Source organism: Medicago sativa, chromosome 3 (genome assembly GCF_051527215.1).
Source record: "Medicago sativa cultivar Bolivia chromosome 3, Bolivia_mono, whole genome shotgun sequence".
Taxonomy (NCBI): domain Eukaryota; kingdom Viridiplantae; phylum Streptophyta; class Magnoliopsida; order Fabales; family Fabaceae; genus Medicago; species Medicago sativa.
This window is the reverse complement of record NC_140751.1, coordinates 100,038,106-100,109,435: the sequence shown is the minus strand read 5'-3', so window position 1 is coordinate 100,109,435 and position 71,330 is coordinate 100,038,106. Positions and strand designations below refer to the sequence as shown.

Sequence of the window (71,330 nt, the reverse complement as noted above, 5' to 3'; positions counted from 1 at the left end):
AAAAACACTCTTGTAAGGTGAGAACTGCCCAAACGATATAACCAATACTTAGGCCATATCTCTAGTTGATGTGAGATTCTCCTCAACAATCCCCTGCCTAAACCTTTAACCTTTGCCACTTCAATGGTTCAACCATTAAAGCTGTTGTGGTAACAACACTATGATCGGCAAAATGCTACTTCATTTTATTAATCCCCATGCTTCTCATAGTTGGTTGTTTAAATTTGCATTCACACGTTTTTATGAAGTGACTCATACTGATTTGTGTCTTGAAGGTTTTGCAAGGACTTGAAGCTGCTTCAAATTGTGTCGAAGACATGGGTGAATGGTTAGGCATGTTCAATGTGAAACTCCGACACATGAGGGAGGATATTGAATCAGTAAGGGCTTGTAAACTTCAAGTTGGAGCACATTGTGCCTATTCACGTCACGATTTTCTTTGTGGTTTTATAGCAGTGTTAATGGAAATCCCTGTTCATTCATTTAATTGATTTCTTAGTTTCTTGGCTAAAGCATCGCATGTCACATTCACAAGTCTAGTAGATTTTCTTTTTGTGGTTTGATCTCTGTTCTTCTTTTTCTTTATGCTGTTGTAACCACAATAGGAAGATACTTATGATTTTTTTTTCTTCCTTTTTTACTCTGTTGTCTACGTATATTAATATCTTACATTTATTTTATTTTAAAAGTTTTCTTTTCTAAAACCAATACCAAGAACAATGTGAAAAGGAAAAAAGGTAAGCAGGAGGAGAAACAAACCATGAAAACAGACCCTTTATCTCCCAATCTAACTTCGAAACAGTTACCAAGTTAATTTTGTAGCATCCAAGTTTCACTTTAGTCTGGAGTGGAATACCTGGTTTGATGGCACATGTGGTGAATCTTGATTCTTAGATTTGTCCTTTTTCATTTGAACCAGTTTATGTTGCTTAGCGTCAAAGAATTTGACTGGTGTAAAGAGTGATAAACTTAATGGCTCTTTGCTATTCAGCCCTGTGGAGAGGGACGGGATAGCTTTATTGTCTTGAGCATTTTTTTCCTTTTTTTTTTTTGTGTCTGTCAAAGACGATATTGTTGGGAACCAGTTGTTAGGAACCATTTTGCTAACCTTCTCACTAAGCCACTCCTCTAAGATTTCTCACTCAGACACAAACCTAAGTTGGAAGACAAGATGACTCTCGTTCAACTACCTTGACTTTGAGGCAGAAATAATAGTGTACATTATAGGTTTCCAAATAACAGACTCACATTCTGTTATAGCTATCACTTAAAATCACAGTCAACTACTTTAACTTTAGTATTAATAGTTTATGCTCTCTTTAGACTAAAAGAAGATTAATATTTGTGTCAATATTCAATCTGTGTCACTCTTTGGTGCACATGGTTGGAAAGTAAGTTGCATCTTCAAGGAGATTTCATTTGATGAAAATCTTCTTTTGGCTAAGTTTACGCATCCGGGCTATACTTTATGTAAAACTTATGGTACTTTTTCCAGGGTTTCTTTTATAGATTGTTGAGAGATTGGGTAGCTTTGCTGGATTGTAGTGTTATTTAATCTCTTGTTTGTTTTCTTATCCTCCTAATCCTTTATAACGATCTTCTCTTTGTCTTAATGAACTTCATTAATTAAAAAAAATGTCATCTTCATCTTTGTTCACTTTACTTTTCTTATTTCTAGATTGAAATCCGCAATAACAAGTTGGAAATGCAATCAGTAAATAACAAATCTCTCATTGAAGAGCTTGATAAACTTATTGAGCAATTGAATATCCCTTCTGAGGTATGTCTTTACGTGGTGAATTTTCATAGTATGAGTTTAATATATTTAATATTTATTTTAATGAATTTTCATTTGCTGTAGTATTCAGCATTTTTGACAGGAGATTCGTTTGATGAAGCACAAATGCTTCAAAATATAGAAGCATGTGAATGGTTGACCGGTGCCTTGCGTAATTTTGAAGTGTCTAACATAGATCCTACTTATGCAAAGATGAGAGCTGTATGTTCTCTGCCTTACTTGTAAATATGGGAAAGTTGCTGATAATATGGTAACAAAACAGTTCATGGTGATACAAACTTGATTTCATTTGTTAAAAAAAATGAAAGAAATAAAAAAAAATTGAGGAGGAAATTGTGATTTTTATTCATTAGTTGCTAACATTTTGATTAGTTTGATAAGTTTTTTATGTCCCTATTTTGATTTTGGAGTCTCCCTAAGCAAATAAGTTATTCTTGGCTGTATAAAATTAGGAAAGTGTTAAAAGAGGGAGGAGAGAGAGAGAGAGAGAGAGAGAGAGAGAGAGAGAGAGAAAGAGAATGTCACACATAATTTCCATTTTCTGTTTTCACTAATAAATCACAATAACGTCACACACTGTCATAGTTGTTTTTCTGCTTTCAATTATTTCCTTGGTTGATGTATAAATCTTTGAAAAGAAAAATAAAATAAAGGGGACATTTTGTAATTATTAAGGGAAACAGAAAACAATACAACAACAAGAACCAGAAAACAATATCAGAAAATATTTTCTGAAATCAAATAAATCTTAAGAAAATATGAAAACCTATTAAGAGTGTACTTGCAAAAGTACGGTAATAGAATCTAGGGTTAGACTGTTTTTGTGCTGCCTTGAGAGTGATCCCAAGGGTGGTATTTATAGCCCCTTGTGGGTTTGTTTTAGCGTGACTTAAGCCCCAAGTTAGCTGGGATTTTGGTCTTTTAAGTGGTTTCTAGAGGTTTCTAGAAGCTATGGAAGGCGGCGCCCTGGGAAGGGCGCGCCTGGGCTTCAGGAGCCCTTCTAGAGGGCGTCTGAGCCTTTCTAGAGGGCTTTCAAACCTCTAGGAATATTATGACGGTCCAAAGAGATAATCTAAATTACTCTACATGATACCATGAAGATACTATGAGATATTTTTCCCATGTTTTAACTAAAACATTTTTAGGACCTAAAAAGTCATTGGTTTTAATGGTGGTTTTTCTACTTCTGCAGTTCAAAGAGAAGCGAGGAGAACTTCAAATAATAAAATCTACTTTCGTCAGGAGAGTTTCTGAATTTTTGAGGAATTACTTTGCTACTTTTGTTGATTTCATGATGAATGATAAAAATTACTTTTCTCAGGTATTTTCTGCATAAATTATTTATGGAACTATAAACTTAAAATCTTTAATTTTCACTTTGTCTGCTTTCTTTAAACAGCGAGGACAGTTGAAAAGGCCAGATCATGCCGACCTTCGATACAAGTGCAGGACATATGCACGCCTTTTGCAACAGTTAAAGGTTTGATTATGAATGAAATACAACATCTTCTCAAAGTTTAGTTTTGCAAATCTATATTTGATGAGTTTGCTTCTTTTTATTCTCCTCAACATGCAGATTCTCGATAAGAATTGCTTGGGCCCATTGAAAAAAGCTTATTGTTGTTCTCTAAACTTGCTTCTTCGCAGGGAGGTCTGAGATTACAAATACTTACTGTTATTATTGTTATTTTTATTTATTTATCATTTGGTGGTAAAATCATGCTATGACTTGAACTTGAGCATTTTATGAACTGCAAAGTGACCACTATACATGTGGAAATATTCACTGTTGTAATTACCTGTAAAAAATCATGGTTTTGAAACAAAAATTGCAAAACATTACTAGCATGAAGTTTTATGAAATGTCTTGGACACGGTAAAAAAATCCAATGTAATCTCTCTTTCCTGGATATCTTGAGTGATACAGAACAGGTGGAAGAATTTTTTTTCTGAATCATTGTACAAGGAATTTTCGTTATGTATATACCATTCCTTACCACTGTTTTCCAATATTAGTGTTAAGTTACAGGATATAAAGGACCTAGAAAAACTATGCGTCTATGCGCGAAATAATTATAAAGGATTATTTAAATGATTTTTCAATTTTCACTACATGACGCTATTTGATCCAAGTAACCAAATCTTCTAATGGAAAAAGTCTTTGGTTCTTTTTGTTGATATTAATTTGGGTTCTAGGTCATATTTACTAGTTTGTTATGTTTTGGTAGAATAGTGTGTATGCAGAATCTAAAGTTTCACACATCCCTTCGCAGGCCCGTGAATTTGCTAATGAACTTCGTGCTAGTACTAAAATTTCTAAAAATCCAAATGTTTCGCCTGAAGGTTCCGTGGGCTCTAGTCAGAATGTAAATTCTGCCGACTCTTCTGCAATTTCTGATGCATATGCAAAGATGCTCACTGTTTTTATCCCACTAATGGTGGATGAGGTGAAACTTATTAATATTCACTCCTTATTGAAACTAGTTTATCTTCAATGAACTTAAAAGTGTAACTATTCGTGATTATGTTTCAGAGTTCTTTTTTTGCACACTTCATGTGCTTCGAAGTTCCTACGCTTGATGTTAATAAATCTGGACACAACGATGATGATGATTTGGGAATTGCAGACATCGATGAGAATGATAGTAAATCCGGTACATTTACCTCACTCTCAACAAATATCCTTTTCGAATGTTTTATATTTTATAATTAAACATTGTGGTTTGATTTTCCTCTGTTGTGATAAGTTGTTTCATAATTTGGCCATTTATTTATTCAATGTTCCAGGTATAAGTTCTGCGGAGCTTGCAGCTTTAAATGAATCACTTCAGGATTTGCTAGATGGAATTCAAGTATGCATAGAATGAAATCTTTCTCTCTTTTACAGTTTGAATTTATGATATGAGAGGAACGGATCTGGATCTTCTCTTGTTACATAGGATACGGATCTGATGAAAATTTTATTGACTTGTTCCATATCTTTTTCTTATCGCACTCATCACTGTTATGATTCGCAAGAGGACCCAAATCCCAGATAATGTGGTAAAAACCTTGCCAATTATCCATAGCAACTCTGTGCATTTATCTTACATACGCTGAAATTGGATGTTATGGAGTGATGATCAAGTTGTTCCTTATAACTTATAAGTGGACACTTTGCGATAAGTTTATGGATCTTATTAAAACCTTGTTTGAACTAGCTTCTAGCTTACGTAGGAGCTTCTCAACTGAACTAAATGCTTAGCACTTAACTTACAAAAATGCCCTTATGCAGGCATGCCATATAAATGGCAATCACTTTTTAGATTAGGGATCTTGGAAAATGTTGAGGTACAAAAGTTGATTCAAACTTAGAAGTGAAGCTATTAGTTAGCATACTTGTAGCACTGCAAGATCATTTCAACTTATTGTTTCTTATAAGTTAAAAGATTGTGCTGCTATAAATCTGCTCTGTAATTTATATAATTTCAGGAAGACTTCTATGCTGTTGTAGATTGGGCATGTAAGATTGATCCTTTATGCTGCATATCAATGCATGGAATAACAGAACGCTATCTTTCTGGTCAAAAAGCTGATGCAGCAAGATTTGTCCGCCTTTTGCTTGGTGAACTCGAGTCTCGGATATCTATGCTATTCATCCGTGTATGTGACTAGCTTTATAAAGAATTTCCAATTACATTTAGAATATTAAAATGCTAACACAATTCATCTAATTGGAAATCTTTTAGTTTGTTGATGAGGCTTGCCATAATATTGAAAGAAGTGAGCGTAATGTTCGCCAAAGTGTCTTACCCTACATTCCCAGGTAAAATAGATCTTTGGAATCTACATTCCCCCTCTTTCTCCAATGAAATTGATATGTTTTAGAATGATAGCTTAGTTGTACAAAATTTAGTTTTTAGCCTGTTATACAGAATTTAGAATGTAAAAAAACCTAAAATATTCTATCTACTACATGTAGTGAAAACTCTGTAACTATTCAAGATTGTTAAACAGGGAATCATTATCTTCTATTGTAAACCTCATTAAGGTCAGATTAGGTTATTCTGGGTTAGTCTGATTTACATGACATTCTTACATCATTTTGAGTTTTAAAGAAAATTGTTTTTTTTTCGTCTAGTTCATTTTTAGATGAAACTATAAATATTGCATCTAAAGTTGCTTATCTGTCTAGAAATATACCGACATGGCATGCAAATGGACGACAGAGAAAAATTGCTGATGATGTGTCAAATTATCATGTTTGCTATGCATGCCAGGAATATGTTTAACTGTTTAAATTATCAACCTTACATTCATGTGAGCTCCCAGTAATGTATGTGCTTAATGCTAAAGAGATGGAAATTGATAGCAGCTAAGATATGGGTGGAGAATGTGAATAATAATGCTAATATTTCTCTGATATTATTATCAATTCAAGAACGCCCATTTATGCATCTACATTTATTAGCCAGTATATTATTTTGGTTTACTTGGAAAATCTGGGAATAAAGGCGTTATTTGAACTTTGAGGGAAGATGTTGATGTGTAAGAAGCATGACCATAGACACAAACATCAGAGACAATATCAAGATGCACAGGCTAACACAATAAAATATCTATAATATAGGGACACTAGAGAGCATATTAGCTGAAAACATAAAAGATGTTAATTTTAACAATATATGGTGCTGGTCAATATTTGCTCCTCTCGATTATCAGGTTCTCACTTGATACACCCCCTATATATATGTAGTCATTTACATTTTTTTTTAATTCAAAAAAATTGGGGAAGAGAGAAATTTTTATTAGTGTCCCCGAGCGGATTTGAACTTTGTACTTGAGGTTACAAGGCTATAAGCTCTTACCACTGAGCTAGCTCCTCAAGTGTATATGTAGATATGTACATGTGTAGGTTGTATGGATGAAAAGTGGAAGAGAAACACTTCCAAATTATAGATATTTTTTAATTGAAAAATTGAGATTATTTTCTTTTAAGAGTCGCATCTTTTAAGTGTTGAGCCCTATTTGAATGTTGGTCAACTAACTAAGTGGCTATGAAGTGTCTGTCGCATATCCAAACCATTAAATATTTAGTAAGACATTGGACAAGGAGTGTTCAATGCGTGTCATATGGGTGTCTGTGTAGGAAACTTCCCAGGCACTGTGATGTCTCAAGAAGTGTACATGTTTCATCATAGGTTGAAGTGTATGTAGCATTGACACTTTAGCTTGAAGGCACGTCCGGTGTCACCGACACATGTGATTGCGTTAAATTACTTCTATTTTTCTAATTATTTCCGGTGTTTATGTGTCAGTGTCGTGTTTGTGTTTGTGTCGGTGCTTCACAGCTTGAAGTTGATAAACTGCCTTCATTATCATACCAGCTGCACTTTTTAATTCCAATTTAATGTCTCAAGTCTCTTGCGTTAAGTGATGTTTTAATTTTTCTCTTATAGATTTGCAACCCTTGCAACAAAGATGGAGCAGTACGTTGCTGGACAGTCCAGGGATTTGGTTGACCAAGCATACATGAAATTTGTAAGTGATTCCTTTTAAGCACTGTTTTATTTTGATTCCTTTTAAGCTGTGTATTGTTTTGTGCTATCTCATATTGAACTTACATGAGAAACTTGGTTAATTTAAGGTACTTGCTTTCCTAAATGATGAAACTTTAATAAACCTAGTTAATCACCCTACCACTCTTGAATATGTTTTTTCTACCTGCTTTCTTTCTTCATAATAGAGGTTGTGGGAGAAGAAATATAGTTAAGGTGTTTCTCTTTTCTCATGCTTGTGGTGCATTTATTTGGAATATATGGCAAGAATTACCACCCTATGGTTTCTGTAGTGTACTTGCATCGGTTTAGATTTATGTTTTTTATTTTTGAGAGGGTTCATTTTTTCATGATAGTCTCCTTGTCCTACGTGGATTATGCCTCTGACTTTTGAGAGGCTTCCTTGTTTCTTTTGATGTTAGGTGGTTTCCCAATTGTTTTATTCTGCATTCTCCTTGTCTCTTATGCTGCATTTGGTGTAAAGAATGCAACGTTATTCAATAAGTGGGCAAAAAATACCTACGGTACCATAGGTGCTATTGTCCACTAAAAATCACTTTCTGCATATAGTTGTGGACTTTGAAGGCGATTATGGGCTATTATGAGCATTTTTAGCGAAGAACAACACCCATAGTACTGTAGGTAAACTTTGTCCTAAATAAATAATAATAAATTTAATTACAAAAATACCATATTGTTTTCAAAGATTTAAATTGGAAACAAAAAATAATAATATTGTTTTCATTCTTATACCCTTGTGGACCATAATCAAGAGTTGATAGTCTTAAATCATCTGTATTGTGTTGATAAATACAAAGGATGATTTCAATTGTGTACTGCTTACCCTCTCTAGTCTGCAGTCCAAGTATTCAAAATTTCTTCTTCTTTTTTGTTCATCAATTTATTTTCAATATGTAACTAATATCGGCATATTGTTTTCTGATGGGCTTGTTGCTTGACAGGTAAGCATAATGTTTGTAACTTTGGAAAAACTTGCACAAGTAGAGCCAAAGTACGCAGATATTTTCCTTATAGAGAACTATGCTGCTTTTCAGAATAGGTTTGTTTTCATTTCCCAGGAAATGAGGAAGCTCAAGGCTGCTTCAGTTTTCCTGTATGTTAAGTAGATTCTGTATAAGAAGGCAGAAGATTTTCACTTGTTATTTTGTTTGTTTTGCCCAGTTTATATGACCTAGCCAACGTGGTGCCTACTTTAGCCAAGTTTTATCATCAAGCTAGTGAAGCATATGAGCAATCGTGCTCACGCCATATTAGCATGATTATCTATTATGTAAGTATTTATTCTCTATTTTGTTCTGGTTGTTTACCATAGTCCATACTTGAATCTGTACCCTGTTGGAAATATCTCATTATCCATTTTCTGCCTCGTAAAGCAATTTGAACGCCTTTTCCAGTATGCTCGGAGGATTGAGGACTTGATTTTAAATAATGTTTCACCCGAAGAGGTTTGTTTCTTTCAATAATCTTTCATAAATCCTGCTCTACAACATTTCAATGTATCAGAATTCATTTATTAAATAAACAAGTTTGCAATGTTTTTCCTACATTATAGAACTAATCGTTGTTAATCGATTCCAAAAATCCTTTCTGGGCATCAAGTATAGAGTATGGAAATGAAAGGTTTAGTATTATTATTACATCTTCATTGTGTTGGGTGTGAAGGTGTGGGTTTAGTCCCTTATTTTCTAGAGATATGACCTCATTAGTGCTTCTAAAGTTCCGGTAGTGCTCATCTTATAAGCCAGTTTTGTAGGGTTTGTCTGGTAAAATGGCATGTCAGGTCAAATGGCTTGCTTCCTGTTGCTTTTTTATTCCTTGTATATATAGGGATTACAACATTTACAGGTATTTTGAGCTAAACGTTGCAATTAATGAGCATAGATCGATTCCTGATTTTACTAGCCTGTTCTAGCCAAGCTAATAAATATAATTAAGAAGGCAGATTAATTCCTGATTCACGTGATTGAGTTAAGTCCCACCCAAATTCTAACCCACTTCTAATGCTCGGACCTTACTTTTGAGCTATCTTTTCATTCTATTATTACTTTTTCCACTTTAGTGCAGTCCTTTTTCCAATAATTTACATGTGTTATTCAGTTGTGTCGGAATTAATGTTAGTAATTGGATTTGTAGCAAGACATTCATGTATTTAGCCATGTACCTAGGTAATATCTTCATGTACTTAGGTAGTAGCAATATCATTAATTTGCTTGTAAATTTAAAAATTATATTTTCATTGTTAATAGTGTAGAAATAGAGGATCAGCAGAGTGCAAATCACTCAAACATTTCTCATTTTCCTTAATCTAAATCTCCAAAATTTCTCTTCTCAACTTTGCTATGATCTTCATCTTCAAATTGACCTGACATTTATAACGTCTTTTATTTTCTTTCCATTTCTTTTTCAAAAATTACCGTCAGAGTTAGTACTCGCCATTTTTGTTTGCACCTCATAGTTGTCATTTTTGTTTATTTTCATGTGTACTGAATAGCCAAACTTGACATCTACATCCAGATATTTCACTTTCTACCTTAACAATTTATTGTGTTATACATCAATTTCAGATTCCTTTCCAGCTTGGGCTGTCAAAAGTGGATTTTCGGAAAATGCTAAAAGCCAGTTTGTGTGGGGTAAGTCTATCTTTTTCTACTACCCTTTTGCAAGTGGCATAATTTGTGACTTGTCTTTGTTTTTGTATAAATAGATGGACAAGTCCATAAATGCAATGTATAAGAAATTGCAGAAGAATTTGACTTCAGAAGAACTGTTACCTTCCTTGTGGGATAAATGCAAGGTATGTTGAGTTTTAAGAAAATATGATATGCAGAGAATGGTTTTTTTATTCCCTGAAAAAAATTAATGATGCTCAGACTTGGATGGCTTTATCTAAATCTAATTTAATAGTCAAGGATAAGTTCTAAGTATTCCTAAAGTTGTAGTTGAGGTAGGAAACAGTAATAGCTCACATAGCTTGATTGTTACATATTCAAGTTCTGATTTTCGTTTCCCCAAACTATGGCAGAAGGATTTTGTTGATAAATATGACAGTTTTGTCCAACTCGTCGCCAAGATTTACCCTGCTGAGTCAGTCCCTTCTACAGCAGAATTGAGAGAGCTTTTAGCTAAAATGTAAAGGTTTATGTGTGTTTACATTTAGTCATTCTTTTTTACTAAGATGAAATGTAATTTACATAATTGAAGTGCATTTCTATGGTTATAATTACTTGAAACAAGCATTTCATGTTTTGATATTAATTATTTCATTTTTTTTTAATTATTGTGGCGAGGGACATTGAAAATGGAAAATAACATATTTTGTACTAAAATAACATAATTTAAAGCTTTATGTCATATCATAGTTACCACAAAAATCTCTTCAAATTCATACTATGCAATCAAACTTAAGGCATTTCATTAATAAGATTAGTAGCAATACAATTCGGAATTTCATAAAAAATATTGAGAAGTGTAAGATAGTTATCTGTGCAAGAACATAAGCTCTACCGTTTGCTTGACGCCTAATGAACAACTTTTTAATTGTTGTGATTTGTGAAGACAGTTTTACCATCTTGCAATATCAGATTTGTACTGAGTGATTTAATTTGTCTTTGTTGACATCATCAACAATTTACAATCCATTTCCAATATCACATCGTTGCTCTAATGAGGCCAGCCATTCAAGTGCACGCCAGTCTCCAATTTTCAACTTCTGCTGTTGTCATAACAAAACTGCAAAGATCAGTTAATGCTCCTCTCAATAAACTACCCTATTGCACTCAGCAAGCACGCCCCATTCCAACTTTTCGACGATGCATCTACAGCATATTGCATTTGACATATCCTACAGAGGTAGTTGCCATCTTATGTTGTTCGTCTGCTGCCTAATCACGCTTGCACCAGCACCCGTTCAAATTCATACTATTGAAAAATAACCTAACGAATTTTCTACTTTTATTATATGTTCAACTTAAATATATTTTGATAGTTAAGTATAAGCTCTACTAATGGTTTAGAAATGGATTTCACCCAGTAAGAGAGTGTTAAAGTGAGTGTTAAAAAAGAGTGTCTATAACACTCATCATATACGTGAGATTATACTATTCACTTTTCATTACAAAAGGTATAATTGGTTGAAGAGGTATATGGATTTGGATCACCTCCTATATTCTTCTCTCATGCTATCTTTGTTGCGCTATTCTGAATCATCTGATCAATCTGGTAGATGAGCACAAAATCGAAGAGTGAGTGAAGGATTTGGCTCCTCTAACTTAGTTCAGGGCCGGCCCATAGCCCGTCGAGGCTGGGCTATGACACCGGGCCTCAATTTTTTTGGGGCCCAAAATATTATTTTTTTGTTTCCAAGGCACGAAAATATTGGTTATATACTAATTAATGTGTGATATTATCAAATGGATTGCAGTGCATTAGTGGCATGGCCGCTTTTTGATTCTTGATTCAGTGGGGGTGGTCATGTGTTCAAGTCTTGCTTGAGTATTTTTTGTAATAATTTTCTATAATGTTTTTTTTTTGGGCCTAAAATTTAATTTTTTTTACATCCTTTAAAAACTAAAACCGGGCCTACGGATTTGTTAAGACGGCCCTGACTTAGTTTTCTTTAATTCTTTGCAAGCTCTCTTAACCATCCATGGAAAGAAAATGAAGGAATGCATTCACGCAATTTGGATGACATGCATTTGAAAGCAATGTAACTCTCTAGTGTTTGGTAATTAGGATTGCTTAACTCGTACATCTTTGAATACTGTAAACTTTTGGTTTGATCATGGATCAAGTAGAAAGCTAAAGATTACTCATACGATTTCTACCAATAGAGTATTCAACCACTCAGATGCATAAGAATTTAATCTGTGATTTGATTTTTAATTATTTTTTTCTTGAATTTGGAGACATCATTGTTTATGATGTTGTGTTTGTATTTGAGAACTTTGTAATTTTTTCAATTTTAGCACTCCTTGCCTGTGATTGTTTGCTTTTAATATATCATGTTTTTAGTCTTTTCAAAACAAAACAAAAAGATCAATGCATATTTCTTTGAAGTATTTTAAATGTATATACATTTTAATTTTTATTATAAAATATTTGTTAATGTGTCTTAACCGTATCATAAATTTAAAAAAAAAAAATTGTGTATCATTGTATCTGTATCGTACTTGCACTTGTATTATGCATTGCGAAACAATTTTTAGAAGTATTTTAAAATCCGGACCAGCTGATGAGACCGTGAATCGGAGGGTGATCAGTTTGAGTCACCTATTAGACCGTCCAATAATAGAACCGGCGCAAACCGATGTGACTAGGATAAGTCCAGTAAACCAATGAGAGTAGAACTTGCAACCTACGTCTACATGTAAAAGAGAAGCTGGCTATACTACTACACTGTTTGTTCATTTTGTAAACACGATGCTTTATTAAAAGCTATGAAGCCCCGATACTTCAAAATGGATGACATACTGTATCCCCTGCGTATCCTGCACCGATACCTGCCTGATACTTTCCGATACGTATCAGGAGAGTATCCGAAGATTAAATTTTATTTTTTTAAAAAATAATTATCCGATACTTCCCGATACGTATCAAGAGAGTATCCAATAATTATCATGCACCGATACCTGCCCCGATATCTCCACCGCATAAACAAAAACGCGTAAAACAAAAAACAATCTCTCTCTACATATAATTATAAACTCTAATATTTTATAATGTACAGAAATTCTTAAATAAATCCCTCAAAGGAATTTTTTTAAATAAATGCAAAGTATTTTTATAAATACTTTACTTGGTTACAACTAAATATTTGTATCCCTAAAAAAAACTACATATTTTAGAATATTTATTTAAATATGCATGATTTTTGTAGACACAAAATATAGTTATAACTACCCGAATTGTGAAAAAAGGTATTTTGTGAGGAATGATATTTGTACAACTAATATTAGACAACTTTGGTGACAGCCACTTTTCTCCTCTTGTGATTGGACAAAAACAATGGAGATAGAAAGAAGAAGAGAGAGAATAAAAGCACTTGTGACCATGAGAGAGAGATTTGTTTCGAAATATGAACTTGTGAAAATAAGTTAATTTTTCCAATGATTTTTATAATATTATAGTAATTGTTAATTATTTTAGGGTAAATTATACTAACCTCCCTTGAGGTTTCTCTAAATAACACAAACACCCCCTCTAGTTTTATAATAGATATTAACCTCCCCTAAATTCTTTTAAAATAGTTAAATACATCCCTTTAAAGATTAACACTGTTTGCTAGCTGTTAAAATAATATCTTCGTTTCCATGGAGGAAGACGATTTCATTTGTTGATGGAATCTAGCTCCAGAGCAGATTAAAATATAGTAACATAAAAAGAAATTATTATTGAACCGTGTTGTAACAGTAAGGAGCCAATTTGGAAGAATAGAGTCTTTATCCTTTGTAACGATTCTACATCTTGTTTCTTCTCCACCCATTTGAGCACGTGATTACATGATTACAGAGTCACATATTTCTTATTTTGCTTTTTTATTTCAATTGTTTCATGATTCTAGTTCCACATCTTGATTTCAAGTTAATTTGATTTTTCCTTATTTTCTTTTTGATTTTTATTGCCACCGTTACATGGTTTCATCCTGGAAAAAAATGGGCATTTATATTGATTTCTCTGTTTTATTATCGTTAAAAATGGATGGTGAGAACTTTGCCAATTGCAACAATGGATCAATTTTAGCAAAAGATAACATGTAAATCTTAAAAGTGAAAGAAGTGTTTTCATTGTCTTTAATTGATTGAAAATTGTTTTAACGGAGGATGGATGGAGATAACACCCGGGGGGGTCTTATTGTTGAGTGAAAAAATAGAGGGGAGGTGGGATGTAATTAAATAAGGGGTTTGCTAGAACACACCCACTAGTTTTTATGTGAGTGTTTTAGCAAGTAAATAACTAAAAAGTGGTTAAATACACCCTAAGGTGTATGTTGCTATAACACACCTTCTAACAATAACAAGTGAGTGTGTTCTAGCAAATCCTATAGGCATTTGCTAGAACACACCCATTAGTTTTTATGTGGGAGTGTTTTAGCAAGTAAATAACTAAAAAGTGGTTAATTACACCCTAAGGTGTAGTTTTGCTAAAACACTCCTACATAAAAATTAGTGGGTGTGTTCTAACAAACCCCATAAAATAAACCTCAAGGGAGGTTAGTGTAATTTACCCATTATTTTATAGAGATCAAGTTATACAACCAAATCATTGGATTTAATCCAATTATTTCATGCCATTATTAAATCAGTGACTAATTACCGGTTCAATTTTGAAATCATTATGAGAGAATGAATCTTCGGTTCACTTATTAATCTATTGTTTTCATCTCCAATAATTCTTTCTCAGCCAAAGTTTATGGCAAATACAGTTTTATTGAAGGAGAAAACAAAAAGAAAAGCACAGTTGAAACACAAGCCAACATAAGCATGATTTTACTGGGAGAGTGTTGTTTCATTTTCACCCAACCTCGACATCGATCACTCCGCCACCACTCCAATTCACATTCAAAATCATCCTCTCTCATAATCAATATCCATAGAAGAAGAAGAAGAAGAATCAAAACGGTGCAATGTTTACGAAGCTGTGAGCTCATAGATTTCCATCAACAATTGATCCCTTACGAATTGGCATGGTCTTTGCAAAAAGACATTGTCAAACAAAAGAAATCACAGATTCAAAATGAAGGAAATTGCAACGACACTCTTATTGTTTTGCAACACCCTTCTGTTTTTACATTGGGTACTGCTAGTTCCAACGACAACCTCAATTTCGACATTCAAAATCCTCCATTTGATATTCATCGTACTGAACGTGGCGGAGAAGTTACATATCATGGTCCTGGCCAGGTTAATTTCTTGTTATCTTTGTTTCTTCACTCTGTTGTTTTTTTTTTTTTTGTTGGAATTTTGTATTAAATTGTAAATGTGTTTTGTTTATTGTAGTTAGTGATGTATCCAATCATCAATCTCCGAAAACATAAGATGGATCTTCATTGGTATATGAGGAAACTTGAGGAAGTTGTTATTCGTGTTCTGTCTTCAACATTTTCAATTCAGGCTTCTAGGATGGAAGGTTTAACTGGTGTTTGGGTTGGTAAGTAACTCTACAATCTGAATTACAGAATTATAAGTTCCACACTATTTAATTGAGTGTTCGTCTTTAGTCATATTTTATGAATTTAGTATCATAATTTTAAAGATTTTGTATTTGTCTTGATGCAACAAGAGAGTTTTCAACGTAAATTTGATTCATATACATGTCTTTCATTGATTTTAATTCATGTTTTCTGAAGATATGTTTTAGTGGAGATACTAAATTGACTTGCCTTCTTCAATTTAAAAACTAAATTTTCCATCAGTATTTCTGGTTGGATGGGAAAGGCACGATTGGAAGATTGAGTGAATGATATTCCTAGTCATATGAGAGATTTGTGTGTTCATGAGTTAGTGGATGATAATGGAGAGTGGAAGTTGAGTGAGCTCCAAGGTTTAATGCCTGCAGCAATTCTCCAAAAATTTAATGTTATTTTCCCATTTGAGATATTGGTCTGGTGAGAGTAGATGAAATTTCACTATTTCAAGCGCCTATAAGTTGCTATGTGGATTTTCCTCTACAAGCAACTGATTCGGTTTGGTCTATGGTTTGGAAATCGGATGTACCGGAGCGGGTGTGTTGCTTGGCAAATTGTTCATGGGAGGCTCCCCGCTAATAAGATGACAAGTAGATGGGGGAGTGCTGATCCATATTATTATCAATGTGCAGGAAGGAAGGAATCAATTATACAGGTTCTTTGTAACTGCCCTCTAGCATCTTTTGTTTGGATCTATTTGCTTCCTCTTGGTCAGAGATGCCTTTTCTTTGTAGGTGACATTAAAGATTGTGTTAATTTCAATATGTCCAATAAGCTTAAAATTTCTGATGTTGTGTCCTGGCCTTCTGTTTGGGCAACAGCTTGTTACTCCTAGTGGATTTGGAGGAACAGGAACATTCGTGACTCGTCTTTAATTCGACCCTACCATCCCTCCAATGTAACTATGCAGCAAGTGATTTACTACGAGACTGGAACCAATTCAGATGTATACGGGTCTGGTCTTGGAAAGTCTAAAGTGTTAAGCAGATGGTCTCCTCCAGACCATGTTTTGACGTGTCTCAATTCTGATGGTGCAGCTAAGTGTGGTGACACGTTTGCTGGCTGCGGTGGAGTTATCAGAGACAATAGTGGAAAGTGGATCGGTGGCTTTTCTAAAGCTTTGGGATCTTCCAATGCATTCATAGTGGAATTATGGGGAGTTTAAGAAGGTTTGACCATGTCTAAAGCACATAATCTTTCCAATTTAGAGCTGCAAGTGGATTCGGATGCCGTTATGAAGAGTGCCAAGAACACTCATGGGAAGTCTCTACTCCAGCTGAAATTAGTTTTTGGTAAATGCTGATTGTATGAGAGTCTCTACCCCTCGTCTGATTTTTGTGTAATCTCGCTTTTCTGGGCATTTAGACCCCTTTAAATCCCCCTCCAAAAAAAAACACCAGTTACAATTTTAAGGATCAATTTGACGTTTCATTCGCTCAAAGTCTGCATTATCTCTGTTACTGACCACGTCAATAATTTGTATTTGCACGGCCTCGTTTTTGTCTTGTTTTGATCAAAGAAATCATCTTATGTTATTGCTTGTAACATTTGTGCCCATATCATGCATCACGGCAAATTAGATCAGGATTACTAGTATTACTTATCTGCAGCAAAATGGGTTAGATGAGATTTTATTTATAATTTGGAAATCAATGTCAGAATTAATATTTTGGTATGCTGCAACCTATGAAGGTTGTCAGAGCTTATTCTATTTGTGCATTAGTTTGTTATGTTTAAAAAAAAAAAAATGCTGAAATTTTAGCTGTCCATAATCTTTTTATTTTTCCTTATTCTTCATTACATTTCATTTCAGGAAATGAGAAAGTGGCAGCTATAGGTATAAGAGTGGCTCAATGGATAACCTATCATGGCTTAGCACTCAATGTCACAACGGATTTGAATCCCTTTAAATGGATCGTCCCATGTGGAATACACGGCCGTCAAGTAGGGAGTATCAAAGGGTTGCTGAGAGAAGCTCGGTCATCATGTAATGATCATGGAACAGCTGACTTTCATCATTTGGATGATGACAGTCTTATTCATATTGCTCATAAGTCCTTAATTGAAGAGTTCTCAAAGGTGTTTCAGCTTGAGTTACATCATAAAACTATTTCTTTACCCATGTTGTGTGAAAGTAAAGGAAAGGAAGTTATCATACCAGAGAAACAACAAACCTTAAATTTTTGTGATGCACACAGCAGTCCCTTTATTTAGTTTTGTTTTGTTTTGTTTTTTTGTAAGTATAGTAGATATGGACAGATTAAAGCATCTTCAATCTAGCAGTCAAACACACTTGTTACTCTATCTTGTGTTCTAGGATACCAATTTGTTGTGAATAATAGGCTATCTGATAACGTTATAAACAAATTTTCCTCCCTAATCTTAACAAAAGGAAGAGGAAAAAAAACAATAGAGCAACATTTTATAGATTGAAGGAATGAAATCACATGTTTCATTGACATGAATAGTGTAAGCGGACCCTTTTCTATTAAATTTTAATAGAATTGATTACGACAAAACTAACATTGAAAAACTTAAAAAATTCATCTTAAATTTAATTTATGTCGGCTTCTTCAAAAAAAAAAAAAATTATGTCCAAAGGTAATAAGCAATTGACGAAAACATTCTCGAAATTTGTAAACTATAAACCACCAAAATTGAAGTTCCTGGGTTTGGAAATGAATTATGAATTAGGGTGGATTTTCGAAGGCTTAATTGAAGCATGAAATAAATCAGTGCAGGTTTCATCCCAATGAACTCACTCATTTGAGGTTGATGAACTGGGTGAGATTCTTTATATACAGTCCGATGAATTTGAGGTACCGAAAGGGAAAATTCTGATTTGGGTGAATTCTCAGTGAAAAAACTAAAATTAGGTTTTGGTTATTTGGGAGTTCAATCAGGGAAAGTTGAAGAGGGAGTGGGATATTCTGACTAGGTGAAGCTAGAAAAATTGTCTACAGTTTTGGAGAAGATCCTCTATCTCAAGAAAATGTTGTGAATGACGATGATATATGCAAAGAATATTCAATAGACAGAAATTGACTCCAAGCAAACTTTTGAAACCCAAGTTATTCAAAGTTTTGGGGGTGTTAACTTGGTAGAGGAATAAGTCAAGTAACGAGGTCATAGAAGATTCTGGAATCCACCGTCTTTTGGATAAAGCAACTGAATTGAAATCTGGGTAGGATAAGGGAAAAACACAAAGCTTACCGATATTACTTTTCAATGTCCAAGGTGGTGGTCGGAACATATGAAACCCAAGAGTAGATGAAATGAAGCTCTTTCCCGAGTGAATTTTTATTTGTTTAAGGATATTGATGGTTCCTTGATGAAGGATTCTCAAACGTACCTATGGCACTTGATGCTTGCAGTTCAAAGTGTATTTTGATGTTAACGGATGATGATATTTTATGGTAGGATTCTAATTCTATCATGTTTTGAATGTTGTCTATCACTAGTAGAATGTGGTTTAGAACTTGAGTTAATACCAACCACCTTGTGAATTATGATCTAAACTTACATGTGCTTATGTAGCTGGTAATATTTTTCAAAATTTTCTGATGGGGAAAACTATATTGTTCATGTGCTATTATGTACTTCATTTAAATGATACATAGAACAGATAATGCTGACTTTGTTGTAAGAAAAATAAAATAAATGAACCCTAACAACTTACCACGGTGTGCGAATCAATTATTTTGGCTGTAAACAAACAGGACATTTGAAAGACATTGTTTATTTTCTCGGCAATTGATGACACACTGAAATTGAAGCATAAATGAATAACACTGACACAGCTTCTTTAATGAAAAGCCTACATTGAAGTTAATCGCCTTATAAATGTTATCCGCTCCGACTATGTACAACACTCTTCCCAATTCCATACAAAACTCAGTAATTTTCTGCTACTGGCCTAGAAGGGAATAGCCTCAAGAGAAACGTCATCAATGACCAAATGCATACAATACCCAGTAACTGGAAAATCACCATCATTCCAAACAAAGCTCCACTTCGTTCTAGTACTTCAGGTGACGCAGGTAGCCCCTTCATAGAGTACATCAACTTCTCGGCAAAATTGGCTGCTTTTGTTAGCTGATACAATCTGTATACCTGGCAAGTCAATTCAATTTCAAAATGTCACAGAACTACTAATTACTATTAAAATCCAAGTTGTTGTTATTCCTCTCAGACCAGTAGACTCGTCAAGCTGCATTAAGATCTTAAATTGATTTAAAAATGAATAGATAGACAAACCTCAAATATAATAGGGACTAGAGGCCAGCACGATGACCCACGTCTGTCCAAATGTCTCTCAAATGCAAATTGAGCAGCACAGCCAACTAAAAAGGGAGCTATAGCAACAACCGCTGCCATGCGAACCACCGACCAGGTCACATACAAAAGAAGAAGAGGAACGGCAATTTTCAAACCCGTTGTGAGGAAAGCAGAGGTTATATATCCTTTGAGGCCAGTGATGAGACCCCATCTTTTAGAGCTGTACTGTAAATATGGCCTCTGGACACGATCAGCCACCTGCAAAAATGTTGCAAGTCCGACATAGAACAGTGCCTCGGAAGAGAATGAAGTCACAATATCTGCATTTTATTGGTAACAGAAATGTGTACAAGAGTCAAGAGATACTTCATTGTCCACATTTAACAGCACAAACAAAACCATGACCTTTATGTAACTCCATTCTTTTGGAACAGAATTTCATTTGATTTGTCAAAGTTCAGAATACATCAAACAAATCCGATAGAATAACGTGGAAACACAAAATTTTGCCAAAATCGCTAAAAGGTATACAGCAAAGGCTTCAATTTTAATCCTCCATATATGTTAGTGAGAACTCAACTTATATGTTAGTGAATTACTTCCACGAGAGTCTACATCTAAAACCCCAAGAAGCACTAGAAATGCAGAGAAATTCAAGGGGCAGTGCAATATCATGAGCCATTCATAATTTCAAAACATGGCTATCATTCCACAAAGATAACAACAAATAGTGTCAGTGGTAAGTACAGAACCAGAGGTTTGCTTCAGAACTGATACGATAATGACTTAAAAGAAATTATTTTGTTTACTTAAGGCTTCAATAAAATTTCATGAGACCATCAATTACCAATAGTCTTTGAGATTCGCATATCACTCTGCAACTATATAAAGCCAATAACTAATTTGGTATTAACATCAGCAAAAAAACCTTAACAACATACTACCATATAGTGTAGACAAAGAACTGCAGAATCAGCAATATAAACACATTAGGAACAGCAATCATATATTCTGGTTGTTATTTCACGGTTTTACTTCCTACAACAAAAACAATTATCATCTAATTTTTTTTTTGTAACAGAATTTTATTTTACTTGTCGGAAATTCGGAATACAACAAAAAACCCCAACAGAACACCATGGAAACACAAAGTTTTGCCAAGATACCCAAGAGTTATACAACAAACAGAGGCTTCAATTTTAAGCATCCATGTATGTTATCTGAGTGAGAATTCAACTTATATGTCAGTGAACAATAGCAAGAGCCATTCATAATTACAAAACATGGCTATCATTCCACAAAGCTAACAACAACTAGTGTTGGTGGTCAGTACAGAACTAGAGGTTGCATTGTAACTGATAATGTTTATCATGTGAAAGAAATGACTTTGTATGCCGGAGGCTTTGATAAAACTTAATGAAAGGATCAATTATCAACAGGCTTTGAGGTTTGCATATGATTCTGCAACTACATCAAGCCACTAAATAATTTGGCATTAACATTTGCAAAAAAAAAATACCTCAACAGTGTCCTACCGAAGTGTAGACAAAAAGAGCAGCGGCATCAGCATATATAAACACATTTGCAACAATCATATATTCAGATTGTAATTTCACAGTTTTACTTCTATGTCACAAACTATCATTTACCATCCAATTTAAAGCACAGAACAGAAGGCTCGAAATTCAACATAGTAAAAGAAAGCATAGAGTTCTATCATAAATACCTTTTAAAATCAAATCATTAAAGAAAGCCGCAACAACAGTGCCAACGAAGAACTGTGGCAGAATCAAAGATGATATGAATGCAACAGGAGCCAAAACCCATAAGTAAGAGCTCTCCTCTTGTTTGAACGGAGCAGATACCAACTTCCCTTCTTCTACAGATTGGTGTGTCAACCCATAAAAAGAGACAGAACCTGATTTACCATGAAATGGTTCCAACCCATTATAACCCCCATTAACAGGAACACTAGAACTTTGTTTCAGTTCAACTTCCAATGCACCATTTACATTGGAATCAGAAGCATGTGTAAGTGTAATAGTCCTTTGAAATTTTTTCAATCCCAAAAATGAAGGTTCTTTAATCACCTGTTTGAATGCTGAAATCAAAACAAAAAATTTATAACAATTTGTTGAATGGTTGTGATTTTAATAGAGACCCAAAAACAAAAATCGTACATTTTGATGATTTTTCAAACCCAAAATTCTGTTTCTGATATCTGAATAGAGCTTGAGTTCCAGTTGCTTGTGACTGCGAAAGAAGAAGAAAAAAAGTTAGTGTGGAAGTGAATAGAGTTTCAAATTAGCAGAGAAGAATCGCAATGAATAAAGTGAAATTTATTACTGACACGATGTTTGGAGAAGTGAAGTGGTTGAGAGGGAAGAGCGCAACAAAGAGTTTGAAGTTCCATCGTCACATCAGTTTAGGGTTCAAGAAGTGGATATGATTTTCTGCTCCTAAAACCCTTTACTCACAACAAATGTAGTGTTTTTTTGTTTTTTCTTTCTTGTTGTCTTAAAAAAACGATTTAAATATGTTAATCTTTTTTTTGTTACAAAAATATGTTTTTAATCTCTGTAAATATTCAAATTTTTTGTTTTAATCTTTATAAAAATAAAAAAAAATCTTCCATTTTTAATCTTTAAGTTTTTCATCACAACTTTTGTTTTTGTTTTTGTTAGTTTTTAACTCTAAATGTTTAAAGTGAAACAATTTTGTAGGTGTTCTACTGTAGACTTCATTAATTTTTTTAAAAATTTTGACCCTTTGATCTTTTTTATAAAAAGAGAACCATTAAATCATGCGTGTTCATTGTATCTTAACATGAATCATCATTACTTAATATTTTTTTACTTTTCTTCATCTTCTTCGTACTTTCATTCATCTTCCTAGAAAATCAAAATTTATAAACTCAATTCTCTTTTTTTTAAACTCAATCTTCATCTCTTTTTTCTCAATAACCCATAAATATTCATCTCTTTTTTTACTTTACATTGATTCACTGGCATGTAGTGCCAATGGCCAAATGTATTAATTGTTATCAAATGAAATAAATGTGATTCAAGAAATAAGAAAAAGAAGGAGGAGAGTGTGCGTCATATGTGAAATTGATTATTGCGTTGAATGGCCTTAAAGATAGATGGTGAATGACATCAATATTTATGTTGATTTTGCTTGTATTTTGGAACGTGATATTGATTAGAATAAACGACCTTGATATTGAATGGCCCCAATTTTGGAAGAAAAAAAAATCTATTTAAATCTCTTCTCAGGCTCAATTTTAGAATTAATTTAGGCCCAAACTAAAATATGTTTCTTCTTTTTTGTTGTTGAATTTTTTTATTTTTTATAATTTCAAATTTATGGACCGAATTCTAATTGGCCCGTTTTGGAATTAATTAATTGAACTCATCTGTTTATCGAACCAATTTAATTAAACTGAATCTGTCTAGATTGGAACTTGAAGCAGTTAGAATTGGGCATGGGTGTTCAAATTTGGGCTTGTCCAGATTAAGAATTTGGGCCCGATTTCGAGCCCAACCAACCGATTGTAGAAAATTTTATCTGATACTCATATTGTTGTACCTTCATCTCTATAAAACATTAATAATTCCAATTTTGTTCTTTTTTTCGTTGAACTTTTACGCATTTATTTTTCACCCTCACTTTCAACTAGGGGTGAAAATGGACTAGGCGGGGTCGGATTTTGCAAGACCTAAGTCTGACATACTTCAAAAATTAGAGGTCTGAGTTTGGTCTATTACTTGTTATTGACTCATTTTTAATGCATGATCTACCTTTTTAAAAGTCAGATGAAGCCTTGAAGCCTAATTAAAAGTCTATTTTATATTAAGGTGTAGTTTTGGCTTGTTTAATTAAACAGACTTTCTAAAAAGCTTTAGTTTAGCCTTTTTATTAAATGGGTTGCGTCAGGCTAGACTTCAAACAGGTTAGGTCGTAGGCCCCTATTGGACGGTCTGACATGTTCTCACCCCACTTTCAACATTTATGAGTTCAAGATGAGTTCATCATTACTTGACATTCAGGTACGTTTTCTCTGAAAACTATAGCTTACATTTTTGGTTCGTATTTTTTCCCTTTTTTTGGTGGTGGTCGGGGTTTGAACTTCGGATCTTACATATATGCATTGTCCCTACTAACTGAAATAAACTTACGATGACTCGTATTTTTTCCCTTAAAACCACGTAAATCTTTTCCTGTTTAATCATAATTCATAAATTCCAGAAAAACTATAATTTGCATTTCTGAAATCTAAACCGAAACACTTTCTTAATCCTATCCGATGCGATGCTTTGTTTTGGAACCTGAAAATTGTACTATAACCTTTTAAAATATATTGACACACTTATTTTGCTGATACCCTTCAACCCAAAGGAATTGACATTATAGGATAATAATCCAAAAGAATTCCCGATTTACAACAAATCTAAAAATTGGAAGGCAACAACAAAAATCCAAAAAAACAAACAATACAGATAGAATCATTTTATTTTTCTCTTTGTCATCCCTTGATTATCTCAGTAACTATAGTGAGCTTGCGTGTATGGACGTTCAACAGGCACACTAATGTAATCCATTTGATCTTTGGAAAGTTTGGTGAGCCTAGCACCGAGCTGGCCAAGGGAAAGAGCAATCATCTTCCTCATCAAGGTGCTTAGCAAAACATCTGATGATGTCATCGTGGTTCGTCACGCCCTATACGAATAACTTTGACATCTCATCCTTTGACTTAAAAATTGTTTTCCGGTACATACAATGATATTTACTCCCTCACTCTCTAGCAAATGAAAAAATAATGAAGTATGTATGATGATTCAACAACTTTTTCAAAGTCGGCCCTAGTTTTTTAATGAGAGAAATTTCACGTTCTTTCTAAATTTGATTTCTCTTTCACTCATCGAGGAGGGAGTGGTTTTAAATCATTCTTTCAATCTAAATAAGTGATTTCCACATATATCAAGTTTTTCTCTTGTATTTTTTTCGTGATTTCGTCGTCTGAGTGCGGCGTTGTACGTCAACGCTCCAGATTCAGAAGCATGAGTATTATGCTGATTTAGATTTTATCATATTATTTGTAGACATTTTCTCCTTTTTTTAGGGCGACATTTTGTCGTTATATGCTATTAACTTGGATGTTGTGAATTTGTTTGCAGATTCATCCATTTCGTTTTTAACGATATTAATCATGTTATTGTTTCTGATGTATTTTATCAATTTAAATGAATGAATATCATTTTGCTTTTGTCAAAAAACAAAATAGATAGGTGATGTCAAACATTGAGACGAGGGAATAAATGTAGGGATACAAGTAATAAAAAAATTCCGATCGTCCAGCACTCAACTGTGGACCCAAATTAGGCAACTTAATTCACATTGCCTTATCCCCACGGCTCTAAATTGGACTTTAAACTTTAAATTCAAGTTTGAATAAGGGATGAATATTTTCAACAATATTGTATATAGAATTCCTTTTTTTTCGTCAAGAAATTCCTCTTTTCCTTAAAAGGAGAAGAAAAAGAATACTTCACTTTCGTGTTTCTTCATTCTTTGCATGCAAAACCATTACGTAAAGTCGTTGCAAATATGCAGCACGCTAGTTAGTGCCTGCCTGCTATACTTCTGAAGATGAAGAGCACACACAGTCCACATAAATTTGGAAAGGGAAATGTTAACTTGTGCTCTTAAGGCACAAGTTAATGATTCAAATATAGAAATAAATTATTGGAATGTGTGCATTTTATTTAGTCTTTTACTTTTAAATGTATTGAATGCATAAAATTTTAGAGAACATTTCTTCTTTTAGAATTCTTAACATGTGCCCTAAGGGCACAAGTTAACATTACCCATTTGGAAATCATATCTTGACTATCAATATATAGAACGATACATTTGTTGGTAACCAGCGGGTAATATTCTTCGTCGTGTTTATAACTTTCTATTCTACCGTCCAATAAGCTGTCCTAAAAATTTGCAATTAAAAAGAAAAAAGAGCACTGCTAAATGCCACGAAGTAATTTCCCAAGAATAACAAGAATACAACAGTGTCATATTTCACAAAAATAAAAAACTATTAACTCCAACTTTCACACAAATCATGACCGTGTGTTTGTGTTAATCTACAGTGCTTGTCATTTCGTGGCTTTCGTATTTGTGCCTTACGTTAGATGAAGCATTATCCAAGAAAAAAATAGATAGAAAATGAATTAGTGACTTGCCTATACCAAAATAAATTATACTATTTTAAAAGATAAAGTGTTAAATTATACTTAGTCAAAAACATTAATTAATAGAATTTTATAAAAATATTAATTATCAATTAATTTAAGAAGAAAAAATAACTGACCTTCCGGCCAAAAACCCATCGCATACTAGTATTCTATGATATCAATATCAATTAATAGAATTTTATGATACAAATAAATAAATTCACCGGCTATGGATCTGGACGGCGCATATTTTACACACTTAGTTTTGATTTCCCAATACAAGTCTTCAATTTCAACTTGCTATGTTAATCTCAAGTTGATTATCCATAAATACAAGTTTCAAAGTCCATAACAATCACTTCTCATTTCTCAATTATCCCCTTCTACCAATCACCCACAAATTGTAACATTTTCCCCCGTTCACTTCCTTCATTTCATTTTGTGTGTCTAATCTAAAGACTGATCCTAATTAGTTCCAAACCAAAAAAAAAATGGCATCATCATCACTTACGTCCTCAATATCTTATACTTTCCTTCAACCAGAATTTCCATTAAAACGAACAACAAAACACCGCAATCGCTGCTCCATTTCCAAATGTCCTTTCACTCCAATTTCAGTCACTCTCACTCCATTAAAAGCATCAGTGTCCAACCCAGATACAACATCATCCCCAACTCCAATAGAAACAACAGTGTCCGACACAGACACAACATTGTCATTAGTTCCACCCGAACCACCCAAAAAACTTCCGATGCGAAGAATCCCTGGAGACTACGGCCTCCCATTCCTAGGTCCCATCAAAGACCGTCTCGATTATTTCTACCAAGAAGGTGGCCGCGACAAATATTTCAGAACCAAAATGCACAAATACAAATCAACCATTTTTCGCGCTAATATGCCACCAGGCCCATTCATTTCCTCAAACCCAAATGTCATCGTTTTACTCGATGGAAAATCATTCCCTGTTCTCTTCGACAATTCCAAAGTCGAAAAACGTGACCTCTTCACCGGAACTTTCATGCCGTCAACAGAACTCACCGGCGGTTACCGTATCCTCTCTTACCTTGATCCAACCGAACCAAAACACGACCAACTCAAACGCCTTCTTTTCTTCCTCCTCAAGTCACGTAGCAGCCACTTCATCCCTGAGTTTCACTCATCTTACACAAACCTCTTTAACACTCTAGAAAAAGAGCTTGCAAAAACTGGAAATGCAGTTTTCGCCAATGCAAACGATCAAGCAGCTTTTAACTACCTTGCAAAAGCATTTTTCGGAACAAACCCTACTGAAACAAATCTCAAAACCGATGGTCCAAAAATAGTGACAAAATGGACACTGATGCAGCTAAGTCCAATTCTTACGTTAGGTCTTCCTAAATGGATTGAGGAACCAGCTCTTCATACGTTTCGTCTTCCACCAGCATTGGTGAAGAAAGATTATCAAAAACTTTATGATTTTTTCTACGAGTCATCAACTGGACCGGTTCTAGATGAAGCTGTTCGACTCGGAGTTTCTAAAGAAGAAGCGGTTCATAACATTTTATTCGCCACATGTTTTAATTCTTTTGGTGGAATGAAGATTTTTTTTCCTAATTTGTTGAAGTGGATCGGACGTGGTGGTGTTAATCTACACCGTAGATTAGCAGAGGAGATCCGTTCGGTTGTAAAATCTAATGGCGGGAGAGTGACAATGGCGGGAATGGAAAATATGTCGTTGATGAAATCAGTGGTGTATGAAGCATTTAGAATTGAACCACCAGTGCCGTTACAATATGGAAAAGCTAAACATGATTTTGTTATTGAGAATCATGAAAATGCGTTTCAAGTGAAAGAAGGTGAAATGTTGTTTGGGTTTCAACCTTTTGCTACAAAAGATCCAAAGATATTTGATAGAGCTGATGAGTTTGTTGGAGATAGGTTTATGGGTGAAGAGGGAGAGAAGTTGTTGGAGCATGTGTTTTGGTCGAATGGTCGTGAAACAGAACAACCTACGGTTGGTAATAAGCAATGTCCTGGGAAGGATTTTGTTGTGTTGTTTTCTAGACTTTTGGTGGTGGAACTGTTTCTTCGTTATGATACTTTTGGTATTCAAGTTGGGAAATCGCCTATAGGATCTGCTGTTACCTTTACCTCTCTCAAGAAAGCTAAATTTTAGTTTTGTTTTGTTTTACTCATATTGATAGTATTTCATATCGTAGCTTCATGATACATTTTCTGGATTAATTATCAACTGTTTAAATGCATGTAGTATATGTTATGCATGATGCGTCCGCGCTTATTGTTCATCCACATATTGGCTCAGATTAAGGTAATTTAAGTTTTTTTTTTGTTTGTTTGTTTATGATGACTGCTTGTACGTACTACAAGAGGAATGTGACCAACTTCACCTATGATGTCAATTTTATAAATTTATTTTTTTAGAATTTACTTGGTTTAATCACTACACCAATATGTTTATTAGGATGATTAATACTTCTATTACGTTACGTGTACATAATGAGAGTCGATAAAAGCTAATTTAGCTAGATGTAGGCAGTAGGAAGCACGATATATGTAGTGAAATAATGGGATTACGTTGAGATGGAGTGCAAGTTGACTTTGACATAGCTGAGTTGTGGGTGAATCACAATTAACTTGTAGATATTTTACAAAGCTTCTTAACCAAATGATTTCACTAGTGGCAGTGGCATGAACAATGACTGATATTTTGCTCCACCGTCCTGGCAAGGTTGCTTTATTTTTTGTTTTTCAAGAGATTGAAGTTGAGCCAAGTTTCATCAAATACCATGAGATTGATCTTCAAGTCTCCTGATAAACAAATTTAATATAATTTTCTTTTGGTAAAATGACTCCTTGTCTTGGTGAGAATTTTAAATACCGTAAAACTCTCATGGCAGCATCTCAGGGTGCTTGTTGTGGTTCCTGCATGAATTGACTCAAAATGTGAACAAAGTAAATAATTTTTGGGCGACTGATGGTGAGGTAAATAAGGCGTCCTACGAGTATGCCATATTGAGAAGGATCTGAATAAGGTGAGTAGCCAATGATGGCACAAATAAAACCCTATAATTGAGTGAGATTCCCAAATCCCAAACTAAATCCATCCATTCTTCTTCTTAACTACTACTCTCTCCGGTCACTATTATAAGCAAAATTTGACTTTTTAGGTTCATTCAATAAATGATGTATGTGGTCTATATATAGATTACATACATCATTTATTGAATGAATCTAAAAAGTTAACTTTTGCTTATAATAGTGACCGGAGGGAGTACTTCTCATATGGATCCAATTCTTCACTTCTTCATTTCGAACCACGGGAGATATGCTAGTGGAGACTTTAGTTCTTACTCCCTCCGTTTCAAAATGAGTGTCGTTTTAGCAAAAAAAAATTGTTTCAAAATGAATGTCACTTTCAGTTTTCAATGCAATAATAACTTTTTCTTTTCAATTGTACCCTTCAATTAATATTATGTTACACTACTTCCAAAGTATTATTTTTTTCTTTAATGAAAAACAAACCAATAGTTGATTAGGATAATTTGGTAAAATTGCTATGACATTTGACTACTTTATTCCATTCCTTAATATGTGTGCAATCGGCTAAAGCGACACTCATTTTGAAACGGAGGGAGTATTGTTTTCCTTCTTTCCGTGCTGTCTCTTCTCACAATTTGAACCATGTGAGGCCATAATATAATGGCCATTACTTTTCCCACCCTATGAGTTTCTCGCGCGTTCTATTTGAATTCTAAAATCCAAAATATTTCAACTTGTTTTTAGAGGTTTTATGAGGTTTTTATGCAGTTTGGATTCTAAAATTCTAAGTGCATAGGGCGCGTCAGAAAGTTCATAGAATGGAAAAAGAAACAGTCCAATATAACTGTTGGTGTGGACTCCCTTTGATCACTGTTTGGACATAAAATCCAAGAAAAATGAAAAACCTTCGCAATGTCTCATTTGCCGATTCAACACAATTTTGTAACCCCTCTCAATTTTCCCATTTTGAAAACTGTAGCCTTTTTGTAGTTTAAACAAAAGCATTGGCATTCCATTTATTTTTGCCGCATTTGTAAAATTGGTGAAAACTGAGCTGCGGGACTACGAAATAAGGAGATCAAAATTGCAAACGGGGAAACTAAGGAGACTGAAATTGCTCAAAAGAAATGGAGAACTGAAGTTCCAATACTTGGGAGACCAAAAGTGAAGTTATAAGTTATAAATTCATACAGTTTAATTTTACAAATCATAAAAGCTATAATAGAGTGAGATAAACATGCTTACCATATATATCTCTTTTAATCAAACAAGCTTATATGCAATTACAATAAACTACAAACTAGATTGTTGACCATATGAAATAGATCCACGATCAAATGACTTACTGGGGAAACTATTTGAAGGAGAGCTCTGCTCACTAAACCATGGGTCTGGGTCTTGCACCGAAACTGGTGAGCTACTATTGGGTCTTTCAACTGACTTAAAAGAAATGGGCCCAGTCTCAAGCTTAAGATGGGATTTACCCTTAGGCCCAATATCCTTCATTGTGGTGGTGCTGCTCAAAGGTTTCTCACTTTCGCTAGAAGAGGAGGAGCAAGAAGACAAGTGATCTATTGAAGCTATAATAGAGTTATTTTCTTCAAAAGAGTTCCATTTATTCAACCTTAGTTGCTCTAACTCAGTTGCCACTTCAGTCATACAAGGTCTCATATCCCTGTGAAATGCAAGACATCTGAATGCCAACTCAGCTACCTTGTGTATGGAAGAAAGTGTCCACCCTTCACTGGTTGCTTGGGGATCAAGAAATATGATTGGGTCTATAATATCATCTAAAAGCCCTTTTCTGATCCTATCAACAGCAAGAGAAGCCAAATTCACTTCATTATGAGGACGAGAAAAGTCCACTACTTTTAGTCCTGTTATGATCTCAACAAGAACCACACCAAAGCTATATACATCACTTTTATCAGAAAGGTGATAGTCTTGATGGTATTGTGGGTCAACGTAGCCCGGTGTTCCTTGAGGAGCGGTTGAAACGTGGGAAGCGTGAGATATTTCAGTTATTCCAAGTCTAGAAAGCCCAAAATCTGCTACTTTGGATCCAAAATTTTCGTCCAAAAGTATGTTACTCGATTTTATATCTCTATGGTATATAGGTGGATCAATTGCTGAATGAAGATGTGATATGGCTTGTGCTGTTTCTGTCGCAATTTTGAGTCTAACTGGCCATGAAAGTCCATTTCCTCTCTCTCTTTGCAAATGTTGATTCAGTGTTCCGTTTGACATGAACTCGTACACTAAAATTTGTTCTCCATATTCGATGGAACAACCCAACAAACGCACTAAATTGGGGTGACTAACAGATGAAATGAGCTTGATCTCATTCATGACTTGTTCAATGCTCTCATTATCTCTGTATTTTATTCTTTTGATGGCGACATATTCATCATTGTAAAGTTTTCCAGAATAAACTGTACCATATGCTCCTGTTCCCAACCTTTGTTTCTCTGAGAAACTATTTGTGGCTTTTTCGATGTCTTTGTATGGATAGATAGGAACACTGTAATTGTTAGTAGTTTCTGTGAAGCGTCTTTTTGTGCTCTTTGTGACTCTCAATTTGGTGCGACGGCGAAAGTAACAACATACTGAAGCCAGAGTAACCATGATTGAAATGCCAAAAACAAAACCTGCAAAATAATATAAGCTTGTTGGCATGGTGGTGGTCAACAATATTTCAATTGATGTAATATTTGTTCAATGAGTAAATTATTTAGTTGACATGTAATTTCTAAGATAATCTCAAATGGTTTTCGAACCATGGAATAGGCACACACCTCCAATTAAGACGATGAATCTCGTTGTTCCTCCACATCTTCCGGACATGTACTTTGCTGGGTTGCATGTTGACGAGGCTGTGTTATAAGTCAAATTCAAATAGCATAATTAGTATAATTCAGAATTATTAAAAAAAAAAAAAAAAACTAGAATTAAGTTGGATCCAGTTAAGATACAGGGCATAGAGTTTTGAAACTAGCAAGATAATGGAGAGATGATCTTTAAGCAACTTTTGTTCTCTTCTCTGTTCTTAAATTCAGTCTTAAACAAGCTTCTTATGTAAGGAAACATGTGGAAGCCATGTGTACATGCTCCAATGATTACACAATTTACACCTAACAAAGCTGGTATAAAACTCAAGAACTCAACAAGCAACTTCTATTAGACTTCGCTCATAAAATGTAGTTAGCCATCTCTTTCTATTAAAAATCCATCTCCTCCTCTCATCTCATCTCATCAAAACAAATATCTAATTAATTAAACCCTTCTCATTCCCTTATTTTAGCCAAATACCCTAAGTTACACACAAAAGTAGTTGAGTAGTAAATAGAAGTGAAAATAAGGAATCATCAAACCATGTTTTCAAGGTCTACTCTTGGGTTATTTCTCAAACTTAAAACTGGACCTTAACCTGTTTAAGTTTTTAACTAATGTATATCTTTATTTTGATATATTACTTAACCTTTTTTAAAAGCATCACCTAGTTTAGTCCAAATACAAATTTTATTATTTTGCATGAACCGGAGATCCTCCACGCGCAACTGCAGAGACTAATCTCTCGAGACGGTAGGATCGCAAAGGGTGACTTAGCTCTTATATATAATAAAATATTTATACAAATAAATTTTACACCATGGATGCACGTGAGAATTGAAAAAATAGCCCAAAGCAGCACAAATAAGTGTTCTAAAAATCGGACCGACCGATTAGGCCGGTCCGACCAGAAACTAGAGGGGTAACCAATTCGAAAATAAACTTACTACTTAAACTTTTTTTTTATTTGACAAAACTACTTAAACTTTTTAACATATGCAAACTTACACATGATATACTTAAACTTTTTAACATATGCAAAAACTTACACATGATATAAAAATCCTAAAAATAAATCAAATTCAGTGATGGAAAAAATTTCAATCAATGTGGGCACCGTCTCCCAACGAAATTCAAACATTGATCGGATATCAATCAATCTTGAGACGATTAACATGTCAAAATCTTCAACAATCAATTCAATACTGTAATGGACTTGCGTCAAAATGAAAATGTAATGGACTTGCGTCAAAATGAAAATGTGCATTTTTGCTAACTTAGACCTTCATGTTTTTACATGGATTTAAATTAGTGTGTGTGTGTATAGCGTCACCAAAAATCAAGTGAAAATTTGTCTTAACACTTAAAAATCAACTAAATTCATATATTGCCCACTTTTATAAATTTGATGTGTAAATTCAATTAATTAAAGTCTATGCGAGCATATCTCAGTTATAGACATTATAGACAGGGGGTGGCAAAACGGGCCCGGCTCGTCGGGCCAGCCCGATTAACCCGCCATTTGAGGCGGGCTGGGGTGAGATTTTGTGCCCGTCTCTCTAATTGGCCCGCCCCTGTTAAGCCCGCTGAAAAAGCGGGTCATAGCTGGGTGGGGCAGGCTGGCCCGCGGGCTTATTAAACTTTCTTTTTTTACTATTAGTGACCGAATTTTTAATTTACACACCCAAAAACAATTGAGCCAAATGATACCAACCCAACCTCAAATTGTCCCCACTCTCTCTCTAATAGTGATAAGTGATAACTGATTCACCACTAGTCCACTACCTCTAGAAAGAAAAAAAAACTGATTCACCACTGCATTATATTGAGACTTATTTCATGTTGTTGGATTTATTTTGTAATTTGTTTTATGTTGGATGTATGGTGGATTTATTTTGAGATTTGTTTAATGCTAGAGTCTTTATATTGAATATATTGTTTTTATAACAGTAGCGTATTTGTTAATAACAGTCGACTAAAAAATATTTAAAAAAGTAGACGGGCCAGCCAGCCAACCCGCTAGTCCGCCTTTAGGCGGGGCGGGGTGTAAGTTTGAGCCCACCCCCTCAAGTTGGCCCGCCCCGCCCCACCCCGTTTTTGGCGGGCTAATAGCGGGCTGGGCCTAAACGGGGCGGGCTGGCCCGTATTGCCATCCCAGTGTTCAAATCATATTCCCCACTTTTTCACTTTAAACTAAAATTTTAGCCACTAGGCTGACGCAAAAAAAAAAATTAAGTAATTAAAAATTCATTTTAACACTTAAAAATAAATATCAATTGAATCTATATCTTGCGGTTGCAGGAACTCTTTCCTTTAGATATCCAAAAAAAAATCTGGGGAGTTTCTACATTACAACCTTAAATTAAGGTGTACCGATACACCCATTTCATAAAATCAATAAGTTAACGATCATTTTTATGTAATAAAGAGATATCAATAAGTTAATGATCATTTTTATGTAATAAAGAGATATTTATCGACTTTTATATTTTAGAAAATATTATTTCATAAGGAAAAACATCATTTCATTCTTTGTAAGAATCATACTAATTTTTTTAACATTTTATCGAGAAAAAAAATAATATTCACTATTATGAGTAATAAAAATAAAAAAATGTTGAATTTTGATTTGCCGACACTTTTGAGAAATAAAATATAATTATTATAATTGTAATTGATAGAAAATATATTTTTTCTAAACAAAAATAACTCATTAAACTATTGATTTAAATATGGGTGTACCGGTACACTCAATTTTTTTGAGTGTTTAGTAGAAATTGCCCTTTAAATATTGAAAAAAAAAAAAAGGAAAAGTCCGAATTATGAAAAGAAAAATTGACCACTTTGGTTAATTGATTAGTCATGTTGACTTAAATTCCCGGTAATCATGGGCGGATGTAGCTAAGTACTAACATATTGATATTTCAGGTCCTCTATTTCTTTCCCTCGTCCCTTTATTTGTTTCTGCCGGGTCCTACTTTCCTTCTTTTATTATTTCTTGTCATGGCCAATCCTTTTACGCCTTTTAAGAGGGACTTTCATGATTGATACTAATTCGTACAGTGTCCATTTTTATAGGTTTTTTTCTTTTCATAGAGTCGTAGACTTTCATTTTTGAGCCGGCGATACAATTAGAAAATGGAATTGAGAAATATAACATAAAACGTGTTTTTTAAACATATGGTTATTCGAAGCACAAAGTAGATTATACTTCTAGATACTGAAATGTCCATGTCCAAAAACTTTGTATACGTGTAATGTAAAATGGAGTAGTTATAAAACAAACTATGTTCAACATGAGTTACTTCCTATGGACGGTATTTTTTAGTCTTAATCAAGAATGACTCCACGAGCACCTTAAAATACTAATGGAGTGATTTGCAGAAAAGGACTTCAATTTTAAACTAATAAGCTTAGTGTAAACTGTAAACAATTAAATATTAATTCAACAAAGACAAATATATAAATCTAGTATAGTACTCCCTCCGTCCCAATTTATTTGACCCCTTGACTCATTTCACACAGATTAAGAAAAATGTATAAATAAAGGGGAAAGTGGAATATATTGTATTGGGAATGATAAAAGTAGTATTATTTAGTGTTATATTGTATTGGGAATGATGAAAGTTGTATTGAAAATTGAAATGAGTCAGTTATTTTGGGACACTTTTTTTTAGAAAATGGGTCAGTTATTCCGGGACGGAGGGAGTATTTGTTTATTTTTTGGAATTTTTAAACATAGTAAATAAATGAGGATTAAATAACAAGTTTGAATGTCTAATCTCATCTAATGCACTAATAATCTATCAGAAACACTGTACAAACACGGACAGAAAGTCAATCCACAGCAACTAAAATTGAAACCATTTCTCAAGATTTTTATTGAAAAATTATTAAAAAATTACTCCCTCCGTCCTGAATTAATTGACCCATTTGTTCATTTCACACATGGTGTATTAAGAAAAATGTATAAATAAAGTGGAATATATTGAATTGGGAATGATGAAAGTAGTATTAATTAGAGTTATATTGTACGTATTGGGAATGATGAAAGTTGTATTGAAAATTGAAATGGCTCAGTTATTTTGAGACACTGTTTTTTAGTAAATGACTCGGTTAATTCGGGACGGAGGAAGTAGCTGATATGTTAAGAAAAATGATATTAAAGAAAAATAACTAACCTTTTTTCCGGCAGCCAGTTCCAGCCAAAAAACCATCGCCGACGAACCCTTCATCACACTGACACCGAAACCCAGGCTTTCGATCAATCGGTGATACAATTTTCGTACAATTAGCATGATTAGAACAAAGACACTGATCTCCATGAATCCACCATCCAAGCTCAATCGTAGCTACTTCCAAAGAAATCGCCGAATCCGAACTCTTTCTCAAATCTTCAATTGATATCGATGACATAAAGTATTTGCATCCAATTCGGTCCAATTTTGTCTCATTCACGAAAGGACTCGTAGTATTTTCAAAGTAACAACTCAATTTCCTGCTACCGGCGCCTCCGCAACCATCAGATTCAGATTCGAATTGACTAGGAAGCAGAGTCTCCGGTATAGAACAAGGTAAGACATTTTCCGTACAGTTCTGCAACAGAATCACGTTTCCCGAAGTAGGTGCGTGTTTGTGACTGAAGAGTTGGTGAAACGTTTCAAATGGACGATTACATTGTGATTCGATGTTTACTATTATACTGTTTGAGTTTACCGAATGGACTGGAAATTCTCCGACGAAGATTTCGCCGTTGACGGTGCAGTTGAGGCGAATTTCGCAACCGGAAGAGAATCCGAATGGGTAGGGGAAGGGTTTGTGAGAACCACATGATTGGTGGCACTCACGGTAATTAACTTGACATGTGATTACAGAGAGAAAGATTAATGATAATAAAAGGATTAGAAGTGGGTGATTTGTGATCATGGCAGACAGAGATTAATTATCTGGAAGTGTGTTTCTCATTATTATTTAAGGTTAATTAAGAAAAGGAAAAGAGAGAAAAGAGACAAAAGAAGAGAGTGTATTACTGTGGAGGATTTAGAAAAGAAACAGAAAAAATGCATGTGATGAAAGAAGATTAGAGGAATGGGTTTTGATTGGAGAATACGTGTGGATGAAAGAAACTTAATCCGTTAAGAAATGTGATTCAAGGATCGGATTTGGGAGATATGTTTTTTGTTTCCACGCCTACTTCTATGCCTGTCTTCTTTTCACACTCCTTACTTTACTCCAACGAGAATACTTTCATGACATTGACTAAATTAAATAATGGCAGAGAATTGGAAAAAGTGGGCACATAAGACCATGTACAATGGTTTTTTACATTCAATAACCTTTAACACCCACTTTTTCAATTCCCAACACTCCACATCATTTTCTCTCTCTTAATTCAACACCCATTCAATTTTTACCACTTCAATGGTTTTCATTCAACACCCTACCCCACCGCTTTTTATTTCTTATTCTTATTTAATTTTTGTTTTTATAACTACATAAAATTATAATTATCGATTATAATTAAATTAAAATAATACAATTAATTTTTTTAAAAAACTAATATTTATTTAAATACTAATCAAAGACTAAAACTTCAAACGAAAGGCTAATAATAAGATTAAGAGAGTGCAAAACTTGATTTTTTTTCTGTGTCCAAATCAAATGATCCAAGTCTCTATTTATAGAGAAAAAAAAATCACGAATTTTGGTAAAAAAAAAAATTTTAAAAAATTATTTGCAATGAAATAATTGAGTCCAAATTATTAAGAAGATAAAAATCCAGGCAGCCAATCGTAGCAAGCCACGTGTCAATGCTTTATCAACAAAGTCTTCTCTCTCTCTCCGCGTTTGGCTTCTGTAACGCTCCCTGTCGGCGCGTGAGCTACACGCGCTCGTTTGAGCCAGTAAAATTTGGACGCGTGGCAATGCGTGACAGACATTCAACATGTTGAATGTATTCATCTACTCTCTCCTCCACATCATGTTCAATAAGCTTGCTTCCAATGGTTCAATAACTCTCAATACCCTTTCAATAGGGCCATTGGAGATGGTCTAATAATGACATGAAATTCCCTTAAAAAAAAAAATAATGACATGAAAATTTTGAAATAATAAACCGTTTGCTATTGACCGTTGAGCAAGTAACATATTTCACCCGTGTGACTATAAAACGAATTTAATACGTGGCGATGGAAGTGCTCTTGGATGAGATCCGTCCGATCTAGGGCTGGAAATAAACCGAGTCGAGTCAAACTCATCTAAGCTCGACTCGAATCGATAAGGATTAGCTCGGCTCGAAACTCGACTCGAGTTCGATACAAACCTTTTTTCAAGCTCGAGTTCGGCTCGTTTAAAGTTTACGAAAAGCTCGACTCGGCTCGTTAGGTGTACAAATGAACTTTGAAAAATTGCATTAATACTTCTAGTTTCTTAAACTAGAAAGGAAACAGTTACCGTGACAGTACAATGCATAACTTAAAATTAATTTATGCTTAATCTTGTACTTAATTTTAATTGTGCAGTGCACTATTATATTTATGGTTTCTAATATCTCTCACTATTATATTTATAGTTTCTAAATAAATCTTTTTAAAGAGCTTAAATGTACATCGTGGTCCTATTCAACTAAAAAAAACTAATGTATGCCGTTGTATGCGGGTAATATTTGCTCTACACCACAATAATAGATTCAATCAATATATGGCAAAAGCACAATGATTTGAGATTTTTTAGTTTAACGAGTGATTTTGAGTTTGAATTCAATTTTAAAAATACACCAATATTAAAAACTCTTGAGTGTTTTGTTGTTCACATGGTCTTGATCAATTTGATCCATTGAGGAGATTAATTGTCACAAGTGTGGACGGGATAATTTTTAATGTTCATACCTAAAAGCAGTGGCGGAACTGGGGGTGGCAAGGGGGAGCCACCGCCACCCCATCCTAAAAATAAAAAAAAAAAATTAATATACTGGAATTCCAGATCTGAAAGGAACAACAACGTGAAGAATCATAGACCTTTCTTAAACATTAAACAGATCAAGCAAATCAACAAATTAATCTTTTGATTTCAACAAGATACAAAGAAAAAGAGGAACTTGGGAAAGAGGACGAGAAAGGATTTGAAGAAGTAACATGATGTGATTGTGTTTGAGGAATGAATGGAGGAAGGAAGAAGAAGATTAGTGAACCCTTATGAGACTGAGTCTTTGAGAGTGATACATGAAGAGGTAGGCGGCTGCTTGCTTCTCATGAATGATATAGATTGATAATTTAGGGTTATTTGATAGATTGGGCATTTAGGCTTATGTGAATTAATATTTGGGATGCCGCATGCTTCAAAAAACTTGTTAAGTTTTTATAATGTTTACGGAAAAAAATAGTTTTTATAATTTTTTGTGCTTAAAAGAAAATACTTTAGGTTCTTTAAAAATAAATATTAGCTGTTAACATTATAGTAAAAAATACATTTTTTATTAGGAAATTATACTAAAATAATAAAAATATGCTTTTTAATTAAATTTGGTTGAACCCCGGTCCAACCCCGGTTGAACCTCAAACCTTGAACCCATACCTACACCGGTTTAATATCCGGTCTGGTTTTGATAATTTTGGTAATGATCGACTTTATATATTATGTAGTTTAAATTTTAAATGATTGGTTTTTGGTTTATTACGACTTAAATGTGTTATATGCAATATGATTTATATATTATATTTTAGTTTATTTTGATGGCGGGATGATGGCCACCCCAAACTTTTTTATATGGCTCCGCCAGTGCCTAAAAGAGTAACTGCTAGTTAATGAAGACATGGTTAAGTCAACATGTTCATCTTAAAAATTTCTAACTTTACTATTTTCATATTACACTTAGGAGCATAGCACATCTTAGAAAATATTATTTACACTAAACTTGTGGCATGAGCAACCTCAAAGAGTCTTATGAGGGTGATGGGGAGTGGGGACTAACCACCCGGAAGTAAGCAAGTATGAGGCAATAGCAAACAGGAAAAGATTGGGATTCATAAACATATCTTGCTTATTTAATTAGGTATTTACATTTAACTACTTACTCTCAATTTGATCTTTATATTCAAGTATTTATTATCAATTTAGTCTCTTTTTGACTCTTGGAAGAACTAAAATAGTAAAATTTAACATAGTTGAGGATCTTTTTGAAATATGCTTAATCTTAAGAATCTACAGACTTGAGAGCATCTAACAAAGTTATGGACGAATTTAGTGATTTACTTGTGAAAAATCAATCACAGGTTGTTTTGTAGTCATTCACTTTGTTTAAGTAAATATTTTGCATACCTAGTTTATTTTAATAAAAATATATAACTAGACATTGACTGCCATTTTATAAGAACATGTCGATCTTGGCTTCCTCAAGTTTGTTCATCTAAGCATAAACCAATTTACTCTCTAACCAAGGGTGTGTTTTTGCTAAAAAAAAACATAGGACTGGACTTGATAACTTTTTTTTACCATGTTGATTTATAAATTGATCATGAAACTAGACAAAATATATAGCAAGGGACTTGCAAAAATAGTAATTTTTGTTCCTTACGAAATCATGAGACAACTTTTTGTTGAGAGTACAAACTATCGAAAATAGCAAAATAACCTTTATTTACATCTTTAACCTCCAAATTGGGAATCCTAGATATCTACCTTCCAACTTGAGGGGGGTATTAGTATAAGATTTTTGTTATAATTTAGTTTAACTTCTAATTAATAATTAAGGTAGTCCATATAGAGTTTTGATATGATTTTAAATGGGTCAGTTAATTAACAGTGTGATTGATCGTTCAAATTAATCCATCCTTAAACTAGATACCGAGTTTAAAAAAGAGATATAAGTTAGTCCTACTTCCTTAATTACAAATTAGATTTAGCTGTATACAATGCTTATTTGTACATTGTATACTTCACTTTTCACTTTCAATGAAATGAGAACAATTTTCTCACAACATTCTCTATGTGATTTTTGAGAACTACCTACCTAACTTTGGAAGCAAGCATTCTTCAAAAAAAGAAGAAGAAAAACTTGGAAGCAAGCAAGTATCAGGCGGACAGTACCATTATACATCAATGTATAGTTCGAATTTGTTAGCTTCTATTCACTACTGTGACTGTAATACAGCAGCACTAGCATGCTTTTGCTAAACCTAGTTGTTGAGATTTGATCGATGCTAGTAAAACTTATATCTAGTCAGATAAACATACGATGATGACCATTTTCAACAATGAAGTTATGATTTTTGTTTGTTAATCATTGTTCTTGTTCAATTTGTAATCACATTAACAAATACTATTGATTATTAATTAGTGATTATTCTAGGTCAAAATATACATATATCTTATGCTTGAAACCCCTTTGGTATCTTTGAGTTCATCAACCTATGTATTAATTAACTAGTGTGTAACCCGTGCGATGCACGGACAACACAACCGTTGATTCACAATACCAAGGATCACCGTAAGATACAAAAGTTTATTATTAATATACAATTACTCAAAGGTTTACAACAACGATAATAACAGGGTATAAAGTATACAAACGTGTATGTCAGAGAGTAAACAACGCGACACAGGAAAATAAATAGAAGTAGATGGAATTACATCACACAAATACGCAAACATTTAAAATATAAACACAAAAAAAAGGACACAAAAATTATGAAGACTAACATGACTTAAACTAAGAAACGGACAATCCTCAACCACCAATACCATATAGTAAAATATCATTCAAAAGATAACACAACCAAAAAGCAAATTTACTATCATGATTTGGTATTAAAGTCACCATTTTCAAAAGATTATTACACAATTAAAAAGCTAACAGAACCTTGGCACTTTGAACCATGGGTAGATACTCCGTTAAACACAAGAATCATACCACATGCACAACAAAAGCTAGAGGTAGATACAACAGTATCTTTAAGAAAATCAAAGCAAAAGCCCTTGGTACCTTGAACCTTGGCAACCTAATACCTTACAAAAATGTATCAAACAGATTCTAATGATGGTCTCCAGATCCACAGTGAAAATTAGATTACAAACTCATTGAACTTTGCACAATTCGCTTCTGATCTCGATAAGAAGAAACAAACTTTGTCAAAGTCGAAGTCAACGCTAAAACAAACTTTGTCGCCTACTTGAAGAGTATTGTCAAATGCAAACTGAATCCAAGCGTCATTTATACATTTCTCATTCTTATCCTCGGACGGGATAATGTCAGCTTTATATGCCTCCATGGTGTGCAAATTCATCAAAATAATTGACATCTTCTTCCGTTGTGTGAATTATAAAGCAATGTGTCTAAGAATATTCTGAAATTGAAAAAATAAAGTCCAATGTAGGGAGAAAAAAATTAACATAGTATGCTAACATTATACAATGACCAATATAGAATCATAGAATGAAAAACAAACAATTGAAAGCAAACAGATCTCACAAGGGGATTTGTAGCTTGAAAAACAGGATCAGTAATCTCAACACTCAAAAACGTAAGAGGACACTCTGCAGTTTTTCTTAGAAGATTGATGACTTGGGTTCAAATCTTTGAATTTCTCATCATGGATGGCAAGAGGTATCTCCATAGGCTTAACCTCATCTTTAATCTTAACTTGAGCAGCATCTCTAGACTTAATGCACTTCAATATCTAAACATAACTAAAGTAATAAAATATGACAATTACCTAAGTTACCTATGTTTGATAGATACATATGATAGTCACCATATATCACATTGACAACTAAGTTAATACAATAGTACAGTTACCCAGGATCACATTGACAACATTAAAGATGGGTTACATATTGAATGCTTTAACAGTTACGAAAGCTCTATCCTTAATAAATACATAGCTCCACAGATACTCATGTACTCATGTGATCACTTATACCAAGCATGCTTGGGTTTTATGGAATACTTGTTCTAAAAAGGAATCAACAACATCAGAGTCATCTAGGGATGGCAATTGGACCCAGGCCCTATGGGTACCCGCAAAAAATACCCACAATGGGTAGGGTAAAACCCCGCATTTATGGGTTTGGGCACGGGTCCGGGTAATACCCACAAATTTAAATGGGTATGGGCACGGGTAAGGGTACTATACTGCCCATACCCGCAACCCCGCATATACATATCTATATAATATCATAAATAATTTATTTATTTTTGGTGTATAATTTATTTATTTATTTAGCTCTTTGAGCCTAAACCTAAACTTAAACCAAAAAACTGCATAATACAATAATAACTTCATCATGCCGATGTACAATTTTTTAGGGATATTTTGGATTTTTTTATTTGACTAAATACTATTATTCGTACTATTTTATGAGTTAATTTTAAAAAATTTGGACTGTAGTTTTATTTCAATTGTGATGTTTTTATTGTCTTTTCATAGTTAAACTGCGGGTAATGGGTGCGGGTATGGGCACTTAGGTACCCATAGGGTATGGGGAAGGGGACTAAAGTTGTTACCCACGAGGGTACGGGCACGAGTACGGGTATTTTTTATAAATGCGGGTATGGGGAAGGGCACTGTAGTACCCTACCCATAGGGTACCCATTGCCATCCCTAGAGTCATCACAACTCCTCTTAACCTTGTAAGAACCATCGTGGTCATCACAACATCGGGGTCATCACAACTTCTCGTATGAATATACTGAGTAAAGAGCAATTTTAAATAATGAACAATGTCTGCAAGTAGAAGATGTCAATCCAGTAATAAATGCAAGCAAATGCAAGTGAAAAATACTTTGATGACTTTGAGTTTTTGTGACTTAAGTAGTTAAGTGTATTTAATTGATAAATAAAGATTAAAATAAAATATATTTTGATTACATAGAATGATTGATTAGGAGTCCGAGATATAGACAAAGTCACCCAATTGGAACTCAATGCAAGCTCTAATGAGCTAATGAGCAAAGTGAACCGTTCTCGTCCTTTGGTGAATTTTATAAATTATATCATAAATGAACCCTTAATATTTCAATGACACATATTTGTCTCTTGTGTGTGTCTTTTTTTTTTTTTTCAATATTTATCAATGACGAAAGATTGTACCATGTTTTTCCATATAATTCATGATAAGTATTTCTCCCACGTCCAATAGTGATAGATAATTATATTGTCATTTTATATTTATCTGCGACAAAATATTGTCCCATGTTTTTCTTTATATATTTCTTAGTGACAAATATTTTTTCAATATTTTTTATTATATTTATTAGTGAAAAATATGTGTCACATGTTCTTTATAAAATTAAATCTTAATTTCTAAGCATTGTTTGTAAATATTACATCGATAGAGTTTACATTGCGAGTGAATACAAATTAAATATAAATTTCTAAGCATTGTTTGTAAATATTTTTTACACATGTATCCAACTAAATAGTAGATTTTTTTTTATAAAAAACCCAATATGATGCAATTTGATTGGTTGCATATGAAAAAATATTTTGCGCTGAATTTTTATTAAATTAAATCTAACAAAGATGCAATTTTGAACCTATTGTTATTGACACCACTGTTTTAGGCATACTCTTCCTGCAAAAACCAGAATTGGGCCAAGCCCAATCTTCCAAATCAAACTGTGGCCTCATTGAGTCATTTCTTATCATCTGAAACCCTAGGAGAGCTATGCTTTGTCCTATCTCATAAGCAGCCGCCAGCACCATATTTTCTCCCGCCACCACCACCGAGATCGATCTGGTTTTGCGGGAACTCGATTGGCCAATTTCTCTATTCAATTAGGATAACAAAAAGAGTATATCGAAAAAACGGTCAGAGTTTCCCAGCAACATATCCATCCTTCATTGTCTCTACAAAACCATTCAATGTTCAAGTTTCAACTTCAGTTACTCCTTTTCAAATCGCGGTGTTGGCATTCTATGCCCGAGTTTCCTCTGCAACAAATTAGGGCTTCTTTCTTCTCAGAGATCTACTCTTCAACGCCTCATTCCATTTCTCAGGTCAATAATCCCTTCTCAGTTTCACTCTCTTATCCAAAAATCTCTTTTTTCCTTTGATTTTGATTTGAATCGCTAAAATCATTCTTAGATGTACTCATAGATTGTTTTTATAATTTTTTTACCTATTGATAAATTGAAATTTTTATTCGATTTATGCATATAATGTATTAAATTATTCATCCATTTTTGGTAGGAACATGTTTTCTCTGATAATTTTTCTTTAAGTGTTTGTGTCTGTGTGTGGGAGAAATTACCCTTTTTATGCTTATAACATATTAACTTGGTCATCTGTTTGAGTTGGACATAAATGTTTTCTCCCATGTCTGGATGACCTAGCTCAATTGACAATGTCCATTTTTCTAGTTGGACACTTTCAATGGCGTTACAACACGAAACCTCGCAATTGTTTGAGTTTCATATGGTGTTTGCCACTTTGACTATAAAAAGAAAAGAAAAAACAAAGTTCTGAATGTCTTTCTTTCTCCTGTTGTAAACACCAAAGTTTCTTGCTCTAGTTGTAAACAAAAACGCGAGCAAAAAAATGTCACTTTTCTTTCTGTAGATCGTTTTATGTATTTCAGTTACGTATCTCATGATCATTACCCTCATCGGTTTTTTAGTGTCTCAATTAAGTTACCTTCTGATTGAAACGCTGTAGTTTTGGTTTCCTTTGCTTGTTGTCATTGCCTTTTGATGTGTAGTAAGCTCGCTCTTGTTAATAGTGTAGGATGTTAAGAGATGGATGCATAATTAAAATCCAACGTAAGTAGACCATTAAAAAATTGAAATACAATTACTTAGCCTTGAAAAGTTTAAGTTTCATACCAGCTTAGACTCAACTCAACAACAAATTAGAAAATATTAAGTTTGAATATGTTCTATTATTGATGCCTATCTCTTGATTGCTTGCTCCATTTTCTATTTTTGAGTTTGGATGGAAGCTAAGAGCACTGCAATAGGGATTCAATGTCTCTGTTTTGTTGTGGGACAGGACCACATAGATTTATGATAAAAATAATACCAACAATTCAGCACGTCTTTATTCATCACCAATATTCCATACTTGTGAATGTTTTGTAAATTAAATTAAATTGAATATGATTTGTTTGAAGATTTAGTCCTGTTTAGAGTTAATTTGCACGCTAATAAATATAAATATCATTCATTTGCAGGTTTACATATAAGATTTTTTATGAGAACAGAAAAAGATTGATCAGCTTTGAAATTTTTGAAGCCCACTTGTGTCGTTTGTCCTCTGAAGTATTTTTAGTTGGATCATCTGATGGCTGGTCTTCCCAGGTCTAATCTCTTTCTGATAACTTTTATTTTATAGATATTAGGTCTTCTACATTTGTGCTTTTTAATAAACAATAAGGTCTCACAAGCTTTAAAACAATTACTCAAGATTTTCTTAAAACGAAATCAAAAACGAAAAAACATAGGTGCACTTGCTTTGGTGCTCTTTGTATGCTTCTTAACTAAACTACTCACAATTTTAACTGATCCACAATTTTGTCAAAGTTTGTTATAGCCACAAAAAGTGTATTTTTAGTTATGAAACATATGCAAAGCGCCTAAGAAATGCAGCTAAGTTTTGTCCAATCAAATACTCAAAGAAATACTCCCTTTTAAGTAATTTTACGTTGCATAGAAAGTGTAGCTTTTTTCTTTCTAAAAAAGTTATTAACATAATCATGGTAGCAGTGTTATGCAATAACCTTAGATTATGCCCTCTAGTTGCATAAAAAACATATAAGTCCCAATTTTTCTGAGACTTCAATTTTTTCCCTTCTAAATTCAAACTTAATCTTGTAGTATTTGTTTTATTGCTTAATCTGACTTTCAGAATCATTTCTAAATCATAAATTCCAAATCTTTAAGACTTACTTATGTATAAATCACGTTCTCATTTCCTATCTTGAAATCCAATTCCTTCGGAATTCAAATCTGAAATTTCGTTTAGACTGTTTTTTGTTTCAAAATTTCATCCAAGTTTCTAAATGTGTTGGACAACTTGTACTTTGTTGTTTCTCCAAGGCATAAGATTTTTTTTTTGAGCAATTTTTGTTGCAATTGGTCTATTATTGTGGTTTGTTGTGTTTAGACCATGTTCACAAGTTGGTCTATCTTAGTATGATCATAATACTAAGATAGTTTGATCTTTAAGCTTATGTTGTCTTCATGAAAGTGCATCTTGCATTAGACCTACATGACTTATTTCATTCTTGATTGGCAGGATTTATGAATTAGCTATAAAGAGAGAGATTGATACTCTGTTTTTGACACAATTGGTGTGCTAGAGACAGAACAGATAAAAAAAGTGTACATTATATGACACTTCAAATAAAGAGGTAACCCTCTTATATAGCTCTCATAATTCACATTCTACAGCTCTTGTAAAGCATTCTCTTGTTTTTTTGTTTTGTTTTTTTAATTTCATGATGCTCAGGTCAAGTTTTAACATCAAGTGGGATTATTTTTAATTGATGTCAAAACTCATTTCTACAATTTAAATACACTAATAATCATCTTGAATCATAGTAATCATCAAGGATACAATGTTAGCATCCTGAGTTTTGTACCAACATGAAATAAACTAATTAAAAAAAAAAACAAATTTCTCTTTGTTTACTCTAAAATTAACAAATAGCTTTACATTGAGAAAACAACCAATGATGATTAGTTTGATCAGTCTGCTAATGTCTATTCTGTGTTTTCTCTTCCCTCAAATGGCTACTCCTATATAAAGGAGTTCTTAACACTTTTTTCCTCCCTTTTTCTATTTTAGGCCATAATTCACCATTGAAACAGTGATTTTTGTGTATGATTTAATATGATGTATAGCAGAAATTTTATGACTACTTTTGCATAAGTGAAAATAAAAGAATGTAGAGGTTAAATAGTGTAGTTGGCAGTAGTGACAACCTCTCCTATACCTTCACATTTGCTGTTTCTCTTTAAACACTTCTTTGTCATGTTCATATTTCTCACCATTCTACAAATTGGACTAAACATTTTGATTCTAGAGTTTATAATTTCCCAAACATTGCTTATAGCTGAACTTCCAACCATGCAAACTGGTTTGAATTGGTGGGTACTAAAACAGTTAATTTGAGCAGCCTTGACGACTATGAACATAAATTACAGTATAGTTAAAATGAGTTTTAAATTAGCATGATCTTTTTCTTTAAGTAAACATGCATTTCCATACCATTCTCTACATAGCTTTGAAAGGTCTTCTTTTTCATGTTCTGTACTTGAAGAAATAATCATAGTTGTTGGTTCTTCTTGACCGGATCTAAATACTCCTGCAACTTCTCCACATGATATAAGCCATTTAACAGAAATAAAGTTTGTTCACTGACACTGTACATTCAGTTCTACCTTATTTCCTTTTGAAAAGGTAATTGAAATATCAACTTGTTGATGATAGTGGTGTGGGTTCGTCGTCGTCATCATCATCATCATATTTGTGTTCTGTACATGTAAAGATAGTCATTGTGGACTGAATCTGTTAAAGAAATTTACCTTGTAAAAGAAGTTATTTTCTGTTTCAGTTTAATCTCAATAATACCACTGATTGTTTCTGGTTTCAACTTCTGTTTTGTAGAATTTTTTGAAATTGGCAGAAATGGAAGGAGATGGGTTGTAGGCGTAGCTGATCAAATGGTGGGTATTTATAGACTATGAACAAATGATCTAAGCAATGAAATAAATTTCTTTGGAACAAATAGGTAATTATGTGGGCATGTGGCTATAGGTTTTAGCACTTGAGTGTATATACTGTGATATTAAGATTGCAGGTGTAGTATTCTTAGGTTCAAATAGGATTTTTGTTGTGGGACATCCCCTATAAATTTTTTGAGGATAATATAATACTCAATTTTTATTGTTTTGGATGCTCCTTTAAGACATTTGTTGTAATATTATAATACCTTTGTACAAAAATAGATTAAAAAAAAGGCCCGCGCCATATTATTATACTGCTATAAATCTTAAAGTGCTTTGAAAATGTAAAATGCAGTTGCTAAGTTTATGACAAAAGACATGATATGCGAAAAGCTCTTGAAACCTTTCAAGATATAAAACAATAAATATAACTAAAATTTCATCCAATTAATGCACCAGGACAAAAGCCATAAGAAACCGTACAAATATAAATTTAAAAATACAATTTTAAATGATGAATAGTGTTTTGGAGTGAAAACTATCAGTTCAACGTTTAATGCAAGCAATTGAAAAGCCTTGTAGCAAGTGTGAACAGTGCTTGAAAGTTTCACTCAATATTGATGATATTGATATACTACTAGTAAAAGAATAGATAAACCTGGTTTCATAAGTGAAACTTATGTATTAAGCAACATCATATGGTAGGCTCTGTCAGCTAATGGGCTCTGTCAGAAACAGTCCATGTCTTCACCTCTTACAACAATGGCAAAACATAACCATGAAACAAACAAAACAAATCCACGCTCACGCCATCACCAACAACCTCACTCGTTTCTCCTACATCTCCAGTAGAATCCTAGCATTCTTCGCTCTCTCACCGCAAGGCGATTTTCGCTATGCAGAAACTCTCTTCACACACATGCCCAATCCAAATATCTTTGATTACAACTCTATAATCACTTCTTACACAATAAATTCACAATTCGATAAATCACTCTCCGTTTTCACCAAAATGCTTAAAACGAACATTCGCCCTAATTCTCACACCTTCACCACTCTTGTAAAAGCATGCACTACTCTTTCCTCTCTTGAACAAGTCTTCACTCTATCAATGAAGTTGGGGAATTCATCTGATGTGTATTTTGTGAGCTCTGTTATCAATGCGTTTTCAAAACACGGTGCAGTACACCTTGCACTTCAGGTGTTTGACGAAAGTTCTAACAGAAATGTTGTTTGTTGGACAAGTCTCGTCAGTGGATATTGTAGTTACGGTTTGGTTAATGAAGCGAGGGATGTGTTTGACAAAATGCCACAGAGAAATGAAGCGTCGTATAGTGCTATGGTTTCTGGGTATGTTAGGAACGGTTTTTACAGTGAGGGAGTTCAACTATTCCGAGAGTTGAAGAAGAAGGACGAGGGTTGTGCTCGTGTGAAGTTCAATGGGGCCCTTTTGGTGAGTGTTCTTAACGCGTGTACAATGGTGGGTGCTTTTGAAGAAGGGAAATGGATTCATTCTTATGTTGAGGAAAATGGTTTGGAATATGATCTTGAGCTTGGAACTGCACTGATTGATTTCTACGCGAAATGTGGATGGGTGAAGGGTGCAGAGAAAGTTTTTGATAAAATGTCTGTTAAAGATGTTGCTACTTGGAGTGCTATGATTTTGGGTTTGGCTATTAATGGGAATAATAAAATGGCACTGGAACTGTTTGAGAAGATGGAGAAGGTTGGACCAAAGCCTAATGAGGTTACTTTCGTTGGGGTTCTTACCGCTTGCAATCATAAAAGTTTGTTTCGGGAGTCATCGCGGTTATTTGGAATTATGAGTGAAAAATATAACATCACGCCATCTATTGAACACTATGGATGTGTCGTTGATGTTTTGGCTCGAAGCGGACTAGTGAAAAAGGCCTTAACTTTTATTAATAGTATGCATGTTGAACCAGATGGAGCCATATGGGGGTCTTTGCTCAATGGATGTTTGATGCATGGTCATTATGAATTGGGACAGAAAGTTGGCAAGTATTTGATAGAGTTTGAGCCTGAACATAGCGGTAGGTACGTCCTTTTGGCAAACATGTATGCCAATATGGGTAAGTGGGAAGGTGTTTCTGAGGTAAGAAAACTGATGAAAGATAGGGGAGTGGTGATTATTTCTGGTTGGAGTTTCATTGAAATCGATCAAACCATACACAAGTTTTTTGCTGATGATAAATGTTGTTTATATTCAGGAGAAATATATGAAGTTTTAAGCCACCTGGGAAAGAAAGTTGAGGAATTTTCAGGAGACAAGGATTCTTTTTTTGTTTGAAATTTGAATCACTAACTTGATAGGTAAAGAATTTGTAAATGATTTTTATTTGTACATTGACACATTTTCAAGGTAAATGAAAGCAATTTACAGGGTTAGATATTATCAAATTAGTAATAATTCAGCATGTGCTAGTTGACATTGACACATTTTCAAGGTAAGTGAAAGCTTTATTTTTAGCAGGACTCCTCTCTTTACATCTATGCGTTGAAGGTGTCATTATTTCGTCTATTAAGATGGCTGAAGTGAAATCCTTGTTTATTGGCCAAAACAAAACAAAAAAAGTATTGAAAATGAGGAAAATGTTATAGCAATCCTGTTGGTCAAATCTAGAATCAAGCCTAACAAGTATTTTCCTTAGTCTTGGTGGCACTATTAGGCTACATCTGTTCTATGATAGAGTCTAGCAACATATTGCTTCTTGATGTACTCCAGTTCTGTTGATGATGTGTTCACTGATATTGAAGACGTGGCTTTCATGTCACTGCTTCCACATAAACTGTAATGATGTTGCTGTTTCACTGCCTTCTGGATTTAGCTGATGCAGTCGTGGAATTTTATCTATTATGCTGTACGTATTGGTTGGTGTGCTGAAATTCTTCTTAATCTTGTCTGTTATGCTGTATTGGTTGGTTGGTTATGCAATCAAAGTCTGTTTTGACATTATAGCTGCGGTAAGGTTTGGTTTATCCGATTTTAAACATTCTGCACTGGTTTTTAGTGGAGTATGCTACCCAAAGTTTTGGGTTATAGTTTCTATAAGATTTTCAGCAGAGAACTTTCTATCATGCTGGAGAAATCTCGTCTGATCCTACATATGTAACTCCTTCTTTTCACAGTTAGTGACCTGAGGCTTTGTAGAGCAATCCTATATATTCTTTGAGTATATCATGTCTCATCTGTTTGTAATTGTTGGTTAGTTAGAAGTTAGTTTGTGTTGGTTAAACATAGTAAACTTATCTATTATTGTGTTATAATAACTAACTATATAAACTTTGTATATATACCTCAGTTGAGATGAGTAACACGCCTAAAATTTCGGATCATGATGCGCTACCTTTAAGGCAGGAAAGGCAATGTGCCTTTACGTTTATCTCTTTCCTATATTGCTCATCGGTCATCGCCAAATCACTCAGACACTAGATAACCAGATGAGTTGAAAAGTAGCACAGATATTTTTAGAAAACCCACCTAAATGTTCAAATTGAAGTAAGTGATTGTTTAAAAAAATACATGCTATTTAATTAAATAAAGGAAAAAAAATTGATACTATATTGATTCTGTTAGGTTAGGTACAAAAGCAAGGTGGGCAAATCAAATTTGGTCATGTATCATTTTAGATCGAACGAACATCCATTTCCTTTAAAAGTACAAGCTATCATCGTCAACCACATTTTCTTTTCATTTATGGCAACCTCTGTCACCCCTCACACGAATCTTTGAACCCCCACCTTCCATTTTTTGGCAACAAAGTAAAAATGCCAAAATTCAACTCTTGATGAAGACAATGTACTGTCAATGAATTTCCTAGTAGAAGAGATCTTATAAGTTCAAAAGCTTAGTATTGTTTGTTTAAATATGCCTTAAGGTTTTGTAAATTCTCTCTAACATAATTCAATGCAGTATTGATTTTTTTCGTTTAATTTGGGTTAGTTACATATAAGATTAAAGATGAAAAAAAAATTATCATGCAGGCTGTGGGGTTTGAACCCACGCGCACTCAGTGCAGTAGGTCTTAAGTCTACCCCCTTAGACCACTCGGGCAAGCCTGCTTGAGTTGTTAGATGTTTTCACCATTTACATATAATCTAATACCCATGGTCTTGCTTTGAGGGCTACCCTGTTGAATGATGATATAGCACAAACACTCTGTCTGGATCCGCTGCCTTTATACTGTTGGCTTGGCTGCATCACATTACAGCATTCCTTGGTTTCTTAGTTGCAAAGTCCAAACAGGGAATCACTTTTGCACACTTTTAAGCCATGTGAGTGTGTGATATCGCTGCTGCTTCATCTCTGTGTTCTTCACAAATGCAGTTAAGTTGTGAGTTCTGGGAAAAACCTTTTTAAATATATTGTTGTAACTTGTAAGATTGAGGGTCAGTTCAATTCAAGTCTCAAAAAGGAAAAGAGGAAGTACATACAAGTGTTGAAAAGATTGACTGTTAGTTACATGCAAATTATTTTATCCAACTAATTACTGTCGACTCAACAGCGCCACATTCCTTAAATTGATGGGGCCAAAAAAAATTGTTGACTTTTTTAATAGCGGGTCAAGAAATTGGTTTTGAAAAAAGTGGGACTAAATTTCAAAAATGATTTAAGATTTTGCTAACGAATGTCATAAGGTTATTGATTAAGGAATCCCTTAATAGAAGTTTCATCTTCAAAATACAAGTTTTTAATTTTATCTTGGCAGTAATTTCACAACTTTTGATGCAAACTTATTTATTGTAGTACTTTAACAAATGTCTCAAGGACACTCATTAGCATTATCGAACTATTAATTGTTGTAACTTTTTAAATATTTTACAAATATTTTACAAAATCATTGATTAATCCCAATTCTAGCATTTCATTTTACCATTTTTACAATCATCTTTTGGTGTCATTGCAAAGAAATATGCTAAACACTCCTTATAGATTTTAAAAATTAAATATAAAGGTATATATATTTATAAAGGTAAGTATCAATGAAATTAATATGATGGATTTAGTTGTAGATGAAATCTTAGATCCACAAGTTTAGATTTACTTGTTTTTTAAATTTTAAATTATCTCTAACATTTTACTAGTATTGATTTTATTTTGTTTAATTTGGGTTAGTTACATATAATGTCATTATAATTTGGTTTTAAAATTAACATTTTACTAGTATTGATTTTATTTTGTTTAATTTGGGTTGGTTACATATAAAATCATTATAATTTGGTTTTAAAATTAAATTAAAAAAATTTATTGCAGGTTGTGGGTAATTTGGTTTTAAAATTAAATTAAATTAAAAAAATTTATTGCAGGCTGTGGGGTTTGAACCCACGCGCACAAATTAAATTAAAAAAATTTATTGCAGGCTGTGGGGTTTGAACCCACGCGCACTTAGTGCAATAGGTCTTGGTCTTAAGTCTACCCCCTTAGACCACTCGGGCAAGCCTGCATGAGTTGCTAATTGTCTCAACTTTTACTACAAATAGTATATCAAGGGTCCAAGCTGGTGTTTTGCTCAAATTTAAAGCTGCCGGGCAACAAGAAGATTAGAAGAGTAATGGTCTTTTGTCAACTAAGCTGTTTGTAAGTCATTTCCATCAACGCACACTCTTAAGTATTGTTTAATTTTGTAGTACTGTCTTATATAGTCCTATAGAATTTTGGTTTAAATGTGTAATTAGTCCTTGCACTTTGACTATTTTTTGGTATTGGTCCCTGCACTTTTTTTTGTTTGGTTTAGGTCCCTGCACTTTGTAAAAAATTTGTTATTAGTCCCTCTGTTAGTTGACTCTTAAAAAAAAAACCCAAAACTAACAGAGTGCCACGTAGCCCAATCATTTTGTGTCACGTGGCACACTACAAGACAAAATTAAAATTATAAAAGGCACGTGAGTGAGATGAAACCCAAAATCCTTCTTCATCGTTCATTCTCCAAACCCAGAACCCAGCAACACTTAAGACCAAAAACAGCAACTCAAAAAGTATTCCAGACCGCAAAGACACAACAACACAGATCTACCTTTGACCCACCCTCTTGATCTTTTTCTCCAAAATTCACTATCTCATTCATCTATTACCAAATCCTTTTCTCTTCTATTCTTTGTTTTTAATTTGTCATCATCTGAGTTTTCATCGATGGGTTACTTTAAAGAAATAGAATTGCAAGGTAATGAAGTTAGAATCAAAACTAACACCCATTGATTTATCACCATTTTATCATTTAATTCAACCTGAAACAAAAACTCAATCATATTGTTAGCTGTAAAAAATACCATTAATGCTGAAAAACGACTTTGAAAAAAAGTCATTGAAGGACGCCAATGAAACCAACGCAGATAGTTTTGGTTGCTATTTAAAAAAAAAAAAAAATCAAAGGACGCCAATGAAAATGAAGATGGTCTGTACTGTTTACAAATGAAATTGGTTCACAACCATGTTAGGAAGAATTTTGTTTTTAAAGATGAACATGGCTTCTTAAATCGTTTTTCTTCAATTAAAATGAAAAAAAAAAATTGTGTTGATGATGATGGTTGGTGAGTTGACGTTGATGAAGATGTTGAGTTTGAATGGAAGATGATGAATGGTGTTGATGATCAATCACGTGTTCCTTCCTCTTCCTTTTCCATTTTCTTTTATTTTTTATTTTTTTAATTAAAGAAATACATACATTTGTTTTTTTAAAATTTTGTGTTGTAGTGTGCCACGTGGCACAAAATGATTGGGCTACGTGGCACTCCGTTAGTTTTGGGTTTTTTTTAACAGTCAACTAACAGAGGGACCAATAACAAATTTTTTACAAAGTGCAGGGACCTAAACCAAACAAAAAAAATGCAGGGACCAATACCATAAAATGGTCAAAGTGCAATGACTAATTACCCATTTAAACCTAGAATTTTCAATCACTACCTATGGTCCCTATTTTTAAGTGAACTCATGTATTTTTTAATAAAATTGTGCAAAAATGTGTAGAATGCTGTAAAAATCTCTCTCTTTTTTTTTAACAAAACGTGAATTAAATATGAATTTTTATAAAAATTAATATTTAATTAAAAAATTCATATTTAATTCATGTTTAATTAAACAATTCAAATTTTTTTTTTGATATTATAAACATTTCTGCAAAATTTTATTCAAAAATATGAATTCTACATGAGTTTACTTAAAAGGATCCAAAAGAGAAAATGGAAAACTTTTGAGAGACTAAAAGTCAAAGAAATGTTTTAGAGTGATTTATACGAAAAGTTAATATATTTATAGAGACTAAAAACATATTTAAACTGATATTAAATGTCAAGAAAAAAAACATTTTTTTATGGATGTTTGGTTGAAGAGTGAAGACTAAAGTGTATCGGTTTATTTTTTTGAGAAACCAAAAATTGTATATTTTTTTTATAGTGAGGGACTAAATAGGGTCTCAATTTTTTTGCCAGGGATTAAAATGGATGATTTGTGAGGATTATTTCATTGTATTTCATTTAGATAGTAATAATCTAACAATATATAATGGGAATATATGATTTTTTTTTGTTGATTTTTTTTATTATTACAATTATACCTTTAAACAAATTTGTTGTTAAAAAAAACTCTATTGTTGGTGTTATTGAGATGATAATAATGTTTATTATATTATTGATAAAAGATAAGCATAGTTTCTTACTACTTAAAAAGTCATAGACATCTATACATATAATTTTAATCAAAATAAAGATTTCATAAAATAAACGTTGATTATAATTACACGTGTAAAAAAAATTGACAAACAGACACAAAGTTCTGTCTGAATGTTAGTAATAAAAATAACAATATTAATGATGATGATGATGATGATGATGATGATGATGATGATGATGATGATGATAATAATACACACAAAGTCTTCCAAATACACCATTCTGAGATCTAGTCATCAGTTGGTACATGAACTATCATCGGATGTGTATGAGGTGGTAATTATCTGTCCACAAGAGGTGAAGTTTGTTGAATTGTTATGCTTGCTAGCGTCTGAGATCGAGTCACTAAAGCATTCTTTGCACTTTTTTCAGTCATATTTTCTTGAGGTGAGAATAACGAAAAGAACAAGAAATTATCGTGAGAACATCGATCCCACAGACAATGCCATAATTTGCAAGAGATTAGAAGTGACAACTAAAGTAGTTGTGACGCGGTACCCGTATGGATGTTCTTCATTGAAGCAGGATGGTGTATCTGCAAAGACACTCTGATACTCAAGTCAGCGGAGGGTTTCAAAGAGCTTTTAGGTATTTTCTCAGAAAAGGAGTGTGTGCATGTTTTTTTGAGTGATTTGAGTTGCTCTATTTTATAGACTGTTTATTGTGCCATGTAGGCTTGATTAGTTTGACGACTACACATTTTGTGATGTGAGGGCTGAGCAAATATTTGATCTTTTGCAGGGCCTAAATTGATTGTAAGTTCCATGCTCTTTATTTCGTAGATTTTCGTTGGTGTAGGTGGTACGTGGTCGAACTTAAGTGTCTAATTGGACTTTTAACTCTGGGACTGAGCCTTAGACTCCATGAATGAACCTCGACCTCATCGCAAACACTTTCAAAAAAGAATAAATGACATAATTTTTAAGATAAAATTTATACTCGTAGATTTCTTAACACGTGTCCTCAAAGGACAAGTTAACATCTGTTAAAGAATAAGGTGAACAACCTGATATCTTGAAGTTCGGTTATGTATGTATCCATCATTTAACTATACAGTATTGTGCCACATTTTTATATTTAACTATTTTAGAATAAACTTGTTTTGAATTAATTTTGTCTATAGAGCGTTGGTACTCAACCAAACTCCAACCTATCAAAGAATTCTCCAAAAAACTATACTAACAACATATTCTTTAAAACACACTTGTAACCCACTTTTTTCTTTATTGATTAAGAGTTTATATACAGTAAGAAAAATGTAAAAATGAATGAAATGGAGATAATATTATTTTTACTATTTTATCCGCGGATCCCTCCTGATATTTTAGTGTCCGACTTTTTTTTCTAGTGTCCGACTTGTGCCGGTTTAGAAAATGGTTTCCTTAATCATTTGAATTTTCTTCTTTTTTTATTTGTTGAAGGCATTTGAATCTTATTATCCTTAATTGATTTTTTTATGCCAAATAAAGTTAGATTAAAAAACTATTCTAGCACAGTTTAAACTCAGATTATTCTTGCAATGTTCATTCTTCATATTTTTTTTATATTGGTTCCGCGCCCGTACGCGGGTTCGTGGTGTTGCGTCCTTGATTAATGGAATTTTTGTTATGGTAGTTTAGAGTTGGTCCATTTGGCATGTTATATCACGTTGTATTCCCGTTTGGGTTGTACCTGAGTCAGGTATAATGTCCCCGTGGTCTCTGTATCTCTTTATTTTTATTTAATATAATTTTCTTTTGCCTAAAAACAAAAATAGCAACCGGTTATATGGTATAATGGCAAATCGATATATTATTTTAGTATATCGTTACTCGTCTTTTGTATTTGTTGGTAGTTAGAAGTTAGTTAGTGTAAGTTAACCATTGTTTTATGATATAATTAAGACTTAATTGCTTGTTTGATCCCTTATGTTTATTTTATGTTTTAAGTTGGTCCCTTATGTTTTAAAGTTTCAAGTTGGTCCTTTTCGTTGTAAAGGATTCAAGTTGGTCCAAAACGTTACTCAGGTTGGAATAAATTAAGTCCCTTCCGCAACTTGATATTGAGTTTAATAAAATAAAATAAAAATAAAAAAATGTTTTAAAACTGATTTTCTAAATAAGTTAAGTTCCATCACACATATTATCAACCTGAATCTTTGAACGGTCAATTGACGAAAGGGACTAACTTATTCTAATGTCAGTAACGTTTTGAACCAACTTGAAAATGTTAAAACATAAGGAACCAACTTGAAACTTTTAAAACATAAGGGACTAAACATACAATTAAGCATGTAACTAACATATAAGCTATTTATACTCATTTTGATACTCATTTTGACATGAGTAACACACCTAGAATTTTGGATCTGGATCTACGTTATTAAAACGGTTAATACATCTTATATTCTTATATTGTCTTACATTTGTATCTATCTCTTTCTATGTTTTTTTTAGAGAAACAAACTTAATGCATTTCATTTATAATAATGGATTCAATACAAGAAGAGATTTTTTTTTTCAACAAACACAAGATGAGATATTATCTCTTCCTATTTTATGTTGTTATCTTTCGTATTACTTCATTCTTTCTATTATAAAATCTCAATCCTAGATTTTCATTGTACCACGTTTGCAATAATATTTTTGGAGGACTATTTTTACAATCATCTTATGATGGAGATTATTGATTTTTCCGCTTAATTTGGGTTTTAAAATTAAAAATTAAATTTAAAAAAATTATTGCAGTTAAAATTAAATTAAAAAAAATTAATGCAGGCTGTGGGGTTTGAACCCACGCGCACTCAGTGCAGTAGGTCTTAAGTCTACCCTCTTAGACCACTCGGGCAAGCCTGCTTGAGTTGTTAATTTACTTCGAATTAAATACATAATAGTATATCTAATAACATATCACTAGTTAAAGGTTAAAGATATTAGTATTTTTTATTAGAATGAGGTCCAAGCTGGAGTGTCACTCGTTGGTAAGAAAGGTTCGCATTAACCTGCTAATGGCAACTAAACACACACTCTAAGCAAGTTGACCCAACATTGTTTAAGTTTAGAGACTGTTTTCCTGGAACGGATCCTTTGTATTATTTTACATTTTAGTTTTGTTCTTGCATTATGCTAAGTTTTGATATCATGAAGATGGTTAGTTTTTTAATCAATAATCACACAATACCAACCCCTTTCTTAACAGCCATCAAGCTTCTCAAATTCAATCATCTGTGACGTGGAGCTACCAGAGAGTTACACTTTCATCGTTGCGCGCCCAACTTAATCAGTTTTACATACCTAGCTATTAATCATTTATATGTAACCATTTTTTATAAAAAGAATTCAACTAAAACTAAAACAAATTTAATATGATGAAATTCAATCTTTACATGACCAAAATAATTAATAACAACATGATAACATATCCAAAACTCCCATATACTAACTAGGAATGAACTAGTAGAAACCATGGGAAAGGGAAAGATGGCTATTCCAATAAAAGACATATATACACTATGCCCAAACAAAATAGGGCAAGAACTAAAATCACCGGGAACATACATAACAACACTATTAAGAAAAAGTTACTTTGATAAAAACAAATAAACGGATAATTAATTAAAATCATACAGCACTAATTTACAAAGCAGCAAATGCATCATCCACCCATCTCTTATGTTGAACATATGCGTCGCCATTTTCAGTATTGTTGGCACTAGAGCCTAAGAATATGGCTCCAACAGCAGCTCGTACTTTGTTCATCCTCTTTCGGTGTCGAATTCGTCGTAGAACAACTTCTTTGTCAAGATTCTTACAGTTCTCAATTGGTTTTAAGAACAACTGACTCGTAACGTTGAACACCGACTCTTCCTCTTCTTCTTCCTCAGTTCCCCTGTTTCCACCAACTTCAACTTGCTTGTCATTTAACACAACACTTCTTCGTTTCACTGCCTTGTTGGAGTTGGAAGAAGACATGTTTTCTTGTCTGTTTCTTTGCATATCGAAAGTGATGATTGATTCGAAAATAGCTTCAGACTTAAGAGTAACGAGTGGCTACTTTTATAAGTGGTGACAGAATATTTTGATTCGGGCATAATCTATTTTTTATACAAGAGTTAAAGAATTTTTACTTTTTAATTTTTCATTTTGAAGAAGGTCGGTGTGATACGATATACGATGTGTCTTAGACACCGACAACAATAAATAAATCATACTCTCCTTCAAAAAAAATAAATCAATAAATCACACTCCATCCGTTTTAAAATGAGTGTCGCTTTAGCAAAAAAATTTGTTTTAAAATGAATGTCACTTTACATTTCCAATACAACTTTAATTTTTTTCTTCCAACTTTACCATTTCCAACTTTTCTCTCACACAATTTTCATGCAACTTTAAGTTTGTCTTTTTCTTATAAAGTAAGAAGAGTTTAGTAAAAGTGTCGTGTCTAATGATTATTTCATTTCATTCATTAATCTATGTGCAATTGGCTAAAACGACACTCATTTTAAAACGGAGGAAGTACTGTTTTAATTTATTTTTTTATTTACAGTGTTCAATGCAATGGGGGATGGATGAGACATTAATGTCCCGTCAGAGTAAAAAAAAACTCTAAAAAAAGAAGGGAAATGCTTTAAAAAGTCTTAAAGTAGGCTTAGCAACGAGCGACGCTTAATTCAGAGAGACAACCATATGACAAATTTTTGGTCAATCCTCTCTCTTATATCCATTGTTTTTCTATTTTTTTTGTTGATAAATGATATATTGACTGTAACACCCTATTTCTAATAAGCGGTAAAACGCGCGAATATACAAACATATTCTAGAAATAGATGCTACGTCTTCGAATAAACCACAATTCATACATGCATAAAGATCATGTTTACATAACATAGCAGCGGAACATACATATAATCATAAAACATCTCCGGGTCTCAACAAAATACAAATGTATTCTCCAAATCTCAAATAACAAGTACCAACTCAACTCCAAAATACATAGTCAAATAAAACAACATGCAAGAACTACCCTAGATCAGAGACCTAATCTAGACACTTGCATAAAAAGAGGAACTCCACTCCTCGGCATCATCAAACAAACAAACTAAGCATCTTGCACTCCATCTACCCGTCCATACGGAAAGGTAGGTGGTAAACCACTGAGGGTTAACATTACATCATCATAATCCATATAAGAAAATAGTAAGAACATTGGAATGAAAGATATATTTAAGCATAATGTTTGCTAAATTATACACATACTCACAAGTATCCACAACATTCATATCATTCATTACCATCATTCCAAGTTCATATCAACAAGTGTATCATACACATATCACAACTTCACCTTGTCAATCAACAATTAACAATTCAATCCACAATTGCAATTAGCAAATCAATCACCAAACACATCTCCATGCAATTCAATTCACCAACAGTTTATGCAATGACTCTAGACTCATCTAGATGCATGTGGTACCAAAACACCTCAAGGTCGTCACCTTCGATGCAACAAAAACATCGTAATCACCTCAATTGGATATAAAATCCCCCACAATCAGTCATGTATGCATGAACATATGACTCAACTACAATGCATATGTTCACACAAACAATTCACCTCAACATCACCAATATTTGTATATATGCAATCAACAACAATTCACCACCACATAACATATATACAATCACCAACAACATTCACAATACAAGCAACATATGGTTGTCACACACATATGCATCACCAATCATCACATAAATCAACATATAGTTGCCACATTTCCACATAATTCTTTACAATCCAAAATAAGGAACAACTACAACATATGATCACAAACATCATCTTCATCACTCAACAACCATTCATACACCATTTCATAGTCATATTAATCTATTCATAAACGGTTGATAAGCAATAGGCTCTCAAAAATCATTTTTAATCAAGTTCGTCTCTCAAAGTCAATATATTACAAGTAATTGAACATTGAAGTCAAAACCAAGCAAACAAGCTCAATTGTCTATGCCATGTATTCTCACAAGTCACATATATGTGCAGTAGAGGTTACATAAGCATTTCATCGGCCAAATACGATGAATTCATGAAACACAAAGTTCGTCTCACTTTATCGTTTTTACAAAAGAATTCAATTTTCAAGGCAAAACAAGTTAACTCATTAAACCCTTTAAACAAAGTTATTTCTTTCATAAAAACGCCCCCTAGATGATTAGGATAAAGTTCCTACACTTAGGAATAGGTTTGGAAACAATTTGGTTGAAGAAAAATGCATTTTTAAAGTTTCTGGTCAGGCAAAATCGTAGTCCGATTTTTACCCATCGTAGTCCGATTTTTTTCGTGTCAAAACACTCCAAAACCTGGTCAAAATCGTAGCCCGATGCCAAAAATCAGAGTCCGATTTCTGCCTGACAGACAACATCAGATTTTCCAATTTTCACGTTTTCGCGCGTAAAATCCAAACCGTTAACCCGTTTTAGATGCCGTTTTCGCCTACGCGCTCCTGACACTTAGCTCTATCATAATCTACAGAAAAATTCAAGTTTCAACCATCCCAAAATCATTTTCCAAAACCTCACATCACACTCATTTTCAAAACGGTTAACACTCGAATTTTCACACGAAAATCTCGTTTTCTCCCAAACGACTCGACTAACAAAATCACAACATGAAAACAAAAATCCTACCAAGTTCAATTCATTCAACAACATCAAAAACTCAGTCAACATCTTCATAATTCAAAAGTTCATTTTGGTCCTTCACATGAACAACTTAGCACAAATTTCACCAATCCGAACAACAACTTCACAAATGGAATACCCATGGAACAAATCAACAACAACAACATATCCAATTCAACCACAACTTTATTAAACATGAATTCAACCTCAGATCAACAACAACATGTCACAATTCATTAATTTAAGCACAATTCACAATATACTCATTTATAAATATCATGAACATGCAATTTCATCAACAACAACAACAACAAACTCATCACCAATTCATACAAAAACATATCATGTTCATATCTACCTATTTTGACTTACAAATTCAACAACAACAACACAATTATTATACAAATCATGTTCTCAAACATAACAACAATAATCATGCACAAATTTACACCAATTAAAATCAAATTATCAATTTCATAAAAATGGGTAAAAGAAAAAGTTGTGAATTATGGTTGAATTCTAACCCTCTTACCTCTAGCACCAAGATTCTCTAACCCAAGCTTCAATTTAGCTCCTAGATGATTAATCCCTCTTCTAGCCCTAGCCTTCCTCTTCAATCTCTTCAAACCCTTTCTTCTCTCTATCTCTATCTCTTCTCTCAAATGAAATGAAATGATAAATGTTTGTAAAACCTAATTTTCACCAACAACTAGAGTTTATATATGCTCTATCCAATTGGGCTTATCTCACAAACCTTAATGGGCCTAACCCATTTTTATTCTAACCCCAAATGTTACTACTCACTTAACGGTAAAATATATCACTAACGGTCACTTACCGGTAAATAAAATAATTACTAGACTCTCTAGTAACTTAGTAAAATAACAACTCTCACTAAGCACTAAAAACAATCCTCAACAAAATTACAAAATTACCCCTACTCTTAAAATGACCAAAATGCCCCTAAGTCCAAAATGACTAAAATACCCTCCTAACACCGAATCCTACAATTCCCAACTAAAAATACACACAGAATCAAATAATCACACATGAGCACATATAACACACATAAATAAATAATAAGATATAACTAGCGAAAATCGGGCTGTTACATTGACAACCTTTTAGTTGTCTTAATATTTATACTGTGTAGATACTATATCATTTTTTTAATTAGTTGTTTCTCTCTCTTATAGTCACATCAATAGTTATAATTGATGTATTCTTATACTAGTTGTCTAAAAGTTGTTGAATTTTGGATGTTCATATAACATTACTCTTTTTGTTTTTGTGTTAGTATATGTATTTCATTATATATTTTTATTCTTGTTCTATAAGTGGTAAAAAAAGTGGTTTTTCAGATATCATACCTCTAATTCAAATTCACATTGATAGTTCAATGTCAACAATAGAGATGAAGTGCACTCCGCATCATTTGGATGTAATAACGCGAGTCTCTTCTACTTTAACCAATATCATGAGTTTGAATCCAGCCTTGAATATGTAGCAACGTTAAAATTCTTATGGATAGTTTACCGTTTATTTGGGTCCTACAAAACTCAAAGAATTAATTTCCGTGCGTAAAAGATACTTGATTTCACCAACAAAAAAAAAACAGGGATGAAGTACTCACACGTGAAACAAAATACACACATTAATAACCTGATAATTGAACTCAAATGTTTAATGAGTTCTAACAAAGACAAATTATTACGAATATTTTAAGTTCGACTCATAAGTCAAACAATTTTTTATTAAATTTTACTTACTTCTCGATCGAACTTTGGATTACTAATGTCATTTTCTCCTGAAAATAAACTTGCACATTGATAAAATGTGTTTTGGTACGGTGTAAATTCGATTCTTGGATGGAACAATTTTTGGTCAGACTTACCTCACGGCCGAACTTTGAATTGTGAGTATTTTATGTAAAGAACCACATGAAAAGCATTTAAGAAAATGCCCTAAAGTTTTATTCTAGCAAAAAACTTGGGTCCATTTTTTTAGATCTTTTTTATATGATTTCAAAATAAACTACTCAATATTTACTCAAATTCACAATTTTCTTCAAGTTTGTTATAGCCACAAAGAATGTATTTTTATCTAAGAATCATACGAAAAACACATTAAAGAAATTCACATAGGTTTTGTCTTTAATTCTAACTATTTATTTGTTTTTTAGTTTTCTTCTTCATTAAAATTCATTTAAAATTATATTTAATTCATTGTAGCTTTTGTCAAAATTTAATATATATATTTATATATATATAACTTGTAATTTTTAAATAATTGACTAATAGAGAAGATTTTAGATAATTTTTTATTAAATTGTTTATTTTAGTTAATTTTATACATTTAATAGCGGAAAGACAGGCACGTTATGAATAATGATTTTTTTATGAAATTTTAATTTTGATTAAAAGTATAAAGACTGGATGCTTGTGAGTTTCAAATTATAACAAACCCAAAAAAACCATGTTTATTTTTTCAATGACACTGACAATATAGCAAATATAATATATTTTTTTGAATATAAAAAATATAAATTCTTATATTTTTTAATGACATCAACAATATAACATCCTAAAATAATTTATACGAAAATTTGTTCAAATGTATAATTGGAAACTGGTTATAATATGACTGAACTTTCTTCTTCCTATAACTTTTGAGTTATATGAACTTTTAATTATAAATTGATTAATAGTTTATTCAATAAATTACTGGTTATAATATGACTAATCTTTCTTCTTCTTATAATTTTGAGTTATATGAACTTTTAATAAATATTATATAGGGTTTTTCTAACAAATGCCTTTAAGGCACTTGTTAAGGATTCTAAAATAAAAATAATTGATAATTGATATATGCGTTATTTAGGGATAATATATGTGAAAGTTATCTTTCGAACGCATCAATTCCTAACTTTCGAATGCGTTATTTAGGGATAAAATGAGAATTTTGGAGAGCATAAGAGCACATAATGAGTGAGAAGAGCAACCTTGAAAAAGCTTAAGTACCGCGAAATTGCTGCATCGTATCAAAAATTTCTCACCCAATCCCATATGTTCAAACTTGATGAATAATGTTAGTGTCTCCCTCGCCTTATGGCGTAGAGTAAGAGACAACTACTTTTTTCTCCTTGTCCAATCAAATATTTTTTTCTCAATAAACAGTCCATGTTAGCTATAAGTGATAACTACCTTCTTATTTCTTTTATATTTTATTTGTCTATATTGTACCATCAATTTTTTTTTTTTGGGTACAAAAGAGGGCCCTAGGCCCAAAAGAAAGAGAATAAAAAACTAAATTACACGCAGACTCCTAGGCATGCAAGCCCTAGAAATATCATCATAAATGAGTCTTTGAAGTTCACTAGGTGGAGACTCCAAAACTACCAAATTCCAAGAATCCAAAGATAGGCTAAAATTTGCCAGCCAGTCAGCACATCTGTTGCCTTCCCGCCAAGTGTGAATGACCTGAGTATGCAAATCTCGCTGAAGGATCTCCTGAATACGTCGAACCTGAGAAGGGATGGTTCCATTAATCTTGCAATTGTTAGTAACCATATCGATAAGCATTTTTGAGTCACTCTCAACAATCACGTGAGATAAACCCTCACTCCAAGACATATCAAGCCCCAAATAAAGACCCCACATCTCAGCATGCAAAGCATCACAAGCTCCAATTTTGCGGTTAAATCCCTTGATCCATCTTCCATTAGATTGACATAAAATTCCGCCACACCCAGCAAGCTCCCCTTTACCTTTGCATGCTCCATCACAATTGAGTTTCACCTAACCATTTGATGGTCTCTTCCATCCAATATACACAGTTTCCCTTTGATGAGGATTGTTTTTCAATTGATCTTGAGAGACTTCTTCAATAGATATGATGAACTTTTGGATTACAAAAGTTGGATTATCTGGTCTTTGAAATCCTTCTTCAAAATTAGCTTTGTTTCTCCATGTCCACAAATGCCAACAGGTAGTCATGAACGTTGTCTGCCACCTAGAGTTGATAACTCCATTCCATCTTTTACCGAGGTTTTTAAAAACCCATTCACTGCAATCAACAAAGGAAAAGAAATTAGTTATATAATATGGAGACACAAGTCTAGTCCATACCTGAGATGCATGCCTGCAATCACGAAGCACATGAATAACGGCCTCATCTGCATTCCCACAACAAGGACAAGTAGGTGAAATTCCTGTCCCCCACCTACTTCGACGGTAGTTAGTAAGAATACGACCATGAGCCACTAACCACATGAAAGTCTGAATACGATGAGGACCCCTCTATCTCCAAAGAACTTTCCAACCCCCCTCCACATTGGTCTGGTTACGAAGGAGCGAATTGTACGCACTTTTAACAGAGAAATGTTGAGTACTAGTTCCTCCCCACCCAATGTTGTCAGGCCCATCAGCCTCAATGGGCGCAGGGAGTGCAATTACTTTATTCGCAATGTTTTCAGGAAGATTGTGAAACAAGAAATCAGTATCCCAATTTCCAGAGTCATTCGTCACATCCTTAACATTAAGAGTGGTATCAATATAAGATTGAGTAGCTACTGTAATAAGAGAAATGTTGTTGGAGCCCCATTTATCCATCCAAAAATTGGTACGAAGACCATCTCCAATTTTCCACACAATATTTCTTTGAAACTCCCCCCAAATTCCAGCAAGAGCTTTCCACAAAGAAGAGTCGTAAGGTTGGGATTGAATGGCCATACTTAAATCATTATTTCGACCATACTTACTATAGAGCACTTTGCACCAGAGATCATCTGGATTAGAATTTAGATTCTAAAGCATCTTCATTAAAAAGGCTTCATTCATAAGGTGGGGGTGCTTAAGGCCTAACCCACCATCCACCTTAGGCAAACAAACAACATCCCACCGAACTAAATGAGGTTTACGACCCTGATCACTATCTCCCCAAATAAAACCCCTTTGAATTTTTTCCATCTCCACACAAATGGTTTTAGGAAGTTTAGTATACTGCATATGGTAGTATGGTATTGAACTAAGGACCGAATTAGAAAGGGTGATTCTACCAGCTAAGCTTAAACATTAATGCTTCCAACCACTCAGTTTGTTTTGAATCTTGTTGATAATATGACTATAATGTCCTCTCGACGTGCATCCCGGAGCTATGTTTGCTCCAAGATACTTGCCCAAACTATTAGCTTCAGAGAACCCCATATGATGTAAAATATCCTCTCTGAGTTGATTATCAACATTCTTAGAAAAAAACACCTGGGTCTTCTGGTAATTTATTTGCTGTCCCGAGGCTTGGCAAAACATATCCAAACAATGTAAAACACAATGAGCTTGCTCAATAAAAGCCTCTGCAAAAAGAAGAAGATCATCAGCAAAACGCAAATGAGAGATTTGAGGTCCATACCTGCCTGCTCTCATAGGTTTCCAATAACATGCATCCACCTGATCTGCAATGATATGGGACAATTTCTCCATGCATATGACAAAAAGATAAGGGGAAAGGGGGTCAAATTGCCTAATACCTCTAGTGGGGACAAAACTGTCAGTTTTCTCTCCATTCCACAATATTTTGTAAGAGGGAGAAGAAATGCAATGATGAATTACCTGAATGAGCTTAGTCGGGAAATTACATTCCTCTAAACATTTTTCCATAAAATTCCAGTTTAGACGGTCATAAGCTTTTTCCAAATCAATTTTAACAGAGATAAACATCTTATTACCTTTCATTCTAGACATAGAGTGGACCATCTCTTGGGCTACAATGATGTTATGGTGGATGCTTCTACCAGGAATAAAACTAGACTGGTATTAGGGTTGGACAATCGGACGGTTTGGTCGGATTTCGGTTGGAAAATGCAAATCCGAGTGACCACCGCGGGTGGAAAAATGAAACCCACAGCCGTCCGTCTGCTTCAACGGTTAGTTCGGGTGACGGGCTATTCGGATGCCGGTTTGGTCGGACGATTTGCACGGTTTCAAGAGACGAAGGAGAGTAGTGTAAGAAGATAAATTTTAGAGATCAAAGAAATTCAAGAAAGCTGTAAACTGTAATCTACTCTCAAAAGAAACCAGAAGCTTGAATATAAGAAAATATTTGTAGCAAACAATTTCAATATTCATTATTCACGAGCTTAAGAAGAGAAAGGTTGTGTATGTGTGTATCATGGTGAACTCATCCAAGTTGTAGTTCATTGTGAATATGGAGTAGTACAAGAGAAAAGAGAGAGAACTGAGGTGGTGTGGTGTTTTTTGTTTCTGAAAAAAGGTGGGGTTGTGTCTTGAAAGTTGAAGAAAGATAAGGTAGCCACTAGGTTGGTGGAATAGACACATGAAGGGTTAAGATATGTCTAGAAAAATTAAATATTATCTCACTTTGTGGGTCTCAAGGCAAAAAAATCAGTACTAGTACACATGTATTACAGTATCTCTTTAGAGTATCATTGTAGGCTTTCATGTGAACGGGCGGGTTCGGTCACCGTTGGACCTAAATTTGAAAACCGAGCCCGCCCATATGAACTCACTGTTAACCGTTTTTTGTTCCTTTTCAACCCGTCACCCATTCTGACCCGCCCGCGGCGGTTGCGGTTTTCCCGGTTTTTTCGGTTTATGGGCGGATTCGGTTATTTTGTCCAGCCCTAACTGGTATGGAGAGATTATCCCATCAAGTAAAGGTTTGATTCTATTAACAATAACTTTAGAAATAACTTTATAAATAACATTACATAAAGCTATGGGTCTAAATTGAGAAACAAATTCAGGTTTATCAAATTTAGGAATCATCACAAGCATAATATTGTTAATGTAAGATATAAGAGAAGGGTTATACCACACCTGATTGACAAAGTGAAACATAGACTCTGCAGTTGTATCCCAACATTTCTGGAAAAAGATGGCGGGCTACCCATCCTCCCCTGGCGCCTTATGAGGTCCCATGTCAAACAAAGCTTTCTTACATTCTTTTATCTGAATATTAGCACTCAAAGTATTTCGGTGCTCTTCCATAATCGAAGGATAAGTGTTTCGGGAGATGACATTATCACGGTTAGTTTTGTCCTCTTTAAAGAGATCCACATAAAAATTACGCACCAAAGATTTAAGATTATTATAGTCTTCTATCCAAACCCCATCATTATCACGTAATGTCATAATCTTATTCCTCCGACCTCTGATAATGGTCTTGGAATGGTAGTATTTTGTGTTTCGACCCCCCATTGTCAATCCATTGACTTCGAGATTTCTGAAACCATAGACACTCTTCCTAGTATAAAGTGACGACAAGTTGATTTTGTAGATCCTTCTCTAAAGATTCAAGAAAATTGCTATAACCATAGCTGGGGATATTTTGTATACCATTCAAACGAGCAAGCAATTCCTTTTTACGTTTAAATATATTCCCAAAAACCTCTTAATTCTATTCCTTTAGCTGAGGGGTAAAATCATGTAGCAGGTGAAGAAAATCATTACCTCTTTCCCAGTTTGCCTTCAAAAAATTATGAAAATCCATATGGGACAACCAAGCAGCCTCAAATCTAAAAGGACGAATCCCCCCATTGTTCGGTAGTCCTTCCATAACTACTAGCAAAGGATGATGATCTGATTGAACTCTGGGAAGAACCTTTGTAAAACCCTCATGATATTTTAATCTCCACTCTACATTACATAGAACACGGTCTAATTTTTTAAAAACCCTGTCGCGATCGTTCCATTTAGGGCCTCTCCAAGTAAATTTAGTGCCAGTAGTAGTGACCTCTATCAACTTACACTCGTTAATCCAATTTGAAAAATTTAAACATTTTCTAGGATCATCTTGAGCTCCTCCTTTTTTCTCATCAGGGCTAGCAATCTCATTGAAATCTCCGACCATCATCCAAGGTTCCTGAATACCATCAGCAAGGACCTTAAGTTGACGCCATGTTGTAGCTCTCTCATTTTCACGCGGGCTCGCATATACCACAGTAAGAAACCAAGGATCATTGTCTTTCTCCTTAACTTTAACATGGATGAAATGAAAATCATTTTGAATCACCTCAAACTGAACATCTTGTCTGTTCCAAAGAAGCCAAATGCCACTAGAGAAAGTGCTTCAGACACAATGTGGTTCTTGAAACCAAGTCTCTTTATGGCCTTGCGAGCAACAATACCACTACATCTAGTTTCTTGCAAAGCCACAACATCTACTTTATTATTCCTGCATTCAGAAATTCAAACCTTGAGCACCCCTACAATTCCAAGAAAGAATAATCATTAAAAAATAAATTAAAAAAGGACATAAGAACCTGTTGTGAAGAAAACACATCAGTTTATATGCATTTGGCTATCATGGGATTGTCCCATATTTCTATCATTAGCATCCTCCATATTACTAATGGTATCTTGATCTTTGTTTCCATTTGCA

At 33.6% G+C, this 71,330-nt stretch overlaps 5 protein-coding genes, 1 long non-coding RNA gene, 3 other non-coding genes and 1 pseudogene across 12 annotated transcripts in view; 5 read left to right on the top strand and 5 right to left on the bottom strand.

The window, feature by feature from the left end:
* LOC146942845 (exocyst complex component SEC3A-like) overlaps positions 1–10,589 on the top strand; it is a 15,346-nt gene extending 4,757 nt beyond the window's left edge. Inside the window, exons 8-25 of one of the 3 annotated variants that reach the window (XM_085756922.1) lie at positions 276–380; positions 1,679–1,780; positions 1,862–1,999; positions 2,991–3,119; positions 3,198–3,278; positions 3,375–3,449; positions 4,072–4,245; positions 4,332–4,452; positions 4,586–4,650; positions 5,270–5,440; positions 5,527–5,603; positions 7,237–7,318; positions 8,298–8,347; positions 8,518–8,626; positions 8,730–8,801; positions 9,921–9,986; positions 10,061–10,150; positions 10,379–10,589. In XM_085756922.1, the coding sequence (XP_085613048.1) occupies positions 276–380; positions 1,679–1,780; positions 1,862–1,999; positions 2,991–3,119; positions 3,198–3,278; positions 3,375–3,449; positions 4,072–4,245; positions 4,332–4,452; positions 4,586–4,650; positions 5,270–5,440; positions 5,527–5,603; positions 7,237–7,318; positions 8,298–8,347; positions 8,518–8,626; positions 8,730–8,801; positions 9,921–9,986; positions 10,061–10,150; positions 10,379–10,489 (1,818 nt within the window). In that variant the 3' untranslated portion in view covers positions 10,490–10,589. Of the gene's footprint in view, positions 1–275; positions 381–1,678; positions 1,781–1,861; positions 2,000–2,990; positions 3,120–3,197; positions 3,279–3,374; positions 3,450–4,071; positions 4,246–4,331; positions 4,453–4,585; positions 4,651–5,269; positions 5,441–5,526; positions 5,604–7,236; positions 7,319–8,297; positions 8,396–8,517; positions 8,627–8,729; positions 8,802–9,920; positions 9,987–10,060; positions 10,151–10,378 lie in introns of all 3 variants that reach the window. The other 2 variants (XM_085756921.1, XM_085756920.1) reach the window with 2 other exon arrangements.
* A 3,987-nt stretch (positions 10,590–14,576) lies between these two features.
* On the top strand, positions 14,577–17,842 carry LOC146942844 (octanoyltransferase LIP2p, chloroplastic-like). The gene is made up of 3 exons (XM_085756918.1): positions 14,577–15,254; positions 15,351–15,501; positions 17,352–17,842. The coding sequence occupies exons 1-3, from the start codon at positions 14,835–14,837 to the stop codon at positions 17,750–17,752; spliced, it is 972 nt and encodes a 323-aa protein (XP_085613044.1). The 5' UTR covers positions 14,577–14,834; the 3' UTR covers positions 17,753–17,842.
* A 1,357-nt stretch (positions 17,843–19,199) lies between these two features.
* Positions 19,200–22,325, bottom strand: LOC146942843 (tRNA-processing ribonuclease BN). Its single transcript, XM_085756917.1, has 5 exons — positions 22,167–22,325; positions 21,997–22,069; positions 21,543–21,917; positions 19,796–20,136; positions 19,200–19,651 (listed from the first exon to the last, which is right to left on the bottom strand). Exons 1-5 carry the CDS (start codon positions 22,227–22,229, stop codon positions 19,433–19,435), a joined length of 1,071 nt encoding a protein of 356 aa, XP_085613043.1. The 5' UTR covers positions 22,230–22,325; the 3' UTR covers positions 19,200–19,432.
* Positions 22,326–26,274: 3,949 nt separating this feature from the next.
* Positions 26,275–28,446, top strand: LOC146942842 (allene oxide synthase 1, chloroplastic-like). The gene has a single exon (XM_085756916.1). It carries the CDS (start codon positions 26,538–26,540, stop codon positions 28,200–28,202), a length of 1,665 nt encoding a protein of 554 aa, XP_085613042.1. The 5' UTR covers positions 26,275–26,537; the 3' UTR covers positions 28,203–28,446.
* Positions 28,447–30,200: 1,754 nt separating this feature from the next.
* Positions 30,201–36,983, bottom strand: LOC146942841 (wall-associated receptor kinase-like 14). Its single transcript, XM_085756915.1, has 3 exons — positions 36,097–36,983; positions 31,882–31,959; positions 30,201–31,734 (listed from the first exon to the last, which is right to left on the bottom strand). Exons 1-3 carry the CDS (start codon positions 36,839–36,841, stop codon positions 30,380–30,382), a joined length of 2,178 nt encoding a protein of 725 aa, XP_085613041.1. The 5' UTR covers positions 36,842–36,983; the 3' UTR covers positions 30,201–30,379.
* Positions 36,984–44,478: 7,495 nt separating this feature from the next.
* On the top strand, positions 44,479–48,809 carry LOC146942840 (uncharacterized). The gene is made up of 4 exons (XR_015032878.1): positions 44,479–44,910; positions 46,083–46,209; positions 47,147–47,261; positions 48,521–48,809. It is a non-coding gene; the product is annotated as an uncharacterized LOC146942840 (long non-coding RNA).
* Positions 48,810–49,203: 394 nt separating this feature from the next.
* On the top strand, positions 49,204–51,934 carry LOC146942839 (pentatricopeptide repeat-containing protein At5g66520 pseudogene; annotated as a pseudogene). Its single transcript, XR_015032877.1, has one exon. The product of XR_015032877.1 is annotated as a pentatricopeptide repeat-containing protein At5g66520 pseudogene (transcript).
* Positions 51,935–52,579: 645 nt separating this feature from the next.
* Positions 52,580–52,662, bottom strand: TRNAL-UAA (transfer RNA leucine (anticodon UAA)). The gene has a single exon. It is a non-coding gene; the product is annotated as a tRNA-Leu (tRNA).
* A 1,293-nt stretch (positions 52,663–53,955) lies between these two features.
* TRNAL-UAA (transfer RNA leucine (anticodon UAA)) lies at positions 53,956–54,044 on the bottom strand. Its single transcript is given in 2 exon segments — positions 53,956–54,000; positions 54,007–54,044. It is a non-coding gene; the product is annotated as a tRNA-Leu (tRNA).
* Positions 54,045–59,016: 4,972 nt separating this feature from the next.
* TRNAL-UAA (transfer RNA leucine (anticodon UAA)) lies at positions 59,017–59,099 on the bottom strand. Its single transcript has one exon. It is a non-coding gene; the product is annotated as a tRNA-Leu (tRNA).
* Between the last annotated feature and the right edge of the window lie 12,231 nt (positions 59,100–71,330).

Excerpts from the sequence above, each read along its gene's own strand:
- LOC146942844 (XM_085756918.1), top strand. The coding sequence starts at position 14,835 with ATGATTTTACTGGGAGAGTGTTGTTTCATTTTCACCCAACCTCGACAT. Across the intron at positions 15,255-15,350 it reads CATATCATGGTCCTGGCCAG|TTAGTGATGTATCCAATCAT; the intron begins GTTAATTTCTTG and ends TGTTTATTGTAG. Across the intron at positions 15,502-17,351 it reads TTTAACTGGTGTTTGGGTTG|GAAATGAGAAAGTGGCAGCT; the intron begins GTAAGTAACTCT and ends ATTTCATTTCAG.
- LOC146942843 (XM_085756917.1), bottom strand. The coding sequence starts at position 22,229 with ATGGAACTTCAAACTCTTTGTTGCGCTCTTCCCTCTCAACCACTTCAC. Across the intron at positions 20,137-21,542 it reads TAATGATTTGATTTTAAAAG|ATATTGTGACTTCATTCTCT; the intron begins GTATTTATGATA and ends AATAAAATGCAG. Across the intron at positions 19,652-19,795 it reads TAGTCCCTATTATATTTGAG|GTATACAGATTGTATCAGCT; the intron begins GTTTGTCTATCT and ends TTGACTTGCCAG.
- LOC146942842 (XM_085756916.1), top strand. The coding sequence starts at position 26,538 with ATGGCATCATCATCACTTACGTCCTCAATATCTTATACTTTCCTTCAA.
- LOC146942841 (XM_085756915.1), bottom strand. The coding sequence starts at position 36,841 with ATGATCACAAATCACCCACTTCTAATCCTTTTATTATCATTAATCTTT. Across the intron at positions 31,960-36,096 it reads AACTGGCTGCCGGAAAAAAG|CCTCGTCAACATGCAACCCA; the intron begins GTTAGTTATTTT and ends CTTATAACACAG. Across the intron at positions 31,735-31,881 it reads ATTCATCGTCTTAATTGGAG|GTTTTGTTTTTGGCATTTCA; the intron begins GTGTGTGCCTAT and ends ATTATTTTGCAG.